The sequence below is a fragment of the Camellia sinensis genome, chromosome 12 (genome assembly GCF_055761805.1).
Source record: "Camellia sinensis isolate YWXY chromosome 12, ASM5576180v1, whole genome shotgun sequence".
In the NCBI taxonomy this organism is placed as follows: domain Eukaryota; kingdom Viridiplantae; phylum Streptophyta; class Magnoliopsida; order Ericales; family Theaceae; genus Camellia; species Camellia sinensis.
Window position 1 is genome coordinate 116,822,955 of NC_138972.1, and position 71,040 is coordinate 116,893,994.

Consider the following 71,040-nt stretch of genomic DNA (forward strand, 5'->3'; position numbering starts at 1 on the left):
GTGTAATTTACCCTTAAAATGATGGTGGTATAGCATAGTTGACCAGTACGCAAAACAATTTTGGAACTTAGCTAAAAGTCAAAATTCATATTTTAACCTCTTTTGAGTCATCTCAAAAGTTTTCTTTATTTTTTTTCATATTTTTAAAAAAAATTAAAAGTCAATTTTTAACCGACTTGTTAGAACAACCCGGCATGAAGAATCAACAATCTAACAGAAGAAGAATCTGCTATGGGTGAGTGTGTTTGTTTAATGGTGGGCTGCTTAGAAAGGTCAACATGTGTCATCGTGGTAGTTAGTAGAGAAGGGGCGTCAGGATCCTCTGGAGTGAAAACCTTGAAGTGATCTCCTAGAGTGATTCATCCAACGGTTGAAATTACAACTCACCAAAATGATGTTGTTTTGGTGAGTAATTTGAAAGAAAAAAAAAATCAGTTTTAGTTCAAAACATCAAGGGTTCTACAAATATGAAGCATTAGAGAGAGAGAGAATGGTTGAGAGGAGGAACCCTTCCCACCCCCGACGCGCCGCCGTTGCCCGCCATACTCCAACAGATTGAAGAAAAAACACACATTGAAACAGCTTATTTTCTCCCTTTCAGCCCTTCTCTCTCTCTCTCTCTCTAATGCTTCATATTTGTAGAACCCTTGATGTTTTGAACTAAAGTTGTTTTATTTTTTTCCTCAAAATACTTACCAAAACGACGTTGTTTTGATGAGGTTTAACTTTAGTCGTTAGATGGATCACTCTAGGAGATCACTTCAGGGTTTTCACTCCAGAGGATCCTGACGCAGAGAATGGGCACAAAACAGTGGGTGAAACATGGAAAATCTTCTCGCCACGTATATGGTAGTGAGTCAACATCGTTTTAGATTAAATCCACTGCAACGTACTAACGAATTCCCTATCCCGTGTGTGATAACCCTAGTCCGTATTATGCTAATTAACCTTAATTATGATTGTGATTATGTGTTTGATATGATTTTGAGTGCCGTTTATATAAATATATGTGGTTTTGAATTTCTATCTGTTTAGCGTAGGAAAAAATCTGTTTGATTTTCTGCTTTAGAATTTAAATTGAAGGTCTTATCGGCCACAGAAACTAAAATTGACTACGCTATTGTGATTGGCATAATTTTTGGAGCCTATAGTGAAATTTAATTAAAAATTGATTTGGATCAAAATAATTAGATTCAGAACAATTAATTAAACTCTATTATTTAACCTTAATCAATTTGTTAAGAGAGCCTATATAAGGGCCTTATTACACTCAACTCTTCATTTTGTGAACTCAAGAATCCGGTTATACACTCTAGAGAGAGAGAGGGCCAGTTCTAGAGAGAGAAAGATGGAAGATTGTGTGTTTTGGCTCAAGGCTTGTGAATTTGGAAGCTAAACTCAAGAATTAGCTATAATTTGGGAGAATAGGGTCGAGCTCCAGGGCAAATCCACCGGAAGAACACTGTGAGTAATATCTTAGTAAAGATATTTGAAGTATGCTATTTGTCCAATTGCTTGTTTCTATATCAGTCTTATAAATTTGTTAAACATAATTGTGGACAAATATTTGATATGAATGATTGGGCCAAAGGCTGTTTGACATGAATGATTGGGTCAAAGGTCGCCGGACACCGTTTGATATGAATGATTGGGCCAAAGGCCGTCGGACATCGTTTGATATGAATGATTGGGGTCAAAGGCCGTTTGACATGAATGATTGGGTCAAGGGTCGTCGGACATCGTTTGACATAAATGATTGGGCCAAAGGCCGTTGGACATCAATGATTTGGGCTTGAGGCTGTTTGTTAAGGAACAAAATGGGCCAGAGGCCGTTTGATAAGTTCGGGCTTGAATCGCCTAATGTACTAAATAATGCACTAAATAGAACTCTAAATGGGCCCAAGGCCATTTGATATATGTGAATCACATTCGTGTACCTTCTTTATTTAATATTATTCACTGGGCTTTCGCTCACGTTCATTCATGTGTATGTAGGTGCGCTAAGAGATGTCAAACCCAGCCTCGGTGAAATATGCGGAAAATAGTCAAGGTTTTGAAGAGTCAGCCCAAACGTCCTACGCACGAGGCTTGTTTTTGCCCTTTTGTTCCTTCGTATATTTTTTTTATGTTGGCGAGAACTTTGGATTGTGGTTATGTATAAGCTTTTGATTGGCTGACCATGACTTGAATGATCCTGTTGTGTAAAGCTTTATGTTAACTTTCATTGATGTGGGTTATTAACGAATATATGTGAAATATTATGATGTACCATGTAAGCACAGCTTTATGGACAAAAGTTTTAAATTCGCTTCCGTTTTGGCCTCTTAACTCTGTTCAAATACGTTCTATTTGGTTAGAGGCCGTAGGTAATCTCCTGATTGCTGGCCGGTTATGACCTAAATCCATGGGGGCGTGTTCAGGTCATGACACCGTGTCTGTTCCCTTCACATGGACCCACTAATTAGATCTCGCTATTCGCTCTCCAGGTTCCTGCTACTGATCCCTTCGAACATTTGAATTTTTTTTTAAAATTTTATATTAAAATTAAAATATATCACACTAACAAATTCTAATTATAAAAATAAAAAATTAAATGATTAAATTTTAATTGCTAAAAATATCATTATTATTTTTTCAACAATAAAATGAGATATTTAGTGATTTATTATTATATTTTCTAGTCTAAATTTTTCATTTCAATAAGTAAATAATTTTTGCACCATTTTTTTTTGTAAAAATATATTTATTAGCGATATTTTTAAAATTATATTACTAAATATTAGTTTTTTAATTTTTTTGGACGACATTTAGGCCTCGTTTGGGAACAGGCTAATTTAGTAACTTTTTGGCTATTTGGCTAAAAAGGTAAGTAAAAAAAACTTGTATGTTTGGGATGACTTTTTGGCTAATTACGAAAAGATATGCAAAAAGTAGAGAGAAAAGAGAATCTTTGACTTTTTGGTATGAGTTGTTGGCTTTTTGACTAATTTAGTAACTTTTTAGCTAATTGGCTAAAAAAATTAGTCCCCAAACGGGGCCTTAGTGACGACTGCAGTAATCACAGTAAATGGCCTCCTAATATTTAAAAATAAAAATTAGTGGCCAAAATTTGTGTCTCAATAAGTAATATTTATTTACATAAAATTATTTTATTTGTGTATTTATTAATGATATTTTTAAAATTTTACTACTAAATATGATTTTTTAAACTTTTCAAAATGATCTTTAGTGATGACTCATGGCCATAGAAGTTAATCTTATTTGGCTATTTTAGTCAAAAAAAATAAAATAGAATTTTTACCCTAATAAGACAAAATATCACATCTAACCTATAATTATTATATTTTTTTTCTCACAAAAGTCACAAAAGGCAAAAAGCATATCCTGACTTTTTAACCGCTGAATAGTCAAAAAGTCAAAAAGCTAATCTACATCCCAAACGAACCCATAAGTTGCAATGGATGTTGATAATTTTTTTGTTCCAAAGTCATATAACAACAACTCTACAACGTCACTATATATATATATTTTATATTTATATATTAATACCAGTTATTAAGTTATTGAGTAAATTTTATTTATATTTGATTTATTAAAAATTTATTTAAAATTTTAACAAAATTAGTCACAACCACAAACAACTAGAAGAGACCTTAATTTTTAATTTTTTTTTTCTAACTTGACCACTTATTTCATTCCCCACGAAATCCACGCTCCCCCCGGAATCCACGTGGTAATTGATTGTGAACAACAAAGAAAGTGTCTAATAATAAAATTAGTGTACTAATTAATATATCAATTGATGATGTGATATAATTTAAAATATTTTTAATATTTATAATTTATATAATGAGTGAAGTTAATATTAATGGCATAATTAGTATTAATACACTAGTTAATATACTAATTAATGCATGTAACACAACTCAATTAAAAAAGTAACAATCAGAGAACTGAAAAAAATAAAAAGAAAATAAAAATAAAAGGTATTTTGGTCTCCATAAAAAAATAAAATTTCTGTATTATGGTATATTTATTGCACTTTCAATTTTCTATGATAATGGGAGTAGGTAATCTCATTTAATCCATTCTTGACCAGTAATAAAACACCACCAAATCAGTTATCTTGAATTTTAAAAAAAAATGTTACATCAAATTTTTTAATATTTTTTTTAACAACTTTTTAAATATTTTATTAAAAAATTCATTTAAAAATTAAAATAAACAAAAAAATCACTAACAAAACCAACTCTAAAGGCCCACTTATTGTAAAACATTTGAACTTCTTTACTAATTTATTTTATTTTTTTCACATTGTTTAAGCCCCAGTAATTTCCGTCGTCCCCTCTGGTAAGTATACATTTTCATAGCTACAGATAAGTTTTTAATAGTTTATTTTAATTTAAGAATTTGTGTTTGACTGCTTGATTTAATTTCTGTTTATAATTTATTAGGAAGAAATAATTTAAATAATTTTTAAAAAAAACTAATTATTTATAAGTTGAAAAAAATAATGTTTTTACTTTGCCTTCTGATTATTTTTAACTTATAATAAATTATAGTGTAAATTACATTATGTTTGGCTACTTTTTAATTTTGGCTTTTAAAATTTATTTTTTTTCACTTTGACCTTTCATATTTCAAGTTTTTCTCATTTTACTTTTAAAACTAATTCTGCTCAACATGACACGTATTGCATGTGGGGAAATGTAATGCAGTAGCACTAAGCAGTCTTTATTTATTTATTTATTTATTTGAACCCACAGACTTCCCGCCAAATAATATGAACTTTTATGCTTTTTAGTGACTTTTTGACTTTTGTAGATGATACCAAACATCTCCCTAGTATATATATAAATCATGTTATAATACACATCCTCAAAATAATGTATCATATGCAAGTTAAGATATTTGTGGTATTCATAATTAAATCTTTTTTGGTCATAATTAAAAATAAAAGTCATAATTAAATACTACATAAAGTATAATGAAAGACATTTTGGATCAAAACTAAAATAATAATTACAATAGATGATAACCAATATCATAATAAGTCGTAATTAACACCACAATAAATCATAATCAAATATCAAAAATATCATAACTGGGACATATGATCCTCTCTCTCTCTCTCTCTCTCTCTCTCTATATATATATATATATATGCGTGTGTTAACTTTTAAATCTAAGTGACTATATATTCTATTTTTCTTTTTCTTTTTCTTTTTTTTTTATATGTTTTTCTTTCTTTATTTATTTTTTTCTACACTATCTCTCTTTAGAGAAACTCTTTCTCCTCAATAGTTCATTGGTAGGGTTATTGATAACCACCAATGCATAATCCAATCCCATTGTCAAATAAATTTTCCAAACCTCATCAACAATTCAACACACACACACACACACACATACACAAATTCCCCCATTCTTAGAGTAAATTCTGGGACTTTTGAGCCTTTGAGTTGATCAATTACAATCCTAGCTATAGCTAGAAGAGAAAAGAGAGAGAATATGCATAGTGATCTATGGTTGCTGAATTATGTTTAAAAAATTGTGGCTGCAAAAGAAATGAAGAAGAGCCAAGGGTAAATTAGTCATTTAATTATCAATTTTAACACTGTTTGAGACAAAGTTAACCTAGGAAGGAAATCTTGATATTAGTTTAAAAAATAAGAGAAGTTAGAGTAATTTCTCAAATCACAAGAGAGATCCCTGTAATTATGCTAAACCTTAGGAGAGGTAAGTGTAATTTACCCCAAATAAAAAATTAAGGATGCAAAAGAAATGAAGAAGAGCTAAGGGTAAATTAGTCATTTTATTATCAATTTTAACACTGTTTGAGTCAAAGTTAACCTAAGGAGAAATCTTGATATTAGTTTCAAAAGTAAGGAAAGTTAGAGCAAATTTTCAAACCACAAAGTAGGTCCCTGTAATTATACTAAACCTTAAGCGAGGTAAGTATAATTTACTCTTGGAAATATAAAATAAGTATTATTAATTAAACTAACTGAAAACAAAACCACTTGACTTTACAAATATAGTAACCTTCTATGAGGTTTCTCATTTAAAAAACAGAAATGCAAAAGCAAGTTTTCCACAAAGTGGGCCTAAGAGCCCTTTCTTCTATAATTTTAATTGATTTAGAATGACTAAGATGATCTTCATGTACACCATGTTTAGTTGTCAAAAAATTTTGTACGGGAAAGTCATTTTTCAAGAAAATTTTAGTAGAGTAAAAGGAAACTTATTTTGTCTATGTGTGAAGAAAAATAAAATGTACTGTTGAGTCTCTTGTAAAATCTTGTATTTCTTGCAAAACTTCAAAACTTTCTTGTTAATTAAACATAAAAAAATTAATTATATGTATATATTTTTTGGACCTAATGGAGCTATAGATAGTCTCGTTACTTTGGAGTTATTGAATGTAATTTAAACATTCCGGTCCCTTACAAGATGGAGATTCTTTTCAATCCACATAGTGGATATAGGTAGGGGTGAGCAATGGACATATTGATCCTCCTAAACAGACTGAACCGAACCGATCCGCCGCATTTTGGACGGATGCATAATGACGAGCGGACGGTTGCGGATTGATTTTTTCCAATCCGTCTAGTTTTGGACGGATGGCGGAGTTGAGGTTTCTTTGGCCGCAACTGAACTATCAAATTGCGAGCACCCCTAGTAATTTGAAAGACTTTGTGTTTTCAATTTGTTATATATTCTGTTTATGTTCTCAATTGAAAAAGAGTTTAAATATTCTGTTCAAAAAAAATTTCAACTTGAATAAATTTTTTGAATTGAAAAAAATAAATGTATCATTTATCTATATTTTTTGGTTTTTAAATCTAACTCTAAAAATAATAAATAAAAAAGTTGATATATGCTGGTTGGTTTTTGTTTTAAAAAACAGATATAGATGTAACAATATAAAGGCATACAATCTCTACTACTACTCTGTTCATAGTTTTGGTAGTTTGAATTGTTTTATATTTTAAGAACCACAGATTATAATATTTTATGTGGATAATGCATGCTGTGATTATATTATGTAGATGAGGCATGTAGTGATTGTAATATTCTAAAGTTTTAAACTTTCTTTCTTTGGATGAAGCATGCAGTGATTGTAATACTTTTTTAAGTCATGATTGTAATACTTTTTTTTTTTTTTTGAGGAAGTGCATAAGTTGAATTATGTTGAAAATTTATAAAATTTTAAACCACCAAACCGATTCGCATCTATCTGCCAATCCGTTCAATCCACATCTGCCGGATTGACAGATAGATGCAGATTGATTTTTTTCAATCCTCCAATCTGACAGACGGATGACGGATTGAAGGTTCCGTGGCCGCAACCAACCTGCGCCCACCCCTAGATATAGTAATAATTATAATAAACAAAGGGTACATTCGGAAATAAACAATGCTACACTTTTGATTAACCCGCGTACAACTGTGTCAGTCCTCCAAACCAAACTCCACTGCTCATAGCTTGTGACACACTCACCTTGCACACACTGCGTATCATTTCCCCTTATACACTACGTCATCTAATATATATATATATATATATGTCTCTCACTTCTCTTCTTTCCTCACTATCTAAACCACCTCAAACTTTAAAAAAATCTATAAAAAAAAAACTCTCTCAAATCTCATGTTGCCTCGTTCATTCACATTTGCTTTTCACAATCACATTCTGAAGTCGAAGTCGAAATTGAAGATACAGAGGAAGAAATCTAGCGCAGCTGCAAGAGCATGGAACATCCTCTAATTAGCCTTGCTATGGGCAAGAAAATGCGGAGTTTTCAAAATCAGGAGACTCGTGATGGACCTCCGTCCCTTCCACAAATTCCTCAAAACCCTAGCCCACTACTCCACCGATTGTGTCACGACCCAAACCCGCCCTTATAGGTTTAGCGTCGTAACCGGCCAGTAATCTGTGATTACTAAATGCCTGTTTAACAATAATAACAATAACATAATATTGGGGGCTGGCGGAAGCCAAACAATAATAGAAAATACCATCAAATGAGTTGTAGGGACTTAAATGAACAAAACAAATTTCACACACTTGGAATTATACAAACACTTAAGTCCATAACACACGTGTACATAACAAAACATAAGCTAGGGAATTAAATCCCATTGCCTAAAACAATTAACAAAACTCAATAAACACTCTTATCTCATAAACACAATGTCAAAAGGGTGAATTTGAATAACCCAATAAGCCCTGACATACAATGGTTAGGAACCTTCCAGTGAGGCACAATAGTTGGCTTGACAAAAACAGGGTTCGGGTCGATGCCGCTAACTCTGATCCGGTGCCCGATCACCTACACATATATAATAAACAATGAGCTAGAGTCCAATGAATAACAACTATGTAAAGGGGTTATGAATGATGTCCTCACAATATTTGAAATAATCGATTATCAATAGAACATTTTCTTAATCAATAACTTGTGCCAATTAATCATTCAATCGTTCAATTTAACAATCATTCAGATTCATATACGTCATACATGGTACATCCAATAGCAACAATGCAATTGGTCTTAAAGACCGAACAATCAATTGATGGCCATCAAACAATAGACAATAGTTCCAAAAATTGGAACTGACAGAGATCTCTGTAACAATAGCGATAACAATATCAATAACAATAGCAATATGCTATGGATGCCACGAATACAGTTCAGAAAATAGGATGACCATTCAGTCAATAAAAAGTATCACTTCAAAAACCAATATAATTTATCAATCAGAAAATAAATACAATTTGAACATATTTTTACAACAGTGTTACTCACAGTGGGATCCTCGGTACACGTATTAATGGTTTGGCGTCCGACCTAAACAAATAAAGTCAAGCACAACACAATTACAATCACACTCTTACAATTCTAATCAATTCAATTGTTCGATCTCTATTTGTTTTCTCTCATTTGATTCTAATTTTTCATTCGGTTATTCTTATTTATTTTTCTTCCGTTCCTTTTAAATATGGATGACTAGTATTAGGAATAAATTAGATTAGTAACCTCCAATTAAAATATGTTTAGCTATGTATTAACCAAACTAATTAAATATAAATAATCTAATCATATACCAACCCTTATTAAGTTCACTAATTACACAATCAAACTTAAATTAGGCTCGTACACATTAATTACAATTATTCAGTCATGTTTAAATTACTGAATCAGAAACTCAGTACATTTTGCAATTTCAACTCCATCTTCAAGCAAATCAAGGCCCAAATAATTACTTCACATTTATTTCCATAATCTTAAGCCTAACTCAATTTCAAATGAGTTTAATTAATTCTCAATTAAGGCTTGAATTATCATGCTACTTCATACAATTTTCCATCTTTGAGCTTCAATCTTCAAATCCCATAAAAAAAATTCCCTTCAACTTTGAAAACTCATACAAGAAAATACATAGATGATCATGAAATTCAAGAATTATGCCATGCATGGTAAGGTTTAAAAATTAATGCACCTAATTTCTTATTTCTATGATCATATATTCTCATTCCTAAGTTTACTTTAAGACTTGTAATGTATAGTCATGAACATTGCCATATTAAGCCTTAAATTCTCAATTCCCATGGAGTTTTCTCTTCAATTTGGAGGTTCATGCAAGTACATGAATGTTTGATCAATACATTACTTCCATCCCTAAGATTCAAGAGAGGAGTTGTAACGCCCTCAAAATAACAACAATAAACCCATCAGATAAGACATGCATTTACATATAAACTAACCACATTCTTTTATTCATTAGAGTTCCATTACATAAGTATTACATGTTAACATCATAACAAAATGCCCTACGGGCTTACAGCTTTCCAAGTTAACACTTGGTTACAACAAAGAGTACTAACTCGTTTACACATTAAGCCCTAGGCTTGAAGTTACATGTAATACATCAAAAGTTAAGCGACAAAAGTATGTCCGCCACTAGCCTCCCAGCTATGTCCTTGGAGGTGGCATGCTTCCTGCACCTGAAAATGATATTCCCATATAGGGTGAGCCACAGCCCAGTAGAAATACACTAAACCAACCATGGACAATGACTAAAATATTAGCAATTGATAGATGGCCAACACTGATACATTCACATAAATTACACATTTATGTCATACAACTTATGAGTCTAAGTTACTTTTCATTTTCCCTTTTTCAACAGATAAGCATGCTAGCTCTATCATTATTTCCACAGATATGTATAAAAACTATATCCACATTCTCAGATAAGCAAATAAGCTATATCCACATTCTACAACAGATATGTATAACCACAATATCCACAGATAAGCATAAAAGCTATATCCACACATCACAAAGATAAGCATATAAGCTCTATCTTCACTTCTTTAGACAAGCATATGAGCTGTATCTACGGAGTTCATCCCCTATCTTCTCCCAACACTATCCGGTTTAGAGGTACATCCCCTATCTTCCCCTAAACCGCGGAGTACATCCCCTATCTTCTCCTCTACACATAACGTATATAAACACATTGGTTCTGTATACAATCACCCAATACATACAGTTAATGTATTATATCAACCGTCAAGTTCCATGACACATTTCATTGATTAGTTTCAGTTTACCTAATCATCATGCATTGTCTACAACAATCACGACTATCCTCCACCGATAGCCCAAAGCAGTTATTTCTAAACAGAAAATAAATGCACAAATGGATATTCAATCAACATTTCATTTCTTCATTTTTCACCATTAATTATCCCAATTAATCAAACAATGTAATTAGGTCAATTTCCATAATTACCATTTCAACCCTTAGGTCCCATTTCCATCAATGAATTAACATCTATTCCATTTTTCCATGCCAAACATGCATCTAGGTTTATTATGAATAAAACCCCAACTTTTGTAAAATTACACAAAAGCCCCAAACTTTCACAAAATTACCAAACCAAGCCCAACATCTCAAAATACCAAAATTTAAAGACAAAACCCATAGAGAGGAGTAGGATATCCCTACCTCGAAGTTTTAGCCAAAAAGGAGATGAAGACTCGAAGATCAACGTGCTCCAAATCCAAACTTTTTCAGATTAAATCGAAGCTCTCAACACCCTCTATCTTTTTAACAAAGGCCCTAGGCTAGATTCACACCCTAGGGAGATCAAATCTTAGAGAGAGTGCAAGTTTAGAGAGAGAGAGAGGCTCGGATTTAGGGTTTAATCAAAGAAAGGAAGTGAAAAAGTGATGTTTAAGACGCTGCTGTCCGCCGATATAAAACACGCTCGCTCGAGCGAAGACCTGGTCGCTCGAGCGACCAGACACAGAAAACTCTCGCTCGAGCCAAGAAGTTCTCGATCGAGCGAAGAAAAATCCAGATCGCTCGAGCGAAGGAAGCAAGCTCGAGCCAAGAAAGGCAACTCTCAGGTCCAGAACCAGACGCAACACTACTCTCGCTCGAGCGACAAACTCCTCGCTCGAGCGAAGGACCAAAAATCTGGGCAGCAACACTAGGCTCCCAAACACAACCAACCTGTAACAAACCTGCCCAACACATCTTATAACTCAATATACAAAGTAAAGAGAATGCAAACTAGATGATAAACAACAACCAACATCCACGGACACATGTCCGGATCACTGTACAGCAAGGGTAAACCCGGGATCGCTATAACCTCCCCTCCTTAAAGAATTTCGCCCCCGAAATTAAGTACAAGTTTTCCTTCATTTTAAACAATGTTACACTTTAACATTCAACAATTCGACCCATTACCGGTCATCCCATCCTTTTAACAAGAGACATATCACAATATGTAAACAACATATGTATTTTCAACATGCATCAACCTTATGCACTATCTTTCCAATTTCAACAATATATTCAACACATATAGTGTCACATTCAACTTCCATATGAGGCAAGTCCCAAAACATACTTCCAATAACCAAAACATTTTCAATGTTTCACAACTTAAGACATATATAAAAGCTCTTAAGTTCAACAAAATGTAAAATTTAAATACAAGATCACATATCAACAAACAAGTCCGGATATTTCTCTCGGACTTCCAACTCACGTTCCCAAGTGGCTTCCTCCACTCCGTGATGTTTGCACAAGACTTTCACCAAAGGAATGGTCTTGCCACGCAGGACCTGATCCCGCCTATCCAAGACCCAAACCGGTCTCTCCTCATACGAGGCATCCTCATCTACCTCTAAATCAGTCCAATCCAGCACATGTGATGGATCTGGTTCATACTTCCGAAGCATACTCACATGAAACACGTCATGCACTCCGGACAACTGCGGTGGTAAGGCTAATCGATAAGCAACCTCACCAATCCTCTCAAGGATCTCAAAAGGACCAATAAACCGAGGGGATAACTTCCCACTCTTCCCAAACCTCATCAGGCCTCGCCTAGGTGATATCTTCAGAAAGACATGATCACCTATCTCAAACGCCAAAGGTCTCCTCCTACGGTCGGCATAACTCTTTTGTCGACTCTGGGCTGTAACAAGCCTCCTACGGATAAGCTCAACTTTCTCCGTTGTCTCCCTAACCAACTCCGGACCCAACAAAGGTGCATCACCCACCTCGGCCCAACACACTGGAGACCTACACGGTCGGCCATACAAGGCCTCAAACGGTGCCATACCGATGCTAGACTGAAAATTGTTGTTGTAGGCAAACTCTACCAATGGCAAGTGCCTCTCCCACGTCCCACTGAAGTCCAGGACATAACCCCGAAGCATATCCTCGAGGATCTGAATAGTACGCTCGGACTGCCCGTCAGTCTGAGGATGATAGGCCGTACTAAAGGTCAACTTAGTGCCCAGGGCACTCTGCAAACTTTGCCACAACCTAGCAGTAAAACGAGGATCTCTATCTGAGACGATCGTCACTGGGATCCCGTGCAATCTCACTATGTCCCGAATATACAAGTCGGCAAGATGATCTACCGAATCTTTCACGCGTATAGGAATAAAGTGCGCCGACTTAGTCAACCGGTCTATAACCACCCAAATAGCATCACTACCCCGTTGAGTCCTCGGAAGACCTACAACGAAGTCCATAGTGACATGCTCCCACTTCCACTCGACAATAGGCAAGGGTTGCAACAAACCCGCTGGCCTCTGATGCTCGGCCTTCACTTGCTGGCAAGTAAGGCACTTCGATACGAAAACAGCCACATCTCTCTTCATACCCCGCCACCAAAACTGGCGACTCAAATCCTGATACATCTTAGTACCTCCCGGATGCATCGCAAGGCGCGAATGATGAAACTCTCGGAGTACTTCCTCACGGCAAGACTCCGGTACAAACAAACGGTCTTGGTATCTCACACTCAGGTCGGGATACACCGTCAAACCCTTCTCAACTTTCCCACTGGAGATCTTCCCTCGAAGGGATTCTATCTCAAGATCACCTCTCTGTGCCTCTAACACTCTAATCACAAGTGTAGGTTGCGCAACAACAGAAAACAAGGCCGCAGCCTCAACAGATTCGCCCAGTAGCAAATCAAACTCGCCAAGTGCTCCCAACATCTCCCATTCCCGGATGGCTACACTAGCAACATCACTAATGGTCTTCCTACTAAGGGCATCGGCCACAACATTGGCCTTTCCCGGATGATAATACAATTCAAAATCATAATCCTCGATGAACTCCATCCACCTCCTCTGCCTCAAATTCAAGTCCCTCTGTGTAAACAGATACTTCAAACTCTTATGATCCGAGAATACCCCGAACCTCTCACCATAAAGGTAGTGCCTCCAGATTTTCAAGGCAAAAATCACTGCTGCTAACTCTAGGTCGTGTGTGGGGTAATTCTTCTCGTGTATTTTCAACTGACGTGAGCTATAAGCTACCACTTTCCCTTCTTGCATTAACACACAACCCAAACCCTCTCGTGAGGCATCACAATAAACCGCATAACCCAATCCTCTCTCCGGGATAATCAACACCGGAGCGGTGGTCAATCTAACTTTCAGCTCTTGGAACGACTTTTCACAAGTCTCACTCCACACAAACTTGACTCCCTTCCGAGTCAGTCTAGTCAACGGTGACGCTAACCTGGAGAAATCTTTCACAAACCGACGGTAATACCCAGCTAATCCCAGAAAACTGCGGATCTCAAACACATTCTTAGGCTGTGCCCAATCTTGCACTGCCTCAACCTTGGATGTATCAACAGACACCCCTTCCTCGGATACCATGTGGCCTAAGAATTTGACTTCCCTCAGCCAGAACTCACACTTCCCAAACTTGGCATACAGCGTATGGGCTCTAAGTAACTCAAGCACCACTCTCAAGTGTGCCTCGTGCTCCTCCTCAGAAGGCGAATAGATAAGAATGTCGTCCACGAAGACGACCACAAATCGGTCACAGAACTCCCGGAAAACCCGGTTCATCAAGTCCATAAAGACTGCCGGTGCATTGGTAAGCCCAAATGGCATCACCAGAAACTCATAATGGCCATACCGCGTACGGAATGCCGTTTTCGGAATATCCTCATCCCTGACCCTCAACTGGTGGTAACCCGATCTCAAGTCTATCTTAGACAAACAACGGGAACCCTTCAACTGGTCAAACAAATCATCTATACGGGCATAGGATACTTATTCTTAACCGTAGCCCGATTCAACTTCCGGTAGTCAATACACAATCTCAAGGCACCATCTTTCTTTTTAACAAAGAGGGCCGGTGCTCCCCACGGTGAAACACTAGGGCAAACAAAACCCTTATCTAGCAATTCCTGGAGCTGAACTTTCAACTCAACCAACTCTGTTGGAGCAAAACGGTAAGGTGCCATAGAAATCGGCGCCGTACCGGGCACTAAATCAATAGAGAACTCTATCTCTCGGTGAGGTGGCAAACTAACAAGATCTTCGGGAAAGACATCCGAATACTCATAAACCACCCTCGGCAATACATGCTGGGTCTCACCACTCTCACCACTCTCAAAGCTAGCAAGTAGACTACTAAGTTCACTTCACCCTCGCGAATCATACCCCGGTGGCAAAACACTACCAACCCGGTCTCCCAAGAAATGGAACCACTCCCCGCTCAAGGTACATAACGTGACCCTCTGGCGGTAGCAATCAATAACAGCCCGGTATGACGATAGCCAGTCCATACCCAAAATAACATCAAAACCCTTCATGGGTATGACAACAAACGGAAAAGGAAGCCTATAATCGGCGACCTCTATATCACATCCTCTAACACCCTGTTTCAGAATCAACTCACCGCCCAAAGGCGATACCACACAAATAGGAGATGCTAATTGTGCTAACTCCAATTCCAAAACCGATGCAAATGCAGCAGATACAAAAGAATGAGATGCACCCGTGTCTATCAACACACTAGCAACCGAGTTACAAAACTGAAAAGTACCTCTCACTACTGATGGAGCCGGTACTAAATCCTGCGCGGTAACAGCATACACGCGCCCCGTAGGCCCCTGGTCTACCTGCTCACCTCTCGGAGCAAAAGACTGCTGCACAGACTGGGATGACGAAACTCCCGGATTGGCCCTCGAGGCCTGCACAGACTGAGCTGGCTGAAAACCCTGCATCTGCCTAGAACCAGACGCTCCCGAAGTGGCACTCAACTGTGGGCAAAACCTCTTCAGGTGCCCAGGCTGTCCACACCGATAACAAGTCAAGGGCTGCCCCCTGCCCAAACTCTGACTCTGCGGTCTAGCTGAAGAAGAAGCAGCTTTCTGACCCCCACCCTTCTGCAGGCAAACTGAAACCTTGTGACCCAGCTGGCCACACTTGTAACAAGTGAATTCCCCCTGACCACCTCTCCCGGAGCCTACACTCGGCACTGGGAAGGTCGATCTAGCAACACCACCCTGCGACTGCTGAGGGTTAGCACCCCTCTGCCTCCTGCCATCACTCTGACTATCCTGGCTCCTCTTGGAGCCTCTCTGCCCCTCATCCTCCTCCTGCATCATGAGCTCCATATGAGCTGCAGCATCTACCAGGTGTCTATACTCTCGGATATAAGGCCCACCAACTCTCAACTTGAGGCCCCGCCTCAACTTCCGCTCAAACTCATAGCAACGGCGTTCCTCAGACGCCACCAGTTCAGGTGCAAACCTGGACAGACTGGTAAAAGTAGCCTCAAACTCGGCCACTGACAAGCCCTGCCGATTAAGCCGGCTAAACTGATCCCTCAGCTTCTCCCAAGCTGCTGCAGACAAAAATCTCTCCTGAAAAGCATTTATAAACGCCTCCCAAGTACCACCAACACGAGCCTTCTCGTACTTCCACCATTGACCCGCATCTCCCTTCAGCTGGAAGGATGCCAAGGTCACTTTCAGTGCTCCGTCCTCGATGCCAAGCATCTCGAACGTCTTACTCATTTGCTCTAACCATTCATCAGCCTTCAGTGGCTCCTTCGGATCCCCGATAAACTCATCCGGATTAGACCGGAAAAACTCCCTCTTCAAGAAAGAAGGCCCTATCTCAGCTACCTGATTCCCAGCTCTAAGAATACCCAAAGCTCCTGCTATCTCTCTGGCCAAGGCACCCATAGCCTGCTGACCTACTGGCTCAGCCACATTGGCCTGCCCAACTCCCTCCTGCACTGCCGGAATCTCACCCGGTAACGGTACTTCCTGCCTCGCAGGTCTACCACGCCTAGCTCCTCTTCCTCGTCCTGACATCCTAATAAAGGCAACACAGAATGTTAGCACATTCATAAATGTGCCGAAACTAAACAATCACGTCCTAATGCATGGACAACTGTAATTCACTCCACATAAGCACATAAACACATAAGCACTTACGAATTTCATTCCCGGATAATGATAGTCCCGAGACGTTACTAGAGTTCCGGTTAGAAACAGCATTGATCAAGTGCTTTTCCAACAAGACTCCCAGAAACTCAAGGATCCAATCAACATCCCAGAAATTAAATCCCATACCCACATAATCACATAAGCATGTTGTCAATTAAGCACATAGCATATGATACTACATCTAGGTCTCTATCAAGCGAGACAAACCCATTGTGATACTAACCACTTCCCATGTACCCAAAGTATTCAAACCCGGTACGCTCTGATACCAAGTTGTAACGCCCTCAAAATAACAACAATAAACCCATCAGATAAGACATGCATTTACATATAAACTAACCACATTCTTTTATTCATTAGAGTTCCATTACATAAGTATTACATGTTAACATCATAACAAAATGCCCTACGGGCTTACAGCTTTCCAAGTTAACACTTGGTTACAACAAAGAGTACTAACTCGTTTACACATTAAGCCCTAGGCTTGAAGTTACATGTAATACATCAAAAGTTAAGCGACAAAAGTATGTCCGCCACTAGCCTCCCAGCTATGTCCTTGGAGGTGGCATGCTTCCTGCACCTGAAAATGATATTCCCATATAGGGTGAGCCACAGCCCAGTAGAAATACACTAAACCAACCATGGACAATGACTAAAATATTAGCAATTGATAGATGGCCAACACTGATACATTCACATAAATTACACATTTATGTCATACAACTTATGAGTCTAAGTTACTTTTCATTTTCCCTTTTTCAACAGATAAGCATGCTAGCTCTATCATTATTTCCACAGATATGTATAAAAACTATATCCACATTCTCAGATAAGCAAATAAGCTATATCCACATTCTACAATAGATATGTATAACCACAATATACACAGATAAGCATAAAAGCTATATCCACACATCACAAAGATAAGCATATAAGCTCTATCTTCACTTCTTTAGACAAGCATATGAGCTGTATCTACGGAGTTCATCCCCTATCTTCTCCCAACACTATCCGGTTTAGAGGTACATCCCCTATCTTCCCCTAAAGCGCGGAGTACATCCCCTATCTTCTCCTCTACACATAACGTATATAAACACATTGGTTCTATATACAATCACCCAATACATACAGTTAATGTATTCGATCAACCGTCAAGTTCCATGACACATTTCATTGATTAGTTTCAGTTTACCTAATCATCATGCATTGTCTACAACAATCACGACTATCCTCCACCGATAGCCCAAAGCAGTTATTTCTAAACAGAAAATAAATGCACAAATGGATATTCAATCAACATTTCATTTCTTCATTTTTCACCATTAATTATCCCAATTAATCAAACAATGTAATTAGGTCAATTCCCATAATTACCATTTCAACCCTTAGGTCCCATTTCCATCAATGAATTAACATCTATTCCATTTTTCCATGCCAAACATGCATCTAGGTTTATTATGAATAAAACCCCAACTTTTGTAAAATTACACAAAAGCCCCAAACTTTCACAAAATTACCAAACCAAGCCCAACATCTCAAAATACCAAAATTTAAAGACAAAACCCATAGAGAGGAGTAGGATATCCCTACCTCGAAGTTTTAGCCAAAAAGGAGATGAAGACTCGAAGATCAACGTGCTCCAAATCCAAACTTTTTCAGATTAAATCGAAGCTCTCAACACCCTTTATCTTTTTAACAAAGGCCCTAGGCTAGATTCACACCCTAGGGAGATCAAATCTTAGAGAGAGTGCAAGTTTAGAGAGAGAGAGAGGCTCGGATTTAGGGTTTAACCAAAGAAAGGAAGTGAAAAAGTGATGTTTAAGACGCTGCTGTCCGCTGATATAAAACACGCTCGCTCGAGCGAAGACCTGGTCGCTCGAGCGACCAGACACAGAAAACTCTCGCTCGAGCCAAGAAGTTCTTGATCGAGCGAAGGAAGCTCGCTCGAGCCAAGAAAGGCAACTCTCAGGTCCAGAACCAGACGCAACACTACTCTCGCTCGAGCGACAAACTCCTCGCTCGAGCGAAGGACCAAAAATCTGGGCAGCAACACTAGGCTCCCAAACACAACCAACCTGTAACAAACCTGCCCAACACATCTTATAACTCAATATACAAAGTAAAGAGAATGCAAACTAGATGATAAACAACAACCAACATCCACGGACACATGTCCGGATCACTGTACAACAAGGGTAAACCCGGGATCGCTATAGGAGTTCTTACCTAGAGTGAACAATTTGAGTTGTTTTGAATGTTTTTCCCTAACCCTCTCTTCAATTTCTTCTTCGTCTTCTTCTTCTTCTTCTTCTTCTTCTTCTAATCTTTGGTGAACTCTCAAATGTTTACTCTCCCTTTCTCTTTATACGTGTATTGCATGAGAAGCCCCACAAGTTCTCTACTTTAGTCCATTGATGAGTGGGATTTATTTATTATTCATTTCTTTTCTTTTATATATATATATATATATAATCTTATTCTTCGAAGTTAACTTAAGCTAATAATAAATCACATTAATTAATGTAAATCAAATTCAATCACTTAAATTAATTCTCATCATTTTACGATCTAAATTACACTAAATTAAATTATACTAAGGTGAATTAGGCTCTAATTCCTATCGAATTATTTAATTCTAACTTGTTAAAATTAGCGAATCAAACAGGTTTAATTTTTATTCTAACCTATCTGTTCAAACAATAAAAGTCAATAAATCTCATAACAATCAATAACTCACATAATTAACATGTAGGAATATAATTAATAGTTCTAATTAAGGCTCAATTCAATCACAAACAATTTCAGTAAACTGAATCAATTTTCAATTAAATTTTCCAAATGGCTCTAAAAATTCCCATAAGTCCATCAACGTACTCAATTTTAATTTGTGCACCCAATAAGATTGTCGATTTCAATTTCAAAGTTGTAACCTTAACGGGCAATTTTCCAATTTGGACAGATATGCACAAATTAAATTACTAGGCACTTAGTTCAATTAGAATTAACACATAATTAATTAATTAAAATCACGATTAGCAAGTCTGGGTCATCATAGATTGCCACCGCAGCGCCACCACCATTCATTACGGCGAGCACCAACTTTCCTTCGACAACACCCCCATTATTCACGTCAAGATGCACCACCCTTCCTCGATGTGATTCAAGATGCCTCTCATCCCTTGCATAAATCATCCTCAAGTTGATTTCGATTATGATTTCGAGTCCAATGGTGACTATGACTATGAAATGAATTGTGATTTTATTGATGATGATGATGATGATGGAGCAAGGAAAAGTTTCTTGAAATGTGGAAATGAAGATGATTGCGAAGACATTGTTGCTTGTGATGATGAAGGGATTGATCTCAAGGTAGAGCAATTTATAGCTAAATTCTATGAGCAAATGAAGATGCAGAGACATGTTTCATATTTACAGTAGAATGAGATGATTGATAGAGGCACAAATTGATCACCACCAGAGTTCCTATTTTTGACTTGCACACACACACACACATATAGATTGTATGAATGAGAAGCATTGCGGCATTTCTGTAAATACTGGAGGCTTCGGTTGAGTGTTCACATTTTTCTCAAATAAAGCATTTCAGTTCTTTCTGTTTTGATTCATGAAATGGTTGTGTTTTGGATGAACTGGAAAGAGTGGACTCAAGGCCTACCAACCTTTTTATTATTAGTATTTTATTTGTAATCATCACAAGCACAATGATTATTTACAATCATCGTAATTATAAGATTGGACATTTAACTATATAAAATAAATAAAAATCGGACCATGTTGGATTTTGGTATGAATCGCGAGTGTCTTGCATAGTTTGAGTATATATATATAACAAATTCAGCAAGATTTCAAAACCCACTTGGAGAATGTCCGAGCATCATTTCTTTCTTGATTGCTGCAAATGTTAGGTGGAAGGATGAAGCAAATGTTGGAATTTTGATCTTTTGGAGCAATCTGAAAAGGCAGCAAATTGTCTCTGTAAGAGGAGCTAATTTGAGCCCACTAAATTAATTAGGCCCAATAGTCCAAGGTTGGTGGGCCTGAATTTATCGCAAGTCTAAGATTGGTGGGCTCGGATTTATCGCCATCAAATAGGCCGAATCGCTCTAAGCCTCGAAAGGGTTCGGATCCACGAACCTAGAGACTTACTCGAGCCCAGACTTGAAAGGGTTCGGATCCACGAATCTAGAAGCCGCTCCATTAATGAGTCCCAGAACACTTGCGGACTTGGAGCTTTCCGGGATCTACGTACTAGAACCATGGGCGTAATGGAGTCCGAACAAAGGACCCGATCCCGAGGACGGTGAGTGGAGATAAATTCACTCTTCGATTAAACTAGCCTATACTTGGGTCGAGGTGGCACGATCTAGGGGGTCCCTGAGACTCGGCAATATTTGCGGCAAGGTGTTCTCTTGAACTACCCCTGACCCTTCTGCGGCAGGATGTCCTCTGGGACTACCCCTGACCCTTTGGGATGATTAGGGATCATTGGTTAGGTATGGCTAAGAAGAAGGGTTCGCCGAGAGGTTGATCTCCTTTTCAGGGTTATCTCAACCTCAGAGAGGTCACCTCCTCGGACAAGGTTGTTAGAGAGAATATTCCCCATGTGCCTTGCACATGGGCTCCATCCTACATCATGAGGTGTCTATAAATAGCACCCTTCCATTGCTTTACAAGACATGGATTTTGGAGAGAAAACTCTTGGGAAAGAACTAATTTGCCTTCTTCATTATCAACCTTGAGAGTGAAAGTGGGAGATCCGTGAGAGAGCCTTGCCATTATTCTCTCTAGCTACTTTGCCTTCTTCTTCACCCAATCTCTTATCTCCATCATCTCTTTTCTTTTGTGTTCTTAGTTGAGACTATTGAAGAATCTAAGCCTCTCACCATTTCTAAAGGAATTCGAGTCTTCTTCAAAGATCTTTGAATATTCCAACGACGTTCTTGAACCCTCTTATACAGTCTCCAATCTACAAAATGGATTCGATCATGTTATTCGGACTTGTGGGACTCATCACGAGTTTCGACTCGATAATTCAAAATATTTATTTTTAGATCACTGTATGTAGATTATTCATGAAAAAATCAGGTTGCTCCGATAACTATAGTTATGTTATTTTATGGCATTTATTTGCAAAAAAATAAACGACAAATATTATTTGAAAATTAGACCATTCATTTTTTGAGAGAAAAATATAATAAACTAAGATAACTACGATTATCAAATAAATATGATTTTTTTCCATAGATGATGTACACATTGTGGTCTAAAAAACAAAAGATTTAGGTAATCAAGAAGGGACCTGTAGAGGGCCTTACAAATACAAACAGTACGATCCAATCCTGAAGACAAGTTCAAATGCAAAACACAATGTTATTTTTTTCAGGAGGAGGATTATGGATTGGAATAGGCTATTTGGGCATGTGAGGTCCACTACAAGTTTCATTTTAATGATTCGAACCGCTCATTTTGTTGGGCATTTCGTTTATTTCATTCACAAAAAAAAACTAGGTCGATCCGATAACTGTAACTTGTTTAACTTGCCAAGTTTTCACTAAAAAAATGGATGAAAATTGTGTTTTTAAAAAATGAACCATACATTTTTTTTATGACAAAAATAATATATTGAATAAGTTGCAACTATCAGATCAATCTAATTTTTTTATGGATGAGATATACAAAATGCCCCAAAAAATAAACAATTTTGATCATCGAAACGGGACCTATGATAGTCTCTCAAGGGCCCAAACAACCCCCTCCAGTCCAGATTTTAGACAGGAGAAAATCCTTCTTTTTTTCATCAGCTTTGCTTCTTTTTTTTTTTTCTTTTTTTTTTCTTCTAATTATGTCAATTTTTTTAATTGTCTTATATAAATGAAAGGTGAAGCACCAATAAATTCCAATTTGTGAATTTGTACACTAGTTAGTCCTGCCTTTTTTTTGTTAAACCAAAAGGTCCTAAAACAATTAAATTGACACATATGTCCTCTTCCATGCACATTTTTATGTGTTTAATAGGGGCGAATGTGGAATTTTGTTGTGGGTGAAATTATATTTGTGGACATAAAGTGCACTATAGGCATTTTTTGGTTTCCCTCTTTTTGATTGAATGTTTGATTTGCATATGGAACATTGGCAAGAAACATTCTCACATTAAAACATTTCCATGTTAGAGGATTAGAACACTAGATGTGATTGAGGGTTTTCTGAAGGGGTTAAATTACAAATACTCTTCTTGAAATTTTTTAAAATATAGATTGTCCCCATGATTCTGAAAATTATAAAAAATATCATTATTAGAATTATTTATTTAGCAAAACTAATAGAAAAAAAATATATATAATTTTTCTCCTATACAATAGTAAAATTATTTGAGTTATTAATTAAAATAATTATTTTTACATCATTAAAATATATTAATTAATTTTTAAAAATTTATTAATAAAATAAGTAATTCTTTAAATGATGAAAATTTTGAAGAGACATGATACATAATTTTTAAAATTATAAGATAATTCGTATTTTAAACAATCATAATTTATTATTGAAAAATGAAAATAAGAAAAAAAAAATTCAAACACCAGAACAAACTCTCTCCACATTGACGTTATATAGATTTAAAGAAGAGCAAATTATGTTAAATCCGCTCAAACTATTGACCATTTATACTTTATCATTCTAATATTTTAAACTTAACAATTATTCCCTCAAATTATTTGAATTTGAACATTAAGTCATTTATATTTTATCATTCTAAGCACAGTGCATAACCACATATGCATTCTCTCCTTGTTCACAGAGCTCTCTGTCTAATTATTGCGTATCCAACAAGCCAGTCAGACTTTGCCCTTGAAATTGAGCAATAGTATCTTCTCAATTGTCCTTATTTAGAACAAGATTGAAAATTTATTATCAAATGTGTCACAATTGAGAAGTCAGAAATTAAAGTGATAGGAGTTCTAAACTATATGCAATGTTAGTGTAATTCGCCCTTAATACTTTGTCACAATAGTCTTTCAAAATGAATACAACAATTTGTTCCCATCTTGAAGGGTATGATTAAAATGAGTTAAATATTATGTTAATTAAAAATTTTAGGGAGTCTAGTGTAGTAATGTTTTATAAAAGAACAAAATTGAATTTAATAATTTTAAAATAAAATAATCCCATATTTAGTCCAAACTTTTGACTTAGGATACAAATATTAAATAATTATAGATTTTAACATTAATGCTAAGAACACATAATCAAAAGACAAAATATATTACAAAAAATGTAATAATTAGTTGAGATTTATTTTCAATACAAACCTTTCATAACTAAATTAAATCTCAAATTTTATTAAATTTTTTTGTGAATCATTATGTATTCTTAATATTATTGTCATTGTAACCATGATAAGGAATGTTCTTAAGAGTTAAACAACCAAAGACCATTTTTTTTTTCGGTGGTGCTACATACACCAATTAGTGTATTAATTAATGTATCAATATTAGTTATGATATTATTATTAACCTCACTCATTATACAAATTATAAATATCAAAAATCTCTTAAATTATGCCATATCATCAATTAATATATTAATTAATACACTAATTGATACATATAACATTTGTTTTTTCTTCTCATTTTTACCCAGCTTTGGGAATCCACCAAAGCCACTATCTTTAACATAAATTTTAATTTAGGGTGGGCCTTTTTGACCGAAGGGCAAGTAAGGGTGTTTCCCAATTAAAGCACTTAACGCATAATAATAAGCCAAACTAACTACTAGCCCTTGGATTGATTCCCCAAGCCCTTAATTTTTTTTTAATTTTTTTTGGTAATTAAGATCAAGAATAAGATTAATCATAAATGATACAAATAAACCTCAACCTATATTTCTTATTTCATTTTGGTATTTTAATATTGGGTAAATTACATTGACACCTCCTGAGGTTTATGTTTATTACAATTCCCCCCTTACCTGTTAGAATTTACATCCCTTCCTTGAGGTTTAAAGTTTCATTACAGACTGCTCCCTCCAGCAATTTAATTTTTTTAAATACCAATTTTGCCCTCACTGGGTAAATTACATTGACACCCCTCACATTTTAGAAATTACAATCCCCTCCCCAAGATTTAAAGTAACATTACCAATTGCCCCTCGGTTAGTATTAGTTGAAAAAAAATTATTTGAAAAAAAAATTATTTGAAAGAAAAATTTGTTAGTCAAGTTTTTAAATTTCTGTTTAAAAACCAACGTGAGTTCTGAATAATATATGATAAAGAAAATTTTTATTGGTGAGTTCTGAATAATATATGATAAAGAAAATTTTTAAATACATAAAATTCGATCCTAATTAGATATAACTTTTTTACATGAGATATGAGCTACATGTATAGATTCCATTTCGTATAATAAATTGTGTGTAATTCTATAATTAAATTATACAAAAATATTATATGGTAAATTTTGAATATGATAATGCCTTGCCTTGTTTGCAATCATTAATTGATGGGAATGGAATTGCCAATGTGTAACAGCAGGATCACCTAGTCGCAGCCAGTGATGCATTGGCCATGTAATTAAAAGTTGAATAATACCATAATGATCATAATTTTTTGGGTTAATTGCACATTAACCCCACTAATTAATTCTAAATATTATCTTATCTTATCAACTTCAAAACATTATATCTTGTCCTCTCAATTATCAAAATTAATTCACTTTCATCCTATATAGGATGAGAGTTTTTGTACAAATTTTAATAGTTGAGGGTCTGAATGTATGATTTTAAAATATAAGAAGTTACAATAATATTCAAATGATAGTTAAAAAAATAAAGTACAAATTTTCATTGATATTTAAAAATGATAGTTAAAAATTTTATTTATCATATATTATTCAGAACTCACATTGATTTTTAAAAAGAAATTTAAAAATTTGGCTAATAAATTTTTTTTTCAAATAATTTTTTTCCAATTAATTTTTTTTTCAATGAATTTTTTTTTTCAACTAATACTAACCGAGGGGGCAATTGGTAATACTACTTTAAACTTTGGGGAGGGGATTGTAATTTCTAAAATGTGAGGGGAGTCAATGTAATTTACCTAGTGAGGGAAAAATTGGTATTGAAAAAATTAAATTGCTAAAGGGAGCAATCTGTAATGAAACTTTAAACCTTAGGGAGGGGAATGTAATTTCCAAAAGATAAGAGAGAGAACTGTAATAAATATAAACCTCAGGGGGTGTCAATGTAATTTACCCTTTAATATTTAATTTGTATCAATTACATCCTTAAATTTCATTCATTAATTCAATTTAGTCTCTTTCTCCAACTCTCATCTAAGCAAAACATATTAAAAATACTTATATCAGTCTCACATCAAACATTTGAAAGGCATTAAAAATAATTTATCACATTTTCTACTTAAATTAATTGTGAGATACATTAAATATATATTATTTACAGAACAAACACCATCAAAACCTTTAATTCTATTATTGAGAGAGGCAAATACATATTATGTTTGACTATTTGATTGATAGTAAATAAGTAAACTCCAATATAACACATCTCAAACCCTAACTTTCCAAATCAAGCCATTTATACAAAAAGCTCAACATCTATGTTAAAGCTCATAAAATGAGTAGTTATCCCTACCTCAAGAGATGAGACCAAAAGGAGATGATGAAGAAATCTCGAAATGCTCCAAAACCCAAGATTTTCGGATTGATAGGAAGCCCAAGCCAAGCTTTACACTCTTTGCAAAGACACTAAGGGAGTAGATCACTCAAGCTAGATCAATTCCTAGAGAGAAGGTATATTCTAGAGAGAGGAGCTCTCAAAAGAGGGTTTAGAAAAGTAAGAGAGAGAAAGGAAATGTGAAAAATGATTCAAAATCACCCAGCTGTCATCTGATATACGACTATCCCGCTCGAGCGGAGAATAGGACGCTCGAGCGTCAAACACCAAAAATTGGACCCGCTCGAACGCCAAGACACAAAATCAAAAATCACCCGCTCGAGCGCGAAGGGAAACCCACTCGAGCGTAGATTACCCTCTCCCAGTATTTTTACAGACATTGAACACCCGCTCGAGCGCCAAGAGGCCTGCTCGAGCGCAACCCGCTCGAGCGTAAGGAAATCCGCTCGAGCGTGAAAAACGCACCTGCAGGAGTTTTGCAGAGGCACAAAATGCTGAAAGTGTGTAAACTCCGCTCGAGCGCAAAGGGACCCACTCGAGCGGACCACCAAAAATCTGGGCAACAAGGAATGGGACTAAAGCTCAACTAACCTGTTCAAAACACGCCCAATGCATCCTAAAACTCAAATATGTGGAATTAATGGATGACAGCAAGACATATACAACAACCAACTCCATGGAACCTAAGTCCGGATACAACAAGCAAAGAAGGAAGAACCAGGATCGCTAGAGGGGGCAATTGGTAATACTACTTTAAACTTTGGGGAGGGGATTGTAATTTCTAAAATGTGAGGGGAGTCAATGTAATTTACCCAGTGAGGGAAAAATTGGTATTAAAAAAATTAAATTGCTAGAGGGAGCAATTTGTAATGAAACTTTAAACCTTAGGGAGGGGATGTAATTTCCAAAAGGTAAGGGGAGAACTGTAATAAATGTAAACCTCAGGGGGTGTCAATGTAACTTACCCTTTAATATTTAATTTGTATCAATTACATCCTTAAATTTCATTCATTAATTCAATTTAGTCTCTTTCTCCAACTCTCATCTAAGTAAAATATATTAAAAATACTTATATCAGTCTCACATCAAACATTTAAAAGGCATTAAAAAGAATTCATCACATTTTCTACTTAAATTAATCGTGAGATACATTAAATATATATTATTTACAGAACAAACACCATCAAAACCTTTAATTCTATTATTGAGAGAGGCAAATACATATTATGTTTGACTATTTGATTGATAGTAAATAAGTAAACTCTAATATAACACATCTCAAACCCTAACTTTCCAAATCAAGCCATTTATACAAAAAGCTCAACATCTATGTTAAAGCTCAAAAAATGAGTAGTTATCCCTACCTCAAGAGATGAGACCAAAAGGAGATGATGAAGAAATCTCGAAATGCTCCAAAACCCAAGATTTTCGGATTGATAGGAAGCCCAAGCCAAGCTTTACACTCTTTGCAAAGACACTAAGGGAGTAGATCACTCAAGCTAGATCAATTCCTAGAGAGAAGGTATATTCTAGAGAGAGGAGCTCTCAAAAGAGGGTTTAGAAAAGTAAGAGAGAGAAAGGAAATGTGAAAAATGATTCAAAATCACCCAGCTGTCATCTGATATACGACTATCCCGCTCGAGCGGAGAATAGGACGCTCGAGCGTCAAACACCAAAAATTGGACCCGCTCGAACGCCAAGACACAAAATCAAAAATCACCCGCTCGAGCGCGAAGGGAAACCCGCTCGAGCGTAGATTACCCTCTCCCAGTATTTTTACAGACATTGAACACCCGCTCGAGCGCCAAGAGGCCTGCTCGAGCGCAACCCGCTTGAGCGTAAGGAAATCCGCTCGAGCGTGAAAAACGCACCTGCAGGAGTTTTGCAGAGGCACAAAATGCTGAAAGTGTGTAAACTCCGCTCGAGCGCAAAGGGACCCACTCGAGCGGACCACCAAAAATCTGGGCAACAAGGAATGGGACTAAAGCTCAACTAACCTGTTCAAAACACGCCCAATGCATCCTAAAACTCAAATATGTGGAATTAATGGATGACAGCAAGACATATACAACAACCAACTCCATGGAACCTAAGTCCGGATACAACAAGCAAAGAAGGAAGAACCAGGATCGCTAGAGGGGGCAATTGGTAATACTACTTTAAACTTTGGGGAGGGGATTGTAATTTCTAAAATGTGAGGGGAGTCAATGTAATTTACCCAGTGAGGGAAAAATTGGTATTAAAAAAATTAAATTGCTAGAGGGAGCAATTTGTAATGAAACTTTAAACCTTAGGGAGGGGATGTAATTTCCAAAAGGTAAGGGGAGAACTGTAATAAATGTAAACCTCAGGGGGTGTCAATGTAACTTACCCTTTAATATTTAATTTGTATCAATTACATCCTTAAATTTCATTCATTAATTCAATTTAGTCTCTTTCTCCAACTCTCATCTAAGTAAAATATATTAAAAATACTTATATCAGTCTCACATCAAACATTTAAAAGGCATTAAAAAGAATTCATCACATTTTCTACTTAAATTAATCGTGAGATACATTAAATATATATTATTTACAGAACAAACACCATCAAAACCTTTAATTCTATTATTGAGAGAGGCAAATACATATTATGTTTGACTATTTGATTGATAGTAAATAAGTAAACTCTAATATAACACATCTCAAACCCTAACTTTCCAAATCAAGCCATTTATACAAAAAGCTCAACATCTATGTTAAAGCTCAAAAAATGAGTAGTTATCCCTACCTCAAGAGATGAGACCAAAAGGAGATGATGAAGAAATCTCGAAATGCTCCAAAACCCAAGATTTTCGGATTGATAGGAAGCCCAAGCCAAGCTTTACACTCTTTGCAAAGACACTAAGGGAGTAGATCACTCAAGCTAGATCAATTCCTAGAGAGAAGGTATATTCTAGAGAGAGGAGCTCTCAAAAGAGGGTTTAGAAAAGTAAGAGAGAGAAAGGAAATGTGAAAAATGATTCAAAATCACTCAGCTGTCATCTGATATACGACTATCCTGCTCGAGCGGATAATAGGACGCTCGAGCGTCAAACACCAAAAACTGGACCCGCTCGAACGCCAAGACACAAAATCAAAAATCACCCGCTCGAGCGCAAAGGGAAACCCGCTCGAGCGTAGATTACCCTCTCCCAGTATTTTTACAGACATTGAACACCCGCTCGAGCGCCAAGAGGCCCGCTCGAGCGCGACCCGCTCGAGCGTAAGGAAATCCGCTCGAGTTTAAAAAACGCACCTGCAGGAGTTTTGCAGAGGCACAAAATGCTGAAAGTGTGTAAACTCCGCTCGAGCGCAAAGGGACACACTCGAGCGGACCACCAAAAATCTGGGCAACAAGGAATGGGACTAAAGCTCAACTAACCTGTTCAAAACACGCCCAATGCATCCTAAAACTCAAATATGTGGAATTAATGGATGATAGCAAGACATATACAACAACCAACTCCATGGAACCTAAGTCCGGATACAACAAGCAAAGAAGGAAGAACCAGGATCGCTAGAGGGGGCAATTGGTAATACTACTTTAAACTTTGGGGAGGGGATTGTAATTTCTAAAATGTGAGGGGAGTCAATGTAATTTACCCAGTGAGGGCAAAATTGGTATTAAAAAAATTAAATTGCTAGAGGGAGCAATTTGTAATGAAACTTTAAACCTTAGGGAGGGGATGTAATTTCCAAAAGGTAAGGGGAGAACTGTAATAAATATAAACCTCAGGGGGTGTCAATGTAACTTACCCTTTAATATTTAATTTGTATCAATTACATCCTTAAATTTCATTCATTAATTCAATTTAGTCTCTTTCTCCAACTCTCATCTAAGTAAAATATATTAAAAATACTTATATCAGTCTCACATCAAACATTTAAAAGGCATTAAAAAGAATTTAACACATTTTCTACTTAAATTAATCGTGAGATACATTAAATATATATTATTTACAGAACAAACACCATCAAAACCTTTAATTCTATTATTGAGAGAGGCAAATACATATTATGTTTGCCTATTTGATTGGTAGTAAATAAGTAAACTCCAAAACTTATAAATTAAACTAAAACAACATACCATAAAGGAAAACATACCTAATTGGTTTAGAAGGAAACATCCAAAACTAAATGAAGCAACATTTTCTAAAATGGAATTTTTGAATAATTTTGCCAAATAAGAATATAAAAAAATAAAAAATTAATTTTAAAAAAATTGAATTCCATTATTTGTTGGAAGCACAGCGCATAACCATGTATGCATTCTCTCCTCGTTCACAGAGCTTTCTGTCTGATTATTGTGTGTCCTACAAGCCAGTCAAACTCGTTTCAGTCCCTAAGCCCACCCCATCTCTCTCTCTCTCTCTCGGAAAAACCCCACCACCCCAATGTATTTGAATTTATCAACATTTTACTTTCTATTTTTTATTTTTCCCCCCTCCTATCCCTCGACATGTGGTTGTGGGGGTCATTTATCATTTTTACTCTCGATCACGCACCAATAATACTCTTTTCAAACAGTAACAACGGTGAAGCAAACGTCGACCTTCACTCCTCCACTCCCTATGTCTCCGCACCTTCAAGCCTCGGCTCGTTCGAGTTCGAATTTTCTTGTGGGTTCTCACCGAGCAGTATGAGTTTGGCCGACGAGTTGTTCTTGAATGGTCAGATCCGACCGATGTCACCACTACGAACAACACAGTTCCAATGGCAAGAACATGAAGAAAATGAGGCCTCTCATCATCATCATCATCGCATTCTGGAGTTGGAAGATTCTGAGAACAAAGAAGCTGAAACTCCGTCGATCGAGACAACACCGTCAGGCTTTGCTTCGTCTTCAAGGTCTTCATCGTCTGGAAGGAACTCGAAGAAGTGGATATTCAAGGTCTTCACTTGCTCATCATCTTCAAGGGGCGAGAAGGAAAAGAATCGCAAGGAAACGGAAACGCAAAAGCAAAAGCAAAAGCAAAAGCAAAAGCAAACAAGTTCTCCCAAAAAAACCGATCAAGCGTAGGGTTCCACCGTCGGCTCACGAGTTGCATTACACTGCGAATAGAGCACAAGCGAAGGAGATGAAGAAGAAGACCTTCTTGCCCTACTAGCAAGGACTGCTCGAATGTCTAGTGGTTAGCGTTTGGGTTGTCGAGTAATTTTATTTGTTACTATACTCTGGATTGTAATTTAAGCTCCTGTATAGAAGCCTTTGTTCCAATCACCATTGATGATTTTGCTTCTTTAGCTATGAAGATATTATTGGGTATTTTTCTTTTTATTTAAATTTTTTATTTCAGTGCTTTTCTGGGTTTATGATGAATTGTATTTTAAATGGTTACTCAAAAAAGAATAAAAAGGCAAACAATAAAGTTATATGTACTAATTGATGTTGCATAGTTTTATAAGTTTTGATTCTTTGTAATTTGTATATTGGGTACATTGGGTGAGATCTATAATTTTAAAGTGATAATATCATAACATATGATGATACACTAATTGATATATTAATTGATGCGTGTAGTGCCATTAAAAAGCAAAATAGATTTGAATGGTTTTCTATGTTTATCAATTGTATTTTAAATGGTTCTTGGATGGAAAATAGTTTTAAATCTTTAGTACTGTACGAGCAAGAAATAATCTTCTCGTATAATCCTATTGATCAAGTTCGCGCTTCCCCAAACGACGTCGCTTTACTCTCTGAAAATGCAAACGTGAGCTAGCCGGCGGGTGTGTGCCGGATACCTCTCCGATGCCTAAGTCAGCAAAATAGACAAATAGGCAAAAACTCTATGTATTCGAGAATCAAAGTTGTGTTACCTCTCCATAGGTGATGTTGTGAGCTTTTTATAGGTTCCGTGTGGCATAATCCAAGTAGGACTCTTACTCCTCCATGTAGAGTCCTCGTAGGAATCACCTTCCTAAAAGATAATGCTTATCTTTCAACACCCCCTCACTACTTAAACCAAGTGAGATGGTTCTACCATGGTTGGATGTCAATACGACCGAGATAACATGGCTATGCTAAAGCCGCAGACTAGACCGAGCTCCCACTAGCTCGGTTCTTCCTTCCACTGCGTGTACCTCGGTTAGACATATTCCAACTGGGTTGTCTGAGACCGCACTAATCACATCGAGCTTGGACCAAGCTAACCAATAGCAAGGTTCTGAGGAAAGCTCAACATACTTTGGCTCAATATGGTATGACCGAGCTAACTGTTACCGTTCTGAGTGTGGTGACCGAGCTAACTGCAGAGCTTTCTTGGACCGGGCTAACTTCTAGGCCCTTTTTCTTAGCCCTTCTTACTGTGGTCCACAGAATGACCCATTACCCAGCTCGGCCCAATTTACACATAAATTACCCTCTCAAGTATACACTTTATTTGATGGAAAAAATTGAAAGAAAAAATGTATTGTTATTTCTGATAGCATCATGTTGGATTGGAAGTCTATTACAATTTTGCAGTTTTCATGGAATTGTATTTAATATATTACTTTATTATTTTTTCCCCCTTCACAGAGAATTAGGGAATGGAGATTTGTGAGAGTGAAGCATAGAAAGTAGATTTGTATGGTTTGACACAAAATTTGTGAACATGTCTCCTTCCTCTTGGATCACATCCTTTTCATGCTCAAGCTCTGTGGCACAATCCTCAGAGGACACAGCTCTTTCACCCATCTTTCAATGGCTGAGGTTCATCTTCCTCTCACCATTCCCTCAAAGAGCTCTTCTATCTTCTATTGATATCCTGTTTTTGCTAGCACTTACTGTGTTTTCAATTCAAAAACTCTATTCTAAACAAGCCTCTCATCGAAATGGAAGAGCTGTTGTTCATCGAACTACTTTGTGGTTTAAACTGTCTCTAATTGTAACAGTTCTATTAGCATTGGCATACATAATTTTGTGCATTCTGGCATTTGTTAGAAATACCCCAGTTGGAAGATAAGCTAAATCATGTAACAATTACAATATTGATTGTCCATGAGAGGAGATTCCAAGCCGTTTCTCATCCTTTGCCGCTTCGAATTTATTGGGTTGCAAATTTCATCATCATTTCTCTGTTCAGTGTTTTCGGGGTTATTCGTGTAATCCCTATAGAAGAACTTGATTTTGTTTTGAGACTGGATGATATAATTTCATTCATTTCTTTTCTGTTATCAATTGTACTCCTTATGGTTGCCATAAAAGGATCAACCAGGATTACTGTGAGGAGCGAATCCGATTCAGTTATGGATGTAGAACCTGAATTATATGAACCCTTATTGAATGGATGCAATGTGAGTGGCTTTGCCAAGTCTTCTATCATTTCAAAAGCTTTTTGTCTTTGGATGAATCCCTCACTGGGTAAGGTCTATAAATCTCCTCTCAAGTCTGATGATATCCCAGCCCTTTTGCCAGAACATAGAGCTGAAAGAATGTCTGCACTCTTCGAATTGAACTGGCCGGAGCCTCATGAAAAATCGAAGCACCCTGTTCGAACCATGCTGCTTCGGTGCTTCTGGAGGGAATCGCTTTCACTGCCTTCCTTGCAATTGTGTGTCTTTGTGTCATGTATGTTGGGCATGTTCTTATTCAGGGTTTTGTTGATTTCACTCTCCTCATTGCTAAATTTGTGGAAGTTTTGACCTCTCACCAATTCAACTTTAATTCTCAAAAGCTTGGAATGCCCATTCAATCTGCCCTCATTACTTCTTTGAACAAGAAGGGCATGAGGATGTCGTGTTCGGCTAGACAGGCTCATGGGGTTGGATAAATTGTAAATTACATGGCAGTAGATGCTCAGCAGCTCTCTGATATGATGCTGCAGCTACATGCTGTATGGCTTATGCCACTGCAAGTTTCTGTTGCCTTAATACTTCTGTCTCGCTGCTTTGGTACCTCGACAATTACAGCTCTAGTTGGGCTTGTAGTGGTTATGTTGTTTGTTTTGATAGGCACTCGAAGGAACAACTGGTTCCAACACAATGTGATAAAAACCGGGACTCTAGAGAGAAGGTGACAAATGAGATGCTTAATTACATGCGCATAATTAAGTTCCAGGCATGGGAAGAGCACTTCAACAAACGAATTCAATCGTTTCACGAATCAGAATTTGGGTGGCTAACCAAGTTCATGTACTCAATATCTGGCAATATCATCGTTTTATGGAGTACACCGGTACTTATATCCACTCTTACCTTTGGTACTGCAATTTTGTTGGGGGTTCCACTCAATGCAGGGACTGTTTTCACTACGACAACACTCTTTAAGATTCTCCAGGAACCAATCAGGACTTTCCCGCAGTCTATGAACTCAATATCTCAAGCAATGATCTCTCTGGCGAGGTTGGACAAGTACATGATAAGTAAGGAGCTGGTTGATGAGTCAGTGGAGAGAGAGGAAGCTTGTGGGGGTGGGATTGCAGTGGAGGTGAAAGACGGAGCTTTTAGCTGGGATGATGAAGGTGGGGAACAAATTATAAAAAATTTAAATTTGCAGATCAAAAAAGGTGAGCTTGCAGCTATTGTTGGGACCGTTGGATCAGGGAAGTCTTCTCTCCTGGCTGCAATTCTTGGCGAGATGCACAAAATATCCGGGAAGGTCTGAATTTTCATGTTTTTTTAGGGTATTTTTTCTTTCATTGCTTTGTATTTATTGGTTAATTTTATAATTTAACAAGCATATCTGATTTTACTCTTTAACAGGCTAGGGTTTGTGGCACCACTGCCTATGTTGCGCAGACATCATGGATTCAAAACGGGACCATTCAAGATAACATCCTATTTGGTTCACCAATGAATAAGGAGAAGTATAGGGAAGTTATTAGGGTCTGCTGCTTGGAGAAAGATTTGGAAATGGTCGAGTTTGGAGATCAGACTGAAATTGGAGAGCTTGGCATAAACCTCAGTGGTGGTCAGAAGCAGCAGATGCAACTTGTTAGAGCTGTTTATCAGGATTGAGATATATATCTTCTTGATGATGTATTCAGTGTTGTAGATGCTCACACTAGGTCTGAAATATTCAAGGTGACAATAAGGTTTACTGTATTTATTAGAATTTCCCCCCCTAGTTTATGCATTTCATTGATACGACACTATTCATTTCTATACATATGAAATTGTGGAGATAGGTTCATCATTGAAAGCAAAGTCCTGCCAAAATTTGGTTCTTAACATGAGGAACCTGAATACTTACAATTTTGCTTGAAAACAATGAAATATAAGGCTAAATACTACTTTGTTTCATTTTAAAAAAACAAGCCCTTGATGTGTGGCAAATTTTGGATGCATTAAATGTTGCCACTTGTCAATGCTTTTACATGCTTCGTGCTTTTTCTACAAACAATTCTATTAGATTTTGACTAATTATATCGTTTAAGACCTTTACTTCTCTCACAATGTTGTTAAACAAACTGAGAAACATATGATTTTCAGTTATTGTTGGTGAAGTTAATTAGAAATTTTTAACCAAGTCAAAACAGTACTTTTCATGTGATGAAACTTAGCTTAAAATTTTCTTCATGCTTGTCTGGCAGGAATATGTGAGGGGGGTCCTCAAAGATAAGACCATTCTACTCGTAACTCACCAAGTTGACTTCTTGCATAATATTGATCTTATCTTGGTAAGTATGATTCATTATTCAAATCTCAACACAAATTTCTTTATTTTTATTTTTATTTTTGCCTGAAATATTGACCTCTATTTTTTCTTCTTCAAAACCAGGTAATGCGAGATGGGGTAATTGTGCAATCTGGAAAGTACAATGATATTCTGCAATCTGGCGTGGATTTCCAAGCGCTAGTATCTGCTCATGAAACCTCCATGGAACTAGTAGTAGCGAGAACTACCATGCCCAATGAGAACTCCCCCAAACCACCAAAATTTAGGCTTTACAGCTTGTATGTTAATTTGTAACTGCATTATGTACTTCCAGCATAGTTTGTTGTTGCACTACATACCTTTTCAGCTATATTTGATTTTTATACTCTTAAAGTGTTGGCTGAACAGGTATCTGAACTTCTCGGAATAAGTTCAGAACTTCTGTCTTTGAAATATTGTTCTGGGCCAAGCCCTGTTGTTGCTGATGCTGATATTAAGCCTAAAGTGCACAGACTTATAACATGACTTGGTGTTGCACATTCATAAAAATGAGCCAGACATTGAAAAGAGCATTTTGGTCTTTCTTCGAACATAATATGCGCTTGAGCAGCAATGGTGCCTTCTGAAGCCTTTTAGTATTTCCTTTAAAGTTCACATTTTACATAGCAGTATTGACATTGAACATGCTCTCACGGCCATGAAAATTTGGAAATCCCGTCGCAAGGTAAGAAATGTTTTCCTTTTCAGTTACATTTCTTTTTTTTTTATCGGGGGTGTGTGAGTGGGAATTTTTACCTCTTGCTTCCGTATCTGTTATTGCGCAGTGACTTCCCTACATGTTTATACTGTATATGGTGACTTAACTTCTTGACATAGATTTTCTTTGAATTTTGATTGAAATAATGGTAAATGTTTTGCCTGTTTTGTGAAAGGTAAAATTAGTATGACATAGTTTTGTTAATTCTATTTCATTTCCATGTGAAGAACTGAAGGGATTTGTGCGTGATTGGTTGAGGAAAGGGGGCTGTAGATACCTAGTTTAGAAATCATATGAAGGAGATTGAGGGATATAGCCATCACGAGTGTTGAATTTGTTAAACGTGTTTAAAGAGCTCTGTTTTAATCTTCTTCTTCTTCTGTCAATCGTTATATTGATTTTAATTCTTCCTGAATTGGAGGCTTCTTGCATTAATTATACATCGTGGCGTGGTTTTGGCTGTTTTTTCAAAGTTCTTAATGGTGCAGGTAATTTTGGCCACTAATATTGCAGAATCTTCTGTTACAATTCCCAAAGTAGCATTTGTCATTGATTCATGCCATTCTTTACGAGTTCTCTGGGACAGTAATAGGAAGAATGAATCTGCAGAGCTTGTTTGGGTTTCTAAATCTCAGGTATTTTGGAACCCTATTGGTTTGAATTTGAAGTTTTTTTCAGTTGTGATAACTTCAAAGATATATGCTGTAGGTTAACCACCGCTAGGGGAGAACAGGTCGGACTTGTGATGGTCAAATTTATCGCTTGGTTACTAGATCATTCTTCAATGAGCTACAAGATTTTGAGTGCCCAACAATACCAAGACTGTCATTGAGACAGCAAGTGCTTCTGATTTGCTGCACTGAATCTAAAGCCATTAATGATCCCAAAGGTATGGTATTTGTAATTTGCTATGCTTTTTTGTTTTTTAGGCCTGCCGAAGGAATAGCTGGAAGTTGTTTTCACTTTGTACGTGGATGGTTACATTGGGTAGGAATGGAAGATGAGACTTGATACTCTCTTTTTTGTTAGGAATTGATGAAAAGTTTATCCATTTGATTTTGAGAGGTTGTAGCAGATAGGAACTTCAGCGCAACCTGACCAGTGTCCAAGCCTCAGTTTTTGAAGTCCGTGATATATTTGTATAGCATGCAACTTAATTACCTTTGTGCATCTAAAACATTACATTGGATGAAAGGGACCTTCCAAGTATGGAGATGTCTGCACTAATTTTGCCATCTAGATCCATAGATACTCCAATTACCTCTTAAGTTCTTAACAAAGTAGAAATTATGTAAATACTACACTATTCTATGTAAGTCCATTTCATTACATAACTTTTGCTCTCTATTTTATTTTCTGTTCTAATTTTGGAAGCTGGTCAAGTCATTTTTCTTGATATCTTATTTTACAAAACGTGCACTTGGGCATGTTTGGTAAGTTGACATAGCCTTATATACAAAGAAGTTTGTTCAGTTAACATGGTGATGGAGGGATCCATCACAGCTGGAAATTGAACTTTTAGTGACGTTTAAAAAACACCGCTAAATCTATCAAAAACGCCGCTAATTCTTTTTGTGACGTTTAGTACTAAGCGTCGAAGATGCGGCCGTCGCTGTAACTTTTTGACGTTTCAAAAACGTTGTGATATTAGTATAGGAGGCGTTTTAAAAAAACGCCGCTAAATGTCCTACTATTCGCACACTGACGTCACCAACAATATTTAGCGACGTTTTGAAAACGCCATAATAGCTGTTTTAAAAAATATGACCGCCAGTATTTAGGGCTTAGGAGGCATTTGTAGAAACGCCGTCATATCCCTTTTCCTCTTTTTTTTTTTTTTGGAAATTGTGTTAATTTTATTTGATTGAATTTAAAAAATGCCTGTAATAAAACTAAAATATAAAATATTAACTCCCATTTAAATACCTGTAATAAAACTAACATATAAAATAATAACTCCATTCAAATAACAAATGAAACATTAATTCAGTATCTCATTCAATTAATATCCAATCACCATTACCTACAAAATAACATTTCCAAAATTCAAAAATCATGTTTTAACATTAACCACAAATTAACATATATCCAAAAATCATGTTTTAGCATAGAAGTTACTAATAAAAAAGATTGACTATGCCTCAGGGATGAATGGGAAATAGTTTTATCCATTCATCATGATTAAAAGGTAAATCATAACGACATAAAAAAAAAAAAGAAGATTGGGGATTGATAAAATATTTCTTCCTGGAGTGATGTCATATTTCTTTACATCCAGCAATAAGGGATAAAATCTTTCTATGAATGGAGCATATGCTATGTCGACTTGCAACATAGAAATTTTGACATAGATTAGGGGTTCCATTACAATTTACAAATTGACTATATATTCACCAACTTCTTGGAAAGTATATATTAGTTCGCACTTCTTTGACTACAATGCATAACACAACTGCATTTGTAGTTTAAGTAATACATAATAATTTTAAATATAAGAACAGTAAAGATGGAAAACCAATATCAAATTAGTAGAGTGCAACTAACTTACTAGACTGAACTAACCAAGGAAGAAAGGTCCATCAGTAAATTTGAAGAGAGCTGATTCGAGGTAATCAAAAGCAGTACCTGTCAAGGTTTATTAAAGCGGGTCACATTATGATTCATATAAAATGTTAAATTTCTTTCTAGATTGTAGTACTTCAAAAAAAAAAAAAAAAAACATAGCACGTCTTGAATCTTACTGATTTCATTTTCAGATCCTCCCTTCAGTGAAGTGATCACGGCCAGATTAAAGGTGTTTGTGTAGGATAGCAACTCCTCAGCAAATTCTCTCTTGGTGGGATCCTACAGACATTTGATACGCTCTAGAATTCAAATTTTTGAAGCGATAGAGAGTTGAATTTTATGTCAAGAGTGAAAAATCTACTTACATCAGGGTAAAGAGCTGGTCCTTCAAAGTAGCTATCAATATATTTTAGCAAATCAAGACTCTCTCCTCGAATTTCATTATTGTGCTGCAGTGATGGCACCTACTAATTTTGAAAAGGAAAAAAGAAAAGAATCTGCAAATATCATAATCCATGAAACAAGAGGGCTCTCAACAGATTTTGTGATTTTTTCCTCATTTGATAGATATAAATTTCTACAATTTTAAGAAGAGAACGAGGAACACAGAAATTACCAAACAGTATTTTCCGAACAATTAATTATGGTTGAGAATGTAACCTTATTTGGTGGGTAGACTTTTTCCTTGTACCAATCTGGCCTATTTTGAAGATCAATAGGAACTAATTTGATCTTCTCTTGCAGACCCTGCACAAAGAAGTAAAGAAATTTCAAATCGAGAATTGCAGTAACATGAATAAAAGAAAAAAGAAAAGAAATAGTAGAGCAGAAAAATTATCCATAAAATTTAACACATGCAATCCAAACACGCTGCGCATTGGACAAATGTAAGAGGTGTACAACCTTCAGGAAATAAAAATGGAACATGGTGATCAGAAAATGCATGAGAACACGCAGAAACACACACAAACGTGAAACACACACACATGTATCCCAATTGAAAACCAGCAAAAAATTTCAAACAGTGATAGTAACATATTAACTTGGCATGATTCAAAGTTCAGACATTGATAGTGTGTCCTGTGGAATTTGATAACCAAATCATTTGCTTCATCTGTCTTGATGTTTTAGCACACAAAATTGCATCGCAAATATATTCTTCTAAAATGTAGGCTAAATTTTAATCCACTCACAAATGTATGTGTCATATAAAGCTGTTCTATACATAACTCGAAAAGGATGTACCCAATGTACAAGCACCCACTTTTCAGCAGGGTCTAGAGTGATAATAAATCACACACATTTAAGATGGAAAAGAAGAACAAATGCACATGAATGATAAATCACACACAGACACAAAGAACACAAACGTCACCCCCAAAACTAGGTTATGTCCACGGCTGTTGTCATTTCACTGATAATGTCTCCTCTCGACTATATATTCTTTAAAAATTAAGACAATAGGTCATAAGTGCGGAAATAATAATAATAGCCATCTTCCAAATTTATGGTTGAAATTCGCAATTGAATGGTTAGTGTCTATTAATTATGGGATTCACACTACCCAACAAATTATACAAACTAACGGTGAGATGCATTTATAATTTTATATTTACATTCTCGGATAGTTTGATGAAAGAGAAAAATTAATTAGCACATTTTCTAACGATTTGATGAACAGAATTATTAGATGTGACAATTACTAGATTGAAAAGAAATTATTCAAAAAGAAAAAGCGTGACAGCATTCACACCTGCAATTTATATAATAGAATAGAAATACACATGTAATGGAGATAAAGGTAAGAGTGAGATTTTGAAAACGAGCAAACCTTGTGGTTCCATCAAAAAGAGGAGGTGGGTCAGAGCTAGAATCAAGAACAGGGGGAAGAACTTCCTCAACATCACCACCAACCCTGCCAAATGCCAATATTATACAAAGCTGTATTTATTGTATATGAATATGACCCACACAATTGAAAAAAAAAATCACAAAACAAAACCCACTTCAACAATTAAAGATCAGATTACATAAATATCATAAAAGACACATAAAAATCTAGAAAAAGTACGTTTTGGGCATGGATGTGTTGGAGATGCCCTGGTTTCCATGGAAGAGAAAAATATATTATATCAGTTTCCATAGAACTCAGAGGTTCCCTCTAGAAAAACTAAAAACAGAGTGATTAACAAAACTAGACAGTTAATTTGAATGTTATTTTGGGGGGTGGTTTTAATTTGCAACCACTATACCTATACCTTCACTATGTGCCAACAAACCTCAGTAATTGAGGCAGCGACGACAGCAGCGGATTGAGTACTGTGAGATAGTTCACGAAGAAAGCGACCAAATTGGCGGACAGCAATAGAGATGGCTGGAACAATAGAGGAATTGTGGGCAGCTTCCTCGTCGATGGGCGACTCCTCCTGTCACGACCCGAACCCGCCCCCGTGGGTTAAGGACGTAACCGGCCAGTAATCATGAGATTACCTACGGCCTCAAACTGTTCTAAACGTATTTTAACAGAGTTAATGGGGGCCAAACGGAAGCAAAATTAAAAACTTTGTCCATAGAGCCGTGCTTATATGCACATCAAACAAACCATACTCAGATACGTTAATAACTCACATCAAAAGTGCAGTTTCACAAAATTCATTACAGACAGGATCGTCCAAAACGAGTCAACCTATAACAGACTATGTACAGACATGCACTGGGTCCTTGCCAACAAGACAAAACATAGGTACATAGTAAAAGGGCAAGGATGGTCTCATGCGCGAGGCACAAGGCTGACTCTCCCAAAACTCCTGTTGTTCCTAGCAGACTTCACTGGGGCTGGGTTTGGACTTCCCTTGGCTCACCTACAAATACATGAATGAGCGTGAGCGATAGCCCAGTGAATAATATCAAACATAACAGTTACATAACAATATGTAGATCAACATGCTCCAAACGGCCTTGGGCCCAATTCATACTTCTGTTTAACAGCAAAATATATATAACTATACGAAATGCAAGTCAAGTAACTGTAGTTCCAAACATTCTGGCCTTTGGCCCATCCGGGTTTCCATTCATGGCAAAACGGCCTTCGGCCCATTCATTCATGTCAAACGGCCTTTGGCCCATTCATTCATGTCAAACGGCCTTTGGCCCATTCATTCATGTCAAACGGCCTTTGGCCCATCCATTCATGTCAAACGGCCTTTGGCCCATTCGTTCATGTCAAACGGCCTTTGGCCCATTCATTCATGTCAAACGGCCTTTGGCCCATTCATTCATGTCAAACGGCCTTTGGCCCATTCGTTCATGTCAAACGGCCTTTGGCCCATTCATTCATGTCAAACGGCCTTTGGCCCATTCGTTCATGTCAAACGGCCTTTGGCCCATTCATTCATGTCAAACTTTTGTCCACAATCCCAATTAACAACTCATAATATTTATAGGGGAATAACAATTGGACATTGACAAGTTTTCAAATATTGATATTACTCACAGTGATCGGCTTGTGGATGCGCCCTGGAGCTTGACCCTACACATTTCATGAATACAAAAGGGTCACTAACAGTTCAATCCGTTCTTTAATTCACATATTCCTCTTTAGGCTTTGTTCTTATCTCATTAACTCATTTACAATGCTTAACACATGCCTAAGAGTGCTTACAAGTGAAAGAGAACGGAAAACGAATCACAGAATGCATGAACAAAATTCCAGGAAACAGAGTCCCCGCTCGAGCGTAAGATTCTCCGCTCGAGCGGACCCTTAAGGCCTGCAAGGTACTGGTTGCACAAAAGATGCGCTCGAGCTGAAGGTCCGTCTACAAAAATCCACGCTCGAGCGTGAAATGTCCCGCTCGAGCGGGCATCCAACTCTGCAAAAATGCTGGGAGCACGATTTTCCCGCTCGAGCGGCCATTACCCTGCTCGAGCGGACCTCAAAAATCTGGGTTTCCCAGATCGTGTTCTTGAGCTCCAAATTAGTTTCCCATCTACATTTCTTGCATGCAATGGTTCAAATTACACATTTACACATGCTAACATGCTACTAACGCAGATTACAACATTAGGAAGCTCAATTACATGAATTATCTACATGCATGTCCCAAATTGTCTCAAACCCATCATCAACATGCTCAAATTCAACATTCAAGACTTATACTCCCATGATTTGTACATGCATGTGGGAGATGCTCATCATTCTCAACTTAGATGGTACAAATGGTGACTACAATATGAGCTTTACCCAAAACTCCACATGAATCATGTGTTTCAAGCTCAAACATGCAATTTCAAGGTAATTTCTTACATGCATGAGTTCTAAGACTTCAATCTCAACAAAAATCAACTCATTACATGTTCTTGATCACAAACAACCCTTGAACTTACAAATTACAAGTAAGAGTTCATGAAATCACTTACCTAAGAGCTTCAACACTCAAGCTCTAGCCAAATCTTGAGCTAGATCTTCAAATTCCCAAGTCCTGAGCCCAAATTACACAAATCTCTCCCTTTTTCTCTCCATGGCCGGCCTCTCTCTCACTCTCAATTGTCTAACTCAGATTTTGAGTTTTAAGAGAGCTAAAGGAGAGTGCAATACAAATATACAACAAGCCCCACTAACAAATATTTTAATATAAAGTAATGGGGTACTTAATTTCTCAATTTAATCAGTTTAAATTGACCAGAATCAAATTTCAATTAAATTTCACCGTAGGCCCTAAAAATTATGCCAACCACAATGGCGTAATCAATTTCGGGTTCCGTGGCCGATAAGGCCCTCAATTAAATTTCCAAAACAGACTACTCAAACAGATATTCCTACGATGAACAGATAAAATTTCAAACCACATATTTTCACATAGTGGAACACAAAATCATATCAAAATACATAATCACATCATGTTAAGGACCAATTAACATACTACGGAACAGGGGTGTCACAGTCTTCCCCCCTTTAGGAAGTTTGGTCCTCCAAACTTAACTTACCTTCGTCGGGAAACAAATGTGGATAGCGTAGACGCATTTCCTCCTCTTTTTCCCATGTAGCATCTGCCCCATAGTGTTCCTTCCATTCCACTTTCACCATTGGAATGGATTTGCTCAAATCCCGGTGGCAAAGCAACTCTATAAGCAACTGGACCAAGTTTCTCCAAAATTTGAAACGGCCCAATATAACGGGGCGTCAACTTGCCCTTTTTCCCAAACCTGACTTGGCCTTTCATTGGAGAAACACGGATGAACACATGGTCGCCGACCTCATACTCAAGAGGTCTTCTCCGGACATCTGCATAACTCTTCTGTCGGTCTTGAGCTGTTTTGAGCCTTTGCCGAATAGTTTTGATCTTTTCAGAGGTGTCTTGTACAATTTCAGGCCCGAGCAAAGCTCTGTCCCCGACCTCTGTCCAACAAATAGGTGATCTACACCTCCTACCATACAAAGCCTCGTATGGTGCCATACCGATGCTGGAGTGGAAGCTATTATTATAGGCAAATTCTGCAAGTGGCAGGTAATCTTCCCAACTCCCCTGAAAATCCAAAGCACACATGCGAAGCATATCTTCCAAAGTCTGTATTGTTCGTTCTGACTGCCCATCTGTCTGTGGGTGGAATGCAGTGCTGAACCTTAGTTCTGTTCCCATAGCTTCCTGCAAACTCTTCCACAATCTAGATACAAACTTCGGATCTCTATCCGACACGATGGTTACTGGAACTCCATGTAAGCGGACAATTTCATCAACATAAATAGTAGCCAACCTGTAAGCAGTAAATGTAGTTTTGACAGGCAGAAAATGTGCAGATTTAGTCAGTTTATCAACTACAACCCAAACAGAATCCATACCGCGGGAAGTCCGAGGTAGGCCAACAACGAAATCCATGGTCACATGTTCCCACTTCCACTCAGGAATGGGGAGAGGTTGAAGTAGACCGCTTGGTTTCTGATGTTCAGCCTTAACTTGCTGACACTGAAGGCACTTGGACACATGTTCTGCAATCTCTTTCTTCATTTTAGGCCACCAATAGGTTTGTTTCAAATCCCGATACATTTTATTGTTACCCGGATGCATAGCAAATACGGATCTGTGGCTTCATCTAAGACCCTCTTCTTTAGCTCCGGAATAACTGGAACACATATTCGGTTTCGAAATTTCAACATTCCATTCTCGATACTGAACTCTGCTTTTGGGCTGACTTCAAATTCATCAATTACCTTTCTGAGGAACTCATCCTCTTTCTGTTTTTGCTTGATTTCATCAACAATTGCCGGCTCGGCTGTAATAGCGGCTATCAATCCGCCCTGTTCACACACTACCACTTCAATTTCAGACTTTTCAAAGTCTTGCAAAATCTCCCTTTGTTCAGTAAGCAAGCAAGCCACACTCCCTGTTGATTTCCTGCTCAAGGCATCCGCCACTGTATTAGCTTTTCCGGGGTGATACTGAATTTCTAGGTCGTAATCTTTTATCAATTCCAGCCATCTTCTCTGACGCATATTCAACTCTTTCTGTGTGAAGAAGTATTTTAGGCTTTTATGATCTGTGTAGACTTCACACTTTGCCCCATACAAATAATGCCGCCAGATTTTCAAAGCAAAAACAACTGCGGCCAATTCTAGGTCATGTGTTGGATAATTCTTCTCATGTGGCCTCAACTGTCGGGAGGCGTAAGCAATAACCTTTCCGTTCTGCATTAACACACAACCCAAACCCTTATAAGATGCGTCACTGAAAATCACAAAATTTTCCGTACCTGAAGGTAGTGTCAAAATTGGTGCAGTGGTCAATCTTGTCTTCAATTCATGAAAGGCTGATTCTCTTTCACTATTCCACTCAAATGGTTGTCCTTTACGTGTCAATTGGGTAAGAGGCACAGCTAATTTCGAAAAGTCCTTTACAAACCTTCTGTAGTACCCAGCTAAGCCCATGAAACTGCGAACTTCTGTCACATTAGTTGGTGTAGGCCAATTTACAATTGCTTCTATTTTCTGCGGGTCCACTGAAATTCCTTCCTTGTTGACCACGTGCCCTAAGAAAATAACCTCATCCAACCAAAACTCACATTTCTTTAACTTAGCAAATAGTTTTCTTTCCCGAAGTATTTGTAAAACAGTCCTCAAATGATGTTCGTGTTCAAGTCTATCTTTAGAGTATATTAAAATATCATCGATGAAGACAACAACAAACTCATCAAGGTAGGTTTTAAAAATTCTATTCATTAAGTCCATAAATGCTGCCGGAGCATTAGTCACTCCAAATGGCATAACAAGAAACTCAAAATGACCATACCTCGTTCTGAATGCGGTTTTCTCAACATCTTCTGCCTTAACCTTCAGCTGATGATACCCGGATCTCAAATCAATCTTAGAAAACACCTGTGATCCCTGCAACTGGTCAAATAAGTCATCAATACGGGGTAAGGGATATTTATTCTTTATCGTTACCTTGTTCAATTCCCGGTAATCAATACATAGGCGTAAGGTACCATCCTTTTTCTTTACAAATAACACTGGTGCGCCCCAAGGCGAAGTACTGGGCCGGATAAACCCTTTATCAAGAAGGTCTTGCAACTGTTCTTTTAATTCTTTCATTTCGGCTGTAGCCATCCTGTAGGGAGTTTTAGAAACAGGTTGGGTGCCTGGCACAGTTTCAATAGTAAACTCTATCTCCCTGTCTACCAATTCCCCTGGTAATTCATTTGGAAACACATCTGGGAATTCTCTAACGATGGGAATATCATTCAATTCAACATTCACGGATTGTTCAGTCAATACATAACACAAATAACCCTGGCATCCCTTCCTGATCAATTTACATGCTTTCATTGCAGATATCAAATATGGTGGAGGTACTACCCCATTTCCCACAAACACAATTTCTTTCTGTTCTGGTGGTTTAAATACAACCCTCTTTGTCACACAATCTATAGTGGCACAATATTTGGTCAACCAATCCATGCCCAAAATTACATCAAAGTGTCTAAAGTTTAAGGGCAACAAATCTACATACAGGGTAGCATCCTCAATATGCATGTCACAAAACCGATATATATAGTCACATAACACAGATTCCCCCGATGGAGCAGACACACATAACAAATATGGCAACAATTCTAGGGGTCTTTTCAGTCTAGATGCAAATGCATATGTCACAAATGAATGCGTTGATCCAGAATCAATTAACACAAAAGCATCCTGATTACATATCGAGATAGTACCTGAGACAACGGCATTGGCATTCCGTGTATCACCCGGAACGAGTGCAAAGACTCTCCCTTGTCTCACTGTATCCCCAGTAGTAGCAGATCTCAAAGTGTTTCCCGGCTTCGGGATCGATGCAGTGGAGCTAGCAGCTATCTTCCCACTATTCTGATTACAATCTCGGGCTATATGCCCTTGTTTCCCACACTAAAAACAGGCTCCCGATGCACGGTAACAAACTCCACGGTGCCTTTTGCTACAAGTGTTACACATGGGAGTCGTGTCTCGGGAAGAACTTGAGGTAGTTGAGGAGCCCGTGTTTTGCTTTTTCAGAAATTTCTTCTTCAAAAAGAAGCCTTGTCTTTTGTTGCCTCTCCATTCGGTTGTTGGCTTAGCTTGTCTAGCTATATTAGCCTCTGATATGATGGCCCGGTCAAGCACCCCAATGTAGGTCTCCAATTTCAGGACATTCACCCGCTCTAGGATGTCACTTCGGAGCCCACCTTCAAAATGACTTGCCTTCTTATAATCAGTGTCAATTACGTGTGGTGCAAACCTGGCCAACTCAGTAAATTTGGCCTCATACTCAGCTACAGTCATACTGTCTTGTTTGAGTTCCATGAACTCTGCCACTTTCCTGTCCCGGACACACTGCGGGAAGTACTTGTCATAGAAGATTTCCAAAAATTTCGCCCAATCAATATCTCTGTGGTTTTCCCTCATCAACATCCACCATCTTCTCGCTTCATCTTCTAGCATAAAGGTGGCTAGAAGCACTTTCTGTGTATCCGAGCACGGAAACACCTCAAACAGTTTTTCAATCCCAAGTACCCAAGCTTCGGCTTTTAAGGGATCTAGTCCACCATGGAACTGTGGTGGTTTCATTTTCTTGAATTCCTTGGTGAGGGCGATTATCCGATCATCATTTTGATTATCTGGCACAGGTGGTGCCGGAGGTGGAGGTGGCGGATGTGGTTGCTGCCACTGTTGTTGCCACTCCTGTTGCTGTCTCAAAGCTTCTGCCATTTCCTGAATCAGTCTTTCCATTCTGTCCAGTCTGGCAGCAGAGGATTCCTCTAACTCATCACCTCTGGTTCTCACCATCTGATTAAACTTGCATTATATTCCATACCAAAGGTACACAAGTACACATACACTAAGGAGCACATATTTCCGGATAATTCGTAATGCAAGTAGTTCACAACTTACACATATAATTATTCATAACAAAACATTTAAGTATATAATCAATGCTTCCAAACTCGTATTTATCACATGAATGCATCCTAGATCTCATCTAGACGCTTATTGCTCCTTTTGGACAAGTGTGTGAGTTATTAACTCGTGCTCTGATACCACTCTGTCACGACCCGAACCCGCCCCCGTGGGTTAAGGACGTAACCGGCCAGTAATCATGAGATTACCTACGGCCTCAAACTGTTCTAAACGTATTTTAACAGAGTTAATGGGGGCCAAACGGAAGCAAAATTAAAAACTTTGTCCATAGAGCCGTGCTTATATGCACATCAAACAAACCATACTCAGATACGTTAATAACTCACATCAAAAGTGCAGTTTCACAAAATTCATTACAGACAGGATCGTCCAAAACGAGTCAACCTATAACAGACTATGTACAGACATGCACTGGGTCCTTGCCAACAAGACAAAACATAGGTACATAGTAAAAGGGCAAGGATGGTCTCATGCGCGAGGCACAAGGCTGACTCTCCCAAAACTCCTGTTGTTCCTAGCAGACTTCACTGGGGCTGGGTTTGGACTTCCCTTGGCTCACCTACAAATACATGAATGAGCGTGAGCGATAGCCCAGTGAATAATATCAAACATAACAGTTACATAACAATATGTAGATCAACATGCTCCAAACGGCCTTGGGCCCAATTCATACTTCTGTTTAACAGCAAAATATATATAACTATACGAAATGCAAGTCAAGTAACTGTAGTTCCAAACATTCTGGCCTTTGGCCCATCCGGGTTTCCATTCATGGAAAAACGGCCTTCGGCCCATTCATTCATGTCAAACGGCCTTTGGCCCATTCATTCATGTCAAACGGCCTTTGGCCCATTCATTCATGTCAAACGGCCTTTGGCCCATCCATTCATGTCAAACGGCCTTTGGCCCATTCGTTCATGTCAAACGGCCTTTGGCCCATTCATTCATGTCAAACGGCCTTTGGCCCATTCATTCATGTCAAACGGCCTTTGGCCCATTCGTTCATGTCAAACGGCCTTTGGCCCATTCATTCATGTCAAACGGCCTTTGGCCCATTCGTTCATGTCAAACGGCCTTTGGCCCATTCGTTCATGTCAAACGGCCTTTGGCCCATTCATTCATGTCAAACTTTTGTCCACAATCCCAATTAACAACTCATAATATTTATAGGGGAATAACAATTGGACATTGACAAGTTTTCAAATATTGATATTACTCACAGTGATCGGCTTGTGGATGCGCCCTGGAGCTTGACCCTACACATTTCATGAATACAAAAGGGTCACTAACAGTTCAATCCGTTCTTTAATTCACATATTCCTCTTTAGGCTTTGTTCTTATCTCATTAACTCATTTACAATGCTTAACACATGCCTAAGAGTGCTTACAAGTGAAAGAGAACGGAAAACGAATCACAGAATGCATGAACAAAATTCCAGGAAACAGGGTCCCCGCTCGAGCGTAAGATTCTCCGCTCGAGCGGACCCTTAAGGCCTGCAAGGTACTGGTTGCACAAAAGATGCGCTCGAGCTGAAGGTCCGTCTACAAAAATCCACGCTCGAGCGTGAAATGTCCCGCTCGAGCGGGCATCCAACTCTGCAAAAATGCTGGGAGCACGATTTTCCCGCTCGAGCGGCCATTACCCTGCTCGAGCGGACCTCAAAAATCTGGGTTTCCCAGATCGTGTTCTTGAGCTCCAAATTAGTTTCCCATCTACATTTCTTGCATGCAATGGTTCAAATTACACATTTACACATGCTAACATGCTACTAACGCAGATTACAACATTAGGAAGCTCAATTACATGAATTATCTACATGCATGTCCCAAATTGTCTCAAACCCATCATCAACATGCTCAAATTCAACATTCAAGACTTATACTCCCATGATTTGTACATGCATGTGGGAGATGCTCATCATTCTCAACTTAGATGGTACAAATGGTGACTACAATATGAGCTTTACCCAAAACTCCACATGAATCATGTGTTTCAAGCTCAAACATGCAATTTCAAGGTAATTTCTTACATGCATGAGTTCTAAGACTTCAATCTCAACAAAAATCAACTCATTACATGTTCTTGATCACAAACAACCCTTGAACTTACAAATTACAAGTAAGAGTTCATGAAATCACTTACCTAAGAGCTTCAACACTCAAGCTCTAGCCAAATCTTGAGCTAGATCTTCAAATTCCCAAGTCCTGAGCCCAAATTACACAAATCTCTCCCTTTTTCTCTCCATGGCCGGCCTCTCTCTCACTCTCAATTGTCTAACTCAGATTTTGAGTTTTAAGAGAGCTAAAGGAGAGTGCAATACAAATATACAACAAGCCCCACTAACAAATATTTTAATATAAAGTAATGGGGTACTTAATTTCTCAATTTAATCAGTTTAAATTGACCAGAATCAAATTTCAATTAAATTTCACCGTAGGCCCTAAAAATTATGCCAACCACAATGGCGTAATCAATTTCGGGTTCCGTGGCCGATAAGGCCCTCAATTAAATTTCCAAAACAGACTACTCAAACAGATATTCCTACGATGAACAGATAAAATTTCAAACCACATATTTTCACATAGTGGAACACAAAATCATATCAAAATACATAATCACATCATGTTAAGGACCAATTAACATACTACGGAACAGGGGTGTCACACCTCCAGCTTCTCTTCTTCTGCTGAGTTCCTCTCTTTTTCTTCATCTGATAGTACCATTTCTTTGGGTTCCATGGTGTCCGATTCAGAAGGTAGTGGAGTGATAGTGTCTTGATTGACTGGTGAGAGCACAGGTTTCTTCTGCAGACCTCTTGGTCACATCCTTATGCTATATATTAAAATTTGCAATTTCATAAACTAAATGGAAGAGAGCAGGTTGAACATGAGAAAAAAAAAGCTATTTACTTTAAAAAAAAAAAAAAAAGGTTCATGATTTCAATATATGGTGTAAATTTATTTGTGTGATGTGGGTCACATTCTAAACAATTGAATAACTACAGTAGCAGTGTGTTAGGCATGCTGTCATCAAATGATGAGAACGCAAGATGTACACATAAGCAAAATTGTGCAAAAAGGAGTCAAAATAAACTTATTTAGATTTTGAAAGACTATAACAAAATTAAATGAATTTTGGAGGGAAAAATACTAATTTCTGTTATAAGTACTTAGAGTTATATGGAAATAAGGAGTCAAAATTACCCATAATTATAACTGCAGAAGTGCATATCTTCAAAATTGGCCTCAAAATAAATAAATAAATAAAAGAAGTAACCATTAAAAGACTAATTATTATTAGGTGGAAAGAAATTTAGTATGACTTTACAAGAGGAAGAACAAACCTCAAGCAACTTCAGCTCGCTACTAGAATGTAGGTAATGAGCAACCCTATCCTTCTCTCGTTTCAAACACTCCTCAGCCTAGAGTTACAAAAGGATTTTTTAGAAATTATATAGGATTATCAAACAAATATATCTGACCTTAACAAGAAAAAAAGAAAATGAATAGATGTTTACTTTCAACATATAATCTGGACAGGAATCTTCCAAGATCCAGTTTGAAGCCTTTCGAGAATAATAAGCCGCGGTATCTTTCAGCATATCTGCTTCAAAGTCATTCTCATAATGATCCATTTGCCCCATTCAGATCTCAACAAATATATCCAAAACAAAGTCATTCTCATAATATATCCATTTGCCCCATTCTTATGGGATGATCCAGCTTCTTATGATCCAGCTTCTTATGGGCTGATAATCTCCATACATACCCATCATTTGTTATGGATGAAGATCAAGCTGACTATTACAGCTAAAGTATATATAGTTCACCCCTAAATACGAGAACAGTTGATTGAGGACAGAAATAAACCTTTTCCAGGAACATTGGGTGATCCACAAAAACACAATCAACTCCATGTTTGTAGCAGTGGAAGAAGCGAACTGTCTCTATTCGGTCTCCAATTTTTATCTGCAATATAGAAACTTATCTTTGAAGAAACTAATCCCAAGAATCATTCGCTAGACTAGTATATAGTAAAACCTAACCTTGCATTGAAATGGTTGGAATTTGGCAAAACAAGCACAAAATAGAATTTACCTGAAGAAGAACATGAGTATCCCATGCATCTTTGTACTGGTCGTAACGTGGGGAAACTGTCATAACACGATGCCCCTTGCCCTAGATGATGATTTGGCATAGAAATCAGATCAGTTAAAAATTCATCATCCTAAATGTTTTACCAATTTACCACAAAACTAACCAAGAAGATGATTCAACTATAGTAGCAAATAAACAAGTATAGTAAATAAAAAAAATAGAGTTGCTTGTAAATTGCGTTTCCTATAAAATTACAAATATTGGCCCCACCAATATTGTGCCAATTTTGCTCCCTCAACTGTGAATGTTAAGATAAATGCAGTCATACTAAGTTGACCTGCTTCTTATGTAATTAAATAATAGGTTTAGAAGCTCAAATGCAATGTATAGCATATATGATGCATCCAAACATGAGAGATAGAGATAAGAGTGCTAAGCCATCATTATAGGCCCAGAACGATCAGTATAAAGCAGTCTGAAAAGGTAATAATTCAGATGGAAATTGAAATCAATAAACATTTAAAAGTACCTTGGATGCAGCTACATATCCAAGCAGGGTTGCCAGTACAGCAGTGCTGCAAGGTGAAACGGCTAATGCGAATGTAAGCCCAGCCAAATATGCTTGCACACTTGACATGTCCAATTTTTAAAAATGTTATTTGCACTTTCAAGCTGTAAGCACATCCGAGAGCCAGCTAAACAACAGTGATGAATACTTGAGAATCTGATGGTAAAATTAGAAAGTCCATTACCTGAAGGGAAATTAGCAGCAGCAGCACGAGGATCAAGTTGTTGCTTTGCTTTGCTACCATCATGTTATCTCAAGTCGTGCAAGGCTTACGAAACTTGATCATATTGAAAAGCATCCACATCACAGCCCAGACCATGAGCCAATCCTGGTTCTGAAAAAGTAATATTAACCAGACCATAACTATATATGTAAATAGATATGGGTTGGGTTGGGGCAGGTCACCTAGTTAAGTTCTCCACTGCCATTCTCATGCATTCCAAGCACAAATAGTTTATTCATCTGGAAATGTAGAAACTGATAATGTGCTAGGAGATTTTCAACATGACAGAAATTAGAAAATGAAACCTATGAATTGCTAGACGAAACAAAGACCAACTTTTGTATTAGAACTTTATTTCCCATCATGTGATTCCATGCTCCATAGTACCACAAAAATGGACTTGTCACCATCTTGATAGAGAAATTAAACCACACTAGACATATATTCTTTAATTTTAAGAAAGTTGGTGCTCCTTCCTTTATTACCCTCAATTTTATATGCTAATAATATTTTTCTTCTTAATTCGAATAATTATGTGGTCCGTATTTCCTCCTAAAATTTCTTTTCATTTCATATGATTCCATGTTATCCAACAAATGGACTTTGTCACCATCCTCAAAAAGAAAGACATGGGATCATTGACATAATGTGAGAACATAGTCTTTTCAAGGCTGACTTGCAATCTTCTGAGGTGGCTTGCATTATTTGGTCAATACTAAAGTCGGCCCACAACATTAACCAATCAGTAGAAGCCACCTCAGTCTGTTTTAAATCCATAACAGATTTAAATTCTAACACAACATCAACTTTGTAACACAAATAAAATTCTAACTTTACAATAAGAAGGTATCGAATTGAACGTGATTACATCAAAAGTATTTATAAACAATCTCCATTTCAAGCAATAAAAGGCATATCAATTTTTATTCTCAGTTCAGGAATGCAGAGTCAACAAGTTGACAAATCAGGAAGAAATATAATGCCTATGAGTGGAAGAAATTTCTAAATTACACAAAAAAAAAATTATTTATTTATTTATACAATAAAAGGCATATCAATTATTTTTTTGATCCTATCTAAGGTTCTGAAAAGCGGTTGCAGTCGCCGTAACGGTGGCGGTGATACAGTTGCGGTTGCGGGGTGTAAAGGTCGTAGTGTAACGGTTGCGGTAACCGAAACCGTGAATTTTTTTATTTTTCATATAATTTGAAAAAAACTTACCGATACGGATATTTTTTTTCCATGATCATATTTATTGGGTTAAAAATAAATATTGATAAATTTTTGTAAATTTTTAAGTATGATCCAATATATTTCATATTTTTAAATCACTATAAACTGAGTTTTTTACATTTTATTTTAATAATTAATGACTTTATATTATACAAAAAATCAATCACTAACTATTATATATAAGATAAATAAGGATAAAAGTAAAAGAATAAATAAGAGCCTAAATATATATATATATATATATATATATTTTAACCAAGCCAAATAGATAATGACCATACTTATTATTATTATTATTATTATTATTATTATTATTATTATTATTATTATTATTATTATTATTTTCAAACAATATATAGATAAACACGCACAAACAACATGGTTTAGTTATAGCAGCTGAATAGAATAGCATAGGTATTACAGCTTCAACAAATCAATAACATGTTCATCTTCCCTCTTCTCTCTCTCTATCTCTTGCTCCTCCATTTTCTCTCTTTATCTTCCCTCTTCTCTCTTATCTCTCTTCCCAATGTTTAGTTTTTTTTTTTGTGTGTTTTTTCGAAAGAAACAGTTTGGAACCGTTATGTAACGGTGCATAACAGGGCGTTACGGCTGTTATGACACCGTTACGATCGCTAAGACAGCCGCTACAGCCGACATACCTGTGAATCTCAATCACACTGCAAAAGCGGCCGTAACGGGTGGCGGTAACCGCCAAAACCGTTACGTAACGACGTTACGTAACGGTTGCGGCCGCTTTTTAAAACCTTGATCCTATCTATTTCCTAGATAAAGTGGAGATCTCGATTTCAGTTCACAACATTGCATTGCGCTACTTCGTCAATCATAAATTGGAGATCTCAATTCGATCCATGAAAAAGGAGATGATCAGGCTCCTGGATTCTGGATTTTGCTGCCTAAATCCAATGTGCAGGTTGTGTATAGTGCTAATTGCAATTTGATTACGAATAAGGCTTTACTGGTAATTTACTTGATTCCATTTGGGTACTAATTTACAAATCATAATCTCCCATATCATCACATGTAGCTGTGCCATCATAAACAACAATATCACTGCCTGCCTACTGATGAATTTCTAAAAAATTTCTTATATGTTGTCTAAAATTTTTCTGAATAGGAGCAAAAAAGAAAATTTTCCATTGAAAACTACCTAATTTGCAACTTCCTCAGTCTGACTTCTGCAGGGTAGAAAAAAATCGTTGAAAACTACATTTTGGTTTTTTCCTATGTCATGAATTCACATAAATGGGGTTGTCCATAAAACCTGAGGTGTTGTTTAGTCCTAGATCTGTTGGGTGAGTTTGATTCATGCACTCTGACATTGTTTTCAAAATTCTCTCTCCTAACTGTCCCACTTTCTCATAATTTTCCAGTTTGCCAATGCTATTTTTAAATAACACCCCCTTGAATGAGTTCTTTTACCAATCTATCAGAAGAGGGTAGTACCAAACTAAAATAATAATAATAATAATAATAATAATAATAATAATAATAATAATAATAATAATAATAATAATAATAATAAGCAATTCAATGATAAAAATATTTTTTAAAAAAATGCTAATTACTAATCTGAATAGATGACCGATTAAGGTTTTTTGAAACACACATCTCACATTGACTTGAGCAGTCAAGGCTATTTTTGCTAACTAAGAAAAAAAATATCACAATTGCAATGCTGCAGTGTTTATAGAGAAGCTCATATACTCATACTTCTCAATGAAACTTCCTATATAATGATTTTCACGAAAAAAAGGAGCTTAGTATCCAAGTATTAATCTGATTATTATCCACAACAGATCACTAATTCAAGTGTTTTTGAATCACTGTTTTCTATTTTCAATACAAGTTCTTCCACATCCAAAGTCTTTATAAGGCTTTATTGAAGATCATAATAATGAATTGAGAGATATGTTTCCATTACAGCACTGAAATAGGATTCGAAATGAAGAGTTTCAGAGAGAGACAGAGAGATGATGGAGCTCACATTAGTAGACGATGGTGCAGATGGTGTTTTGGAGCTTCGAAATCGAAATCGCTCTGAGATGAAATCACTGAGATTGATCTGAATCTCTGTGAATGATAAGCTTTTAGAGAGGGTTGACACACAGAGAGAGAGAGAGAGAGAGAGAGAGAGAGAGAGAGAGAGAGAGAGAACTCACCTACCTCGTTGGTGCAGATGGTGGTGGCGGTGGAGCTTCGAGATCGAAATCAAAATCAGAGATTCAGATGAAATCAAAATCAGAGAAGGCGTAAGGATTCAGATGAAATCAAAATCGAAATTGATCCATTGATTTCTGCTGGAAGAGATTAGGGCATTTTGCTGGGAGAGATTAGATTAGGGTATCTGTTTAGAGAGAGAGAGAGAGAGAACGAACGGTAGACTGATGAGTGAGTAAAGATTAAGGCATCCCCTGATGAGTGAACAAGTGTATTAACTAGGTAGATAGTGAAACGGTGCCGCTTTAACATTAAACAAAAATGACGGCTAAAAAACGCCGTTAAATAGTATAAAATGTGACGTTTCATAAAACGCCGTTAAATAAACGTCGTCAAAACCTATAATTCCTGTACTGCGTAAAGAGAATATTCATGAATGATGTTTGGAAAAAGGTAATTATTTGATTACAACACAGCCAACCACATATCTGTCTCCCTGGACCTATTTTGAACTTGTGTTCAGAGCACACCTTGCACCTGAGACAGTCTTGGGTTGCACTATTGCCAACCTGCTCAAGCCTGGTTTTTAACCCACCCAAGATTGTTGCCCTAACTTGAATGATAATATTGAACCTGGCATATCTAACGACTGTCTTTAAGGAATTTAGCAAGTTACTGTGACATATTTATTTGGTAGTTATGTTGATCTTGTTAATCTCCCACTTTTGGGGTTCTAACTGGTATGGTTCTCGAAAGTATAAGTTAGTGAAATAGGTGAAAATGATGTTTTTAAGATCTTGTGAGAAGATGTAAACATGATTTAAGATTACTCTGGCCTTGCTAGAAAGTTTGTGTTACAACTTTTTGTTGCAAGATTAGGAGTAACTGAAAGTTTGTTGTCTGCTATGCTATGCTATGCTATGCTAATTGCCTTTGCATGTGGTAATTGTCTGCATGAGAATGAATAAGGCCCCTAATTATTGAGACATTTTGACATTGTAGTCTTGTTGCAGAAGGCTATGGATCCTCCAGATCCAGAAGTTGTTGAAGAAGCATTGAGTTTGCTCGATCACATCAATGCATTGGAGAAAACATCTCATAGGGGTCCGTACGAGCCTACATTCTATGGACAATTGCTTGCCAGTTTCTCAATGTCATTTGATCCTTCCATGATTATATTGAAGTTTGGAGATATGGGAATGTTACGTGAAGGCATTCTACTTGGGCCATGTTTGTTTGAGCGGATTGGATTAGCATTCTCATGACTAATAGTCTTAGGACTACGAATCCATTGGATTATGTATCCTATCTTAACTAATAGTCAAGTTTAAAATAATTAGTCTGTACTTCAATTGTTTAACCAAAGATCGGATTAATAATTTTATTGGACTATTAATCCAATCCCAAGCTCATGTCCACCCAAACAAACAAGGCCTTGATGTATTGATGGATGCACAGCGTTTACCTATTCTACGTCCTTTTGTGCAGGACATTTTGGTATATTTATTAAATTGTTTAGCTTCAGAATTTCATTATTTCATTTGATTACTCAAACAATTCCTCTTTCTGATTAATTGCATATATTCTTCAGTATGCAGAGTACACTGACTGCTATTATTCTGGAGATGATATTTTTGGCAAACCTCTGTGCATTTCAGTTTTGGCAATGCGTTTACAAGGTGAAGTAGTTTATTACACTTGAATTTCTGGAAGATTGTCTTTCTCAATGGAATTCGAAAATTTATTCATTTGTCTACTTCTTAAAGGATAATCTTCGTCTTGATCGGCTGAAACAACTTTTACACTTTGATGAGATGAAAGCTGCACAAGTGTTGGTCCCCGAAGAAGAATGGTGTTCTTTCCACAATCTCGTTCAGCCATCACTAAACCATGTCGCAGAAATATGTATGATTTAACAATCTCATGTGTATGCAACCATGATTTGAGTTTTGTCTCATGGTGAGTGCGTTTTTCTGCAGATGAAGATATACTAAATTCAGTTCACCGCTTTCGACCCAAATTTCTGGCTACAGCTGATGGTCTACCGTTGTATTATAAGCCTTACGAGTTTCAACATACATGTCTTCTCACATGTCAGCAAAATGGAAATACAGACACTATGGCTGCAGATGATGAGCACTCTGAGCTTCCAAATGAAACAAGGAAATGTAATTCTGTGCCATTCATTCCTTGTAGTTACTTTCTATCACATGAGGTGGCTGAAAATTTAGCAGCTATAATCAAAGAGGTATTGCATTTTTTTTTGCCATGTAAAAACCGTTCTTGATGTTGAATTGATATTATTCACCCAAAAAAGATATTGAATAGATCTTTCTACTTGCTCATCATGTTCGATAGGTAAGAGTTCAATATACAGAAGACATATCTGGCAACGAACATAAATATGTTAATGGTGATGGTCCTCCTGCCCCTTGGGAACCTTCTCTATGTAAATTTTTTGTCAAAGGGCTGTGCAACAGGGGCAACCAATGCTCATTTTCTCATTCACTTCAAGCAAAAAGATCTGTCTGCAAGTTCTTCCTTTCTCTCAAGGTATTTACTTGTCTGGCTCTGAGCTTCTTTGAAGTTTTGTGCTGTGCAATTTCCAGAATCTTACGAATCGAGTTTCAAGCAAAATGATTTGATTCATACAGTTGAATCTTAAATTGAGTCTTACGATTCAATTGCGATTCACTACAATTCATTATGATTCAGTTCTAGTTGCATTATGCATGAAATGGTGGTGTTTCATAAAATAAAAAAAGATGTCAACTAATTATGCTGATATATGTGCTTTTATAAGTATATACATATATACAGTTTAGTTATTTATTGATATTTATTTTATTTTAAACACTTATATGTTATGCTAAATGAAGTGAATCTTAAGATTCACAATTTGACAATAATGGTTTCTAATAGCTGTAGAAATGTATCTGCAGGGTTGTAGAAATGGAGATATATGTGAATTTTCTCTTGATGTGGGTCCATCAACTTCATCATCTTCTCAATCAAGTTTATGCTTGCCGGAAGATGAAATTGTGTATGCCACATCATTTCTGAGATTGTTTCCCACATCTTATGATGGATGCATTCTTTATTGGATGACACCGATTTTCATTTCTCCTCACATCTCTCTAGCCACTACGATCCATCCAAGATAATATCCACAACAGTTCTATCTGCTGGCTCCCCACTTGATGCATCCTTCTCTGGTGTCAGAATTCTTTGGGGCCTTTCTCACCCCTCCCAGACAATTATCTCCGGAGCAGAGGACAACCCAATCCCATGGAGTGAAGTCAAGTGTGTCTTATGGTTTCCCAAATTCGATAGCGACAGTGAAAACTTGGAAGAACAGAAGAGTCTTTTGCAAACTTTCTTCAAGTATTTGGCCATCCGAATATTGGCAGATGAGTTGCATGAAGTGCAAGTAATCCTTACCATGAACAATATTGGGTTTTCTCGATTACAGGTATTAGTTAATCTTTTTGTCAAAAGGAAAGTTTAAGGGTTTTTCCATATTCAGATCTTGCTTTGGATCTCTCTTTCCTCCCCCCCCTCCCTCCCCCACTTTTTTTTTTTTTTTCCTTAGCCACTTAGGGATCGCTGAAATAGAGTTAACTGGATGATAATATATGAACTCTATCCCAATACATGACTGCTTAGGTATGGTTAGGTTAACAGGTTACCTTTGGTAGCAAAACTCTGTGAAAAACATACACTATAATCTGCTTTTTAAATTTTGAGGTTAATTACAATTTACATCAAGATCCTCTCAACTTCTAATTGAATACACAATTGAACACTGTGATTTTAATTTCTATGCATGTTCAGAAAGCATTAACAAGGTGTGTATTGAGGGTTCTGGAGATTATTCAACTCAATGGTGCCTATTAGTCTCTTGTTTAGTTTGGACCTAACGAAACAATTGGGCACAGTTGTGAATTTTGGAAACAATGATAATGTTGTGACTCTTTGTTTTGCATTTCGTTGTTTTCTTGAGCTCCTCACTCCCCAAGAAAGCAAAAACCAAAAACAAAAACAAAAAGAAAAAGAAAAAGAAAAAGAAAAAGAAAAAGAAGAGAAGGAAATGCATTTATGTATATCTGTTGTTGGCACCTACAGATATCTATTTGATATGTGCAATCGAAATTCCTGTCCAGACTTGTTGAGGAGAGGCAAAATTAGAATGTAAAAATATGTATGTAGGGAATTAATGGTGAAAGGGATAGAAGTCTAAATATGGACGTCAAGGTTGACTTGTTACCTTCGCCTTGTTGCTCGAGAATACTTTTGGTGGGAATTTTACTTACTTTCACGTCGCCCCAGCAATTCATAAAGTGAACTCCACAGTCATAGTAATGTTAGTTATTGAACGATATTAATGGTGAAAGGGATAGAAGTCTAAATATGGACGTCAAGGTTGACTTGTTACCTTCGCCTTGTTGCTCGAGAATACTTTTGGTGGGAATTTTACTTGCTTTCACGTCGCCCCAGCAATTCATAAAGTGAACTCCACAGTCATAGTAATGTTAGTTATTGAACGATGTCAAATCTTTGCCACCTGTTGATGATGACAGGCGAGATGGTGGTTGCCACCTCCTTTGTTGTTCTGCTGGTGAAGTGATCGATTGTTTAGTTATGCTGCTGGTTAAAAGCTTAAACCTGATATTGATGGTGTTTGTTCCCTTCTATGCAAACAGGTACAGATTCTAATATGGCGATGGCTGGTGAGAAGACACTGCAAAAGGCCCATCATAGATGCCGGCGTAAGAAACACGATGTGAGAATGGTTGATCCACTGCGGTGAAAGACTGTTGACAAACAAACATACATGTCATGATTTCAGCTTCTTTTCTCGGCTTCCACCATGAAAGAAATTTCATTCCTGACTCCGCTGCTGTCATATATTGCTGTAATTAGATATACCAAAACTGTTGTGCAGCAACTTTGTTCGGCTCTTGAGCAATCTCTTCTGGGTCAGCAGTGTCTAGATCTGGCATCTTTGCCTCTTCTTGCTTGTAGTGATTGTTAAAATGATGATTGATAAAGTGAAATACCTAATTTGAAGTTTGTCAATAAGCTCAATTTTGAGATCCAACACACTTGTTTAGCAACTTTTTTATTTTGGTTTTTTGCTGGATATTGTCGGGTTGAAATGTGTCTGAGTGAAGAATATCTAGATATGAAAATATTGTTTTTGGATTGCATTTGTAATATTCTTAGGAGTAATTGGGAATTGACTTTTTTTTAGTGAATTTTTAATTTTTTATAATAAAAAAAGTGCAAAAAAAAAATAAATAATAATTTGACAATTTATAATGATTTTTTGACTAAAAACTCTAGTTCTCAAACAATGCCTTAATGTGCTTATGGAGAAAAAATTAGCTTTCCCTCAAATTATTACATTTGTATTTATTTACACTTTTAACTATCAATTTGTACAATTATTCCCTTTTAACCAGAAGTTGTTGGTTGGTCTAGGGTATTGTCACGTGGCGTTCTAATGGTATTATAATTGATGAAGGGGTGTGATTTATAAATTTGTATCAAGTGATTAGAAAACATGATAAAACATGGTAAATTGTCATTAGTATGAGATACGTGGCACTCAAGACCAACCAATAATTTTTTCCTTTTAACTATTAAAATTAATTAACTTTACCCTAAGCTATTAGTGAACTATTTACATTATGAAATGCAAGTGTGGATTGTATGATTGGTTTTCCTTAAAAGGGTCATGATTATTGTATTGTCATTTGGGTATGAAAATTGGGGCGTTACAACCTGATATCAAAGCTATCGGGTTCGAATACTTGGAACTCATGGGAAGTGGTTGTTTTACCACAATGGGTTCATGCTACATGATATGAAGATGTTATACATTTTGTGACTATGTGATAACATGCTTATGTGGCTATGTGGGTATGGGATTGGACCTTTGGGATGTTTGCGCCTGTTAAATTCCTTGAGGTCTTCTTAGAAGGGCACTTGATCAATACTCGTTCTGCTAAGAATTCTTGATTTTTCGTGGGACGAATTTCATCATAAAAGGATAATCCGTATGTGTTTACATGACTAAGTGCTTATGTGGAGTGAAATAGAAATGTCTATATATTAGATAATATATAGAATTGTTGTGATTAAACGGGTAAGGCAAGTTGCAGGCACATATGGATTAGTGTACTAAATTATTTCTATTGTCCTTTATAGGATGTCAGGAAGAGGTCAAACCCGTGGTGGTAGAGGCACGAGGCGTGGTAGGCCTCACGGGGTGTGCATAAGGTACCGGCCCAAGAGGTTCCGGTGCAAGAGGAAGAGTCAGGCCAAGCTAATGTGGCCGAACAAGTAGAACAAGCGGGTCAAACCGCAATGAGGACCCTAGCCCAAGAGATAGTAGAGGCTATGAATTTGTTGAGGGTTGAAAACCAAGCCCGAGAAAACGCCGCGGGTTTCCTTACTCGAGAGTTTTTGCGGGCCAAGCCGGATGAGTTCCTTGGTGGCCACGAGCCTAAGAAAGCAGATGAGTGGCTCAAACAAGCAGTGAAGACATTTGAGATGCTTCACATCGAGGATAGTGAACTAAGGGTGACTCTAGCGAGTTACTATCGTAAAGGAGATGCAGGTCAATTGTGGAAGTACGCCGAGGGTTTAGTGGAGCCGACATGGGAAGCTTTTGTGATTGCTTTCCAAGATAAGTACTTACCTTCCATTGCTAGGGAGGGATTGAGGCAAGAGCTTTTGGACCTCAAACAAAATAACATGTATGTGGCCGAGTTTGAGGCGGCCTTTTCTAGTTTGTCCCGGTTTGCACCGGAGTTGGTGGCAACGAAAGAGCGCCGTTGTATTGAGTTTGAGAAGAAGTTAAGAACCAAGATCTTGTACAAAGTTGCTGAAAATATGGTTCGAAACTATACTCGTCTCGTGGAGGCGGCGACACATGTACAGGTTACTGTTCAGGCTGAGGAGGAGAGACATCGAGGTTCGAGGTTTAGGGGCTAGGAATCCCAGGGGGACTATAGGCAAAAAATAAGAGGAGTAGGGGCAATTTCTCATCCCAGCCCCATCAGTCTAGATCCACTTTTCCCTTGCCTAGTTCGGGCTCGGGAAAGAGTGCTCAGAGTGGCTTTTCTTGCTTCAAGTGTGGCCAATCGGGTCACAAAGCCTTTGCGTGCTCACAGAAGGGAGGAGGGCAGTTGATGTTACCACCACCACCACCTAACCGATCTTAAGGCCAGCCCTAGAATAAAAGTCAGGGGCTTAATTGTTTTCAATGTGGTCAGCCAGGGCACATGAAAATGGCTTATCCACAGTTGGGAGGCGCATCTGGTGCATTAGGTTTGAGACAGACATAGAGCCACCAGCAGGATCATTCTGCACAGACCCCACGAGCTAACCAAGGAGCCGCTTCAGCTCAGTTGGTGTACCAGGCCTATGCTCCGAGGGAGGAGCAAGTTTATCAGGGGCCACAGGGGTGTGTGTCTGCTATCACCACGCCAGAGCAGTCACCAGGATCCTCAGTTGTGAGAGGTATTTTTGTTGTGTGTTATACTTTGGCTAACGTGTTGATAGACACGGGTGCTTCTCATTCATTTATATCTGCTGCATTTGTTTCTGCATTGGGGTTAGAGGTGGCACAGCTAGCAACTCCGCTCAGAGTAGAGTCACCTGTTGGGGGTATGATTGAATTAGACTAGGGGTGTCAGGATTGTGAGATATAAGTCACCGGACGTCGACTCCTGTTTGCTTTTGTATTGCTAGACATGTCGAGTTTTGAGGTCATTTTAGGCACGGACTGGTTATTTCGCATTGAGTGGTGATTGATTATCACCGTCAAAGAGTTACTGTATGTATTTCGGGTGGTGATTGTTTCTATTTTCTGGGGAATCGAGTTGATAGGACCTTGTCACCAGTTTTTGACCCTCGTAATAGGAGCAAGCTTAGTGACCTTTTGCAACACTCTTGGATAGTGAGAGTGATGGGACCCATGTTGAGTTACCAAGGGTAGTTTCTGAATACTCGGATGTCTTTCCCGAGGATCTTACTAGTTTGCCACCCCACCGAGAGATCGAGTTCTCTATTGATTTAGTGTCTAGCACGACACCGATTTTCATGTCACCGTATAGATTTGCACCCGCCGAATTGCATGAGTTGAAGATTCAACTCCAAGAGCTTTTAGATAAGGGCCTCATTCGCCCTAGTACATCACCTTGGGAAGCACCGACTCTCTTTGTGAAGAAGAAGGATGGGTCATTGCGGTTGTGTATTGATTACCGCAAGTTGAATCGGGTTACCATTAAGAACAAGTATCCTCTACCTAGAATTGATGATTTTTTTGACCAACTTAAAGGGTCTTGCTGCTTTTCCAAGATAGATTTGAGGTCGGGGTACCATCAGTTGAGAGTCCGGGAAGAGGACATCTAGAAAATGGCTTTTCGTACGTGTTATGGCCACTATGATTTCCTTGTAATGCCGTTTGGATTGACTAATGCACTGGCATCTTTTATGGATTTGATGAACAGAATTTTTCGGGAATATTTAGGCCTTTTTGTGGTTGTCTTTGTAGACGACATCTTAATTTATTCAACCTCTGAGGAGGAACATAAGGCTCACTTTGTGGGTAGTGCTTGAATTGATTAAGGAGCACCGTTTGTATGCCAAATTTGATAAATGCGAGTTTTGGTTAGCCGAGGTAAAGTTTTTGGGCCATGTAGTGTCGAGTGATGGAGTAACTGTGGACTCTTCAAATATAGACGCTGTACAGGATTGGGAACAACCCAAGAATGTTTTTGAGATCCGGAGTTTCTTAGGGTTAGCGGGGTATTATCGACGCTTTGTAAGGTGCTTCTCTAGATTAGCTGCACCTTTGACTAGGTTGACTAGGAAGGGTATCAAGTTTGTGTGGAATAAGGCTTGTGAAAAGTTTTCCAAGAACTTAAGGCTAGATTGACTACAACACCGGTCTTGATAATTCTGGAAAGGGGTTTAGATTACACCGTCTATTGTGATGCGTTCGGGGATGGACTTGGTTGTGTCTTGATGTAAGAAGGTAAATTTGTGGCCTACGGATCATGACAATTGAAAACTCACAAGAAGAATTACCCCACCCATGATTTAGAATTAGCGGCGATAATTTTTTTCTTGAAAATTTGGAGGCATTACTTGTATAGTGAGAAGTTTGAGGTTTTCTCCGATCATAAGAGTCTAAAGTATTTGTTTTCTCAAAAAGACTTGAACTTATGTCAATGGAGGTGGATGAAATTTATGGAGGATTATGACTTTGAATCGCACTATCATCCGAGGTAGGCCAATGTTGTGGCCGATGCTTTGAGTCAAAAATCTGTGAGTAGTTTGGCAAGTGTGGCCATTCGGGAATGGGATATGATAGGTGTTATTGGCAAGTTTGATTTGCACTTAGGTGAGTCCGGGGAGAGTGCTACCTTGTTTACTTTGAATGCTCAACCTACTTTGGTTAGTAAGGTCATAGAGGCACACCAAAGAGACCGTGATGTGGAATCAATCTGTGTTAAGATTTCTAATGGGAAGGAAGAGAAAGGTTTGAATGTTCACTCGGATCTGAGTGTACATTACCTAGACTGTTTGTTTGCACCAGAATCTTGTAGAGAGGAAGTGCTTCGGGAGTTCCATCACTCATGCCTTGCGGTACATCCGGGAGGCACTAAAATGTATCATGATCTTAGCTGTCAGTTTTGGTGGAGGGTTATGAAGCGAGATGTCGCCTTATTTGTATCAAAGTGCCTTACTTGTCAACAAGCGAAGGCCGAACACCAAAGACCAGCGGGTTTATTGCAACCCTTACTGATAGCTGAGTGGAAACGGGAGCGGCTTACCATGGATTTTGTAGTGGGGCTTCCTAGAACACAGCGGGGTAATAATGTCGTTTGAGTAATTGTGGATAGATTGACTAAGTCTACTCATTTCATTTCTATGAGCACCGGCGACTCAGTTGAATGTTTGGCAGAGTTGTACATTAGAGAGATAGTTCGACTTCATGGAGTCCCTGTGACTATTGTGTTGGATAGAGATCCTCGTTTTACTGCCCGGTTGTGGCAAAGCCTTCAAGAGGCGTTGGGAACAAAGTTGACCTTTAGCACTGCTTACCATCCTCAAACCGATAGACAGTCGAAGCGCATCATTTAGATTTTGGAGGACATGCTTAGAGTTTGTATCCTTGATTTCAAGGGATCGTGGAAGAGGCACCTACCATTGGTTGAGTTCGCCTATAATAATAGTTACCAAGCTAGTATTGGGATGGCACCATTTGAGGCCTTGTATGGCCGACCTTGTAGATCACCGGTTTGTTGGGCCAAAATGGGTGATGCACCGTTGTTAGGTCCATAAATTGTTAGAGAGAAAATCGAGAAAGTTGTTCTCATTCGGAAGAGGTTAGCTACGACCCAAAGCTGACAAAAAAGTTATACCGATAAGAGGAGACGACCTTTATCTTTCGAAGTTGGTGACCATGTGTTTCTTAAAATCTCACCAAGGCTGGGTTTGATGAGATTTGGTAAGAGTGGTAAATTGTCTCCAAGGTTCATTGGACCTTTTGAGATCTTAGAACGAATTAGGGAAGTGGCATACAGGTTAGCCTTATCGCCACAACTTTCGTGGGTTCACAACGTATTCCATGTATCTATGCTTAGGAAGTATGAACCCGACCCTTCACATGTGCTTGATTGGGTTGATTTGGAAGTAGATGAGGATACCTCTTATGAAGAGCGATCGGTTCAAATTTTAGATACCCGGGAGCAAGTGCTACGGGGTAAAACTATACCGTTGGTAAAGGTGTTGTGGAGACACCATGGGGATGAGGAAGCAACATGGGAAAGGGAGGCGGAAGTCCGATCCAAATATTCGAATTTGTTTGAAAATGTTTGAGTTACTTTTCATTGTAATATTCCCTAGTGTTTGAGGGAAGTGTATAGAGATTGTTAAATACATGTTGTTATGTATGTTTTTATTTTAAGCATGAAGTTGTTATGGGCTATCATTACTTTTGGAAGAACTTCATGTTGATGAGTAATTGTGAGGTTGCTGATAATGAGGTAACCATGATGTAATGGTGAGATTTACTTGTGAGCTAATGTTGTGATTTGGAAATGGAAAAGCATGGTTTTGATTGCTTGAAAAATCTTTATTCGGGTAGTTTGATTTAATTTTGGGGACAAAATTTCCTAAGGTGGGGAGGTTGTAGCACTTGTATCCTTCAAAGCTTTTGGGGAAGTATTTGAATCCTTTATTTTATTTTGGGAATTTTTAGTGTTGCTGTATCATAGTTTTGGAGGAGTACAAATCGATTTAAACTTGTTGGGATTGCTCGTTCACGCTTGTTTACGTTGAAAAGTTGTGTGGAAACTTAAAAAATCTTATTCTAGGGTCGACACCGGTCTTGGTGGTGTCGACACCTTCCTTTTGTTATTGGCCACAAGGGTCGACACCAGTCTAGAAGGGTTGACCCTTGTATGTTACTGAATGTAGAAGTTGCTTGCTGTTTTTTGGTGTCAACACCAGTCTGGGAAGGGTCAACACATGTGTTGCTGTCAAACATAAGTGTTCCAGCTTTTCTTCATAAGGATCGACACCTGTGTTGCAAGGGTTGACACCTGCGAACTTTTTTTCAGATTTCAGTCTGGTTTGGGGCTTGCTTTTTGGGGATTTTGACTTGATCTTTTGGGTTGACTTTGGGACTTCATTTTACTTTGACCTAGCACTATAAATAGGTCCCTCACTTAATCTATTCTTTACTTTTTCTTCTCTTTTTCCTTCTCCAAGCCGTGAGACTTTTCCATCCTCTCTGAAATCACTTTTTGCTCAAAGATTTTTAGATCTACTCACTTAGAAGCATCTTCTTGCCTTGCTCCTTTGAGATTAAGTGTAGAACTTATCAGGAGCTTCGTTTTGATCCAAGTAGAAGTTGGTTTCAACAACGTTGGAGTTTCAGGTAGGGATTTTTTTTGAGTTATATATATGTTTTTGTAAGATCTAGATGATTTGCGAAATCATCCTTTGATTTTTTTATTTTTTATTTTTTGGAAAATGGATTGTTGATTCAAGAAAATGAGTGATTTTGAAAGTGGGTTTACTTTTTTGTTTCTTTTAAAATAATGTGTGGAATTATTGAAAGTGGAAGAAATATTGCATTATATTATTAATCATTGCATTGACATATCAATTCATTTGATAATGAGTAGCATTGAAATTTGATTTGAAAACTTTGCATGTAGAAAAGAATGTTGAGAAACAAGTTTTCACGAAATGGTTTTGGGGTAAATACGGTGGTAAGTATTGAAAGGTGGTGTAGATTATAGGTGTTGAGCCTTCCAGTTAATACTGGTAAAAATGACAGATTACAGGTGTCGAACCTTCCAGTTGATACTCGTAAAAATGACAAATTGGTAGTACTTACATAGTCTACTTGCAAACACAGACCTAGAGATTACCAAAGTTGTATTTACTGTCCCTTGAGTTAAATTGTTAAGCTTTGAACAATGGAAATTGCATTGCATCATTTAGCATGATGGTTTTCAAAAGATAAAAATGTGATGTATCTGTAAAAAGGCATAGCATGGCATATACATTAATCTCTTGAGATTTGTATAAAATGTATATACTTTATGAAGGATTTCCTACTGTGCTTTATGCTCACCCTACGGAATTTTTGTGCAGGAAAAGACATGGTGAATCTGCCTAACTGAGGGCGTGGAAAAGTGTGTGTTGAGAGCAGAGGGTTCTCATTTACTGTGATTCTATTTGTAAGCCAAGGGCTTTGTATGTGTGGGTTTGAACAACTGTTACGTGTAACCGGGCTTAAGCCCTAGAAACTTGTAAATCCTTTGGGGTATTTATTTGTTCATTAACTTGTTGTCGGATTAATGTATTATTGCATGAGGAACTATTTACATTATGAAATGCAAGTGTGGGATTGTATGATTGGTTTTCCTTAAAAAGGGTCATGATTATTGTATTGTCATTTGGGTATGAAAATTGGAGAGTTACATAAAATGATGGAATTACAGTCATGGAATTAGCCTACACTATAAATATTGATGATTTGAAATTTGTGAAACCAATTACGAAAATTTTGAGATAACAAAATATTCGAGCTAACTCTAATTGATATTTTGATAATGGTGGATTATGGAAATATAGCGACCCTGGTTTTGACCCGTCTCTTGTGGTGTTCCGGACTCGGGTTTGTATGGTTTGGATGGTGGTTCATGTCCTGTTTTCCTTGGTCTTCCCCTTATTGTTGATTATTGGGTTATAGTCGGGTATTTGGAACAGGTTAGTTGCTTGTTTTTCCAAACTCAAGTTGCCCAGAATTTTGGTTCTCCGCTCGAGCGTGCATTCTTACGCTCGAGCAGGCTTCACAAATTTTGCTCCATGCACGAGTGGGCATTCGGGCGCTCGAGCTGGGACTGCGTCTACAAAAAATACTGGGAAAGTGTGTTTCATGCTCGAGCGCAGGGTTTCACGCTCGAACAGGAGTCTGTGTTTTACGCTCGAGCGGGGCTTTCCACGCTCGAGCGGACCATGTTATAACAGATCGTGAAAGTGACATTTCAGATCATTTTCTGTTTTTTTCTCTCTCTTTAAAAGTCTCTAAATTTTTAGATCTTGAGTTTCTCTCTCTAAAAACTCACATTCTCTCTAAGATTTCATCTAAATCCATTGAGTTCTTGACCATAGTGCCTTTGAGAATAAGGTAGAGGGCTTCAAGAGCTTCGTATTGATCTAAGTAAAAATGGGTTTCGTCATTTTTGGAGTTCAACCTTGCTTTGCTCGTCTTCTCTTCTTGAGGTAGGGATTTTCTACACTCTGATATGGTTTTTAGCTTAGTTATTTGCTAT

General features: G+C 37.4%; 1 protein-coding gene, 1 long non-coding RNA gene and 2 pseudogenes across 3 annotated transcripts; 3 read left to right on the forward strand and 1 right to left on the reverse strand.

The window, feature by feature from the left end:
* Positions 1 to 31,224: 31,224 nt before the first annotated feature.
* LOC114295790 (uncharacterized) lies at positions 31,225 to 31,648 on the forward strand. The gene is made up of 2 exons (XM_082897202.1): positions 31,225 to 31,431; positions 31,556 to 31,648. The coding sequence occupies exons 1-2, from the start codon at positions 31,225 to 31,227 to the stop codon at positions 31,646 to 31,648; spliced, it is 300 nt and encodes a 99-aa protein (XP_082753328.1).
* Positions 31,649 to 33,069: 1,421 nt separating this feature from the next.
* On the forward strand, positions 33,070 to 36,432 carry LOC145788980 (ABC transporter C family member 14-like; annotated as a pseudogene).
* Positions 36,433 to 36,439: 7 nt separating this feature from the next.
* LOC114295791 (DExH-box ATP-dependent RNA helicase DExH8-like) lies at positions 36,440 to 60,723 on the forward strand (annotated as a pseudogene). The gene is made up of 11 exons (XR_014345566.1): positions 36,440 to 36,455; positions 36,512 to 36,850; positions 37,363 to 37,509; positions 37,583 to 37,763; positions 58,172 to 58,399; positions 58,602 to 58,666; positions 58,761 to 58,848; positions 58,936 to 59,074; positions 59,149 to 59,417; positions 59,528 to 59,722; positions 60,112 to 60,723. The product of XR_014345566.1 is annotated as a DExH-box ATP-dependent RNA helicase DExH8-like (transcript).
* Positions 52,072 to 52,563, reverse strand: LOC145804257 (uncharacterized). The gene is made up of 3 exons (XR_014345886.1): positions 52,385 to 52,563; positions 52,211 to 52,288; positions 52,072 to 52,111 (listed from the first exon to the last, which is right to left on the reverse strand). It is a non-coding gene; the product is annotated as an uncharacterized LOC145804257 (long non-coding RNA).
* Positions 60,724 to 71,040: the final 10,317 nt, after the last annotated feature.

Coding starts and splice junctions, on each gene's coding strand:
- LOC114295790 (XM_082897202.1), top strand. CDS start 31,225: ATGTCACCACTACGAACAACACAGTTCCAATGGCAAGAACATGAAGAA. Junction 31,432..31,555: donor CGAAGAAGTGGATATTCAAG/GTCTTCACTTGC, acceptor AAACCGATCAAG/CGTAGGGTTCCACCGTCGGC.